Below are 72,089 nucleotides of genomic sequence, written 5' to 3'. Positions count from 1 at the left end.
CGACAGTGGGGTTCGAACCTGCTATCTCCCGAATACTGGATACTGGCCGCAGTTAAGCAACTGCAGCTATCGAGCTCGGTCTACTATGGAATTGCCACCGGGCATTTCTAATAGAAGGCTTATTCTTCTTTTTCCTAATCTGTTTACATTCCAGGGTTGGTTTTCCCTCGGACTCAGCGAGGGATCCCACCTCTACCGCCTGAAGGGCAGTGTCCTGGAGCGTGAGACATTGGGTCGGGGATACAACTGGGGAGAATGACCAGTACCTCGCCCAGGCGGCCTCACCTTCTATGCTGAACAGGGGTCTTGTGTAGGCCTTGCGGCGGAATGGGGAGATTGGAAGGGATGGACAAGGAAGAGGGAAGGAAGCGGCCGCGGCCTTAAGTTAGGTACCATCCCGGCATTTGCCTGGAGAAGTGCGAAACTACGGGAAACCACTTTCAGGATGGCTGAGGTGGGAATCGAACCACCTCTACCCACTTGACCTCCCGAGGCTTAGTGGACTCCGTTCCAGCCCTCGTACCACTTTTCAAATTTCGTAGCGGAGCTGGGAATGGAACACGGGCCTCCGGGGGTTGGCAGCTAATCACACTAACCACTATACCACAGAGGTGGACAGAAGGCTAATTACCGGGCAGTAAGTGCCGATAGGTAATGTAATGGACCCGTTTAATTAAAACGTCCGTAATAATAATGTTACTACTACTACTACTACTACTACTACTACTACTACTATCTTTACGTTCCACTAACTAATTTTCACGGTTTTCGAAGACACTGAAGTGCCAGAATTTTGTAAAGCAGTACGTTTTTAAATGCAAGTAAATCCACAGACACGAGACTGGCGTATTTCAGCACCTTCAAATACCACCGAACTCAGCCGCCATCGAACCTGCCAAGGTGGGATCAGAAGACCAGCGCTCTATCGTCCGAGCTACGCAGACCGGCATTGGGGCTTAGAGTAAGTTGATCGTGCGGTTAGGGGCGCGCAGCTGTGAGCTTGTATTCTGGTGATAGTGGGTTCGAACTCCACTGTCGGTAGCCGGGAAGATGGTTTTCCGTAGTTTCCCATTTTCACATCAGGGAAATGCTGGAACTGTACCTTTATTAGACTTCGAACGCTTCCTTCCCACTTGTATCCGTTTTCTCTCCCACTGTCGCCGTAAGACCTATTTGTGTCGGTGCGACGTAAAACAATTTGTAAGTACATGCTTCGGTAATTTCGGAGACATGTCTGCAATTATATTATTAATAATAATTCGGACATGTTAAAAGTTCACTATTTTCTTTAGTGTTTTCTGACAGATTACGAGCTACGAAGTTTGAGTGGGGCGATTAACTTTTATTTTCATAATAGTCAGTAATAATAGACTAACACAGTTTTTATAATAATATTGTTAGTGGCTTTTCGACGGATGCAAGCTAATCGCACGGCCAACTCGCCCAACAATAATAATAATAATAATAATAATAATAATAATAATAATAATAATAATAATAATAATAATAATAATAAATCTTCACGTGCCAATGGAGACGCGCGGTGTCGGAATTTAGCCCACTGGTATTCTTTAACGTGCCCGTAAATCTACCGATCAGAAGCGGTCGTATTTGAGCACCTTCAAATACCAGCGGACTGAGCCAGGATCGAGCCTGCTAAGTTCATGAAACCAGTGCCACTCAGCCTGGCAACGTTTATTTTGATACGTTGAATAGGCACTGCAAAATCAGCAGTAAGCTAGAAGGTTCTCATTTACATTTAAACATGTTCTCTTCGGTTGGAAGCACGAAAGGAAGGTACGTTTAATTAATTTATGTTTATAACATGTCCCTTACTGGTATGAAGTAAAACGTTCGATGTGTTTTGACATTTCAATTCCGATACTACTCACTTTGAAATTCTATCCCATGCATTCTTTCGTTGACGTAATAAACTTTATTTACGTACACGTCAACACGGGTTGTTTCTGCATACGGCGAGTAGGACTCCCAAAAGACCATGATATTGAAATCGCACTGTGGGAGAATATTCCACGTAAGCAGTTCGACAAAAGCACTAGACCTGTCACATGCTGGTTGTCTGCTGTTCTTAGCGACGGGGATGTCGCTGGACGGGTTCCCCACCCCTACATGAAACCGGTCTGTCTGACCTTGACCTGAATAACAGCTGTCAGAGATGCGAATTATCGTCCGTGCTTTGCGTTTTAAGGGCCGATGACATTAAGACAGCAATTATCATCATCATCATCATCATCATCATCGTCACGAATAAATATTCAATAAAATAATAAAATAATCGTTTTATATTCATCATTACTGAAATAGGAACTATAAGTTAACATTTAACTTAAGAAGATTGCCTAGAGTGTTTTGTTAATTTATAAAGGAAAGTTTAACATTTCTTTTAATGCAATCTGTATGTTTTGTTTTCTAAACTGTTGTACTGTAATGTTTAACATAGGTATATTATGTTGTTCACAGGCGTTTTCGTGTACGTTCGTAAATCCGTACTTTTCTATTCGAGATAGTCTTGTTACCGTCCACCTGGAATTACGGAGCCCGTACTGTATGTTAGTTCATTATTTTTCTACAACAGAGTGTTACGAATGCGACTGTAGTACCCGCGACCACGCCACTCTTATGTCTGTGTCACTAATGTGCACTTTGTTCAGCTGTGTGCTGCTTGACTATGTGGCTCTCGTTACCTTCTTCTTCCTCTTCTTCTACTGCAGCCTTATGTCTTAACAGGTATACTGTATTCTACCGACATCATCTCAACACGCAGTAGCGTAATCTGCTGCGATTTACCGAGCTCGATAGCTGCAGTCGCTTAAGTCCGGCTCCATGGCTAAATGGTTAGCGTGCTGGCCTTTGGTCACAGGGGTACCGTGTTCGATTCCCGGGAGGGTCGGAAATTTAACCTTAATTGGTTAAATTTGCTGGCACGGGAACTGGGTGTATGTGCCATCTTCATCATCATTTCATCCTCATCACGACGCGCAGGTCGCCTACGGGAGTCAAATCAAAAGACCTGCATCTGGCGAGCCGAACTTATCCTCGGACACTCCCGGCACTAAAAGCCATACGACATTTCACTTCAGTGTGGCCAGTATCCATTATTCGGGAGATAGTGGGTTCGAACCCCACTCTCGGCAGCCCAGAAGATGGTTTTCCGTGGTTTCCCATTCTCACATCAGACAAATGCTGGTGCTGTACCATTAAGGCCACGGCCGCTTCCTTCCCTGTCCCAGCCCGTTCCAGTCCCATCGTCGCCATAATGCCTATCTGTGTAGGTGCGACGTAAAGCCAATTGCTGCTGCGATTTGTTATTAGCACCATCATAGTAAAATGTAATATAGTTGTGGCGGAATCTTCTTAGATATGTTCGACATCTGTGGATTGTGTATAATTTGATAACTCATCTGTACTCATGAAAGCGACCGTCGGCCTGGCGTTCAGGTTAATAACTACATGTCTCTAACGTGTAACCTTGTTTATGTTTCTTATATTTGTTGATGTGTATGTTTGATGTTTATACACAATACGAGATTACAGCTGACTCATCCCCACGAGCTTGACCTGGTTCTCGCTTTACGCATAGTAATCTGTAGGTAACTACTGCGACCGATGCTAACTCACGTGACATACATTTCATCTTGTTTCCTCTTAAACCACGCATATTTTACTATTTTCTTCCACGTATTTCAGCTTTTAATGACCTAATAATAATAATAATAATAATAATAATAATAATAATAATAATAACGTTAAGTGCTTTACGTCTCACTAACTACTTCTACGGTTTTCTGAGACACTGAGGCGCCCGAATTTAGTCCCGCACAGTTCTTTTTATGTACCAGTAAATCTGCCGACACGAGGCTGACCTACAGTATTTGAGCACCTTCAAATACCACCGGACTGGGCCAGGTTCGAACCTGTAAAGTTGGAATCAAAAGGCCTGCACCTCAACCGTCTGAGCAACTCAGCCCGGAAGGAGGCATGAAATGTAGGTACGTTTAATTTATTTAGTTGTATAACATGTCCAATATTCCTTTGAAACTAAACGTTCGATGTGTTTCGATAATTCAATTCCGATGCTACTCACTTGGGCATCCCATAACTGCTTTCGTTGGCGTAAGGACCTGCCATCTTTCTTGTACCTTTACGCAATGCACAACGGGGATCTACTGTATTTCACGTCCCGGCGCGCCTATACCAACCAATAATTATATCACACGCTCGTACAGGTCCCATACGGATTCAGGATTTCAGGTCATTTCCATACTCGCTAGACCACGGGGCTGATGACCACACATATCCCAATCCCGTAAAGGACATAACAGCAAATGAACCAGTATTAACGCTGAGAATTCGGAACATCCAGGGTCCGAAACCGATGACCAGGGTTGTCTGAAGCCCCTAAGACGGAAACTGAATACTGACAACTACGAAACCACTCTGGCGAGAATGTAACGTAACAAGGCATACGCTACTGTAGTAGCCACCTTCAGCTGTTATCGTAGCTCAGTTGCTCTTAAACATAAAACCAGTTTGACAAGTATGTTACGTAACATCTCGTGCACTGCATAGGAAACGTTCAGCTGTTGTACGTAAACATAAACAGAAACCAGTTTGGCACGCATGGCGCGTGACTCGCCTGTTCTCAAAGGGAAGCTCTTCATTCACAAGAACAAGGCATACTACCTATTCTAAAAACATCGTGTCTCTTTGCTCTCGAAAATAACTTCCGAGAATTTCTAAAAGTTTGATATATAGTGGTTCGTCACATCGTTCTCTATTGCTAGAAAAAAAATATCTGCAGGTATACACCTAACACCCTGTATATATTAATGAGCATTACTTCTACAGAAGGAATTTAAAAAATTTACTGAAGTTTATTTGTCTGGGATGATGTTTGATACAGCATGCTGTTTGATATTACATTAAGAGGGCAGTGGCCTAGTCTACGGCGAGGTTTTTTGAGAAAATATTTCAGTTCATCTGCTGCATCCAAAAGCATAAATATGTTTCTCCCTTTTCTAGTATAAATGGTTGACACATACTGATTGCCATGGTAACCGTGGGGTCGGAAAACTGTCCACGCTAGCTCTAATTGACCCCAAGCTCACAAATATATCCATATTAATACTCCTACTATTTCTTGGTCTTGTAAATCAGTGGCGGCGCGTGACTTTCGTCACTGGGGGTTCAACAGAAGAAAAAAAATTGCACCCCCCCTCCACCTCTCCCGTCGTGGGCCGTAACCTCCCAAAATAAGATGATAGAAGTTTTGAAAATGTGATCGAATACGAGAGAAGCAGACAATACATGCCGATATTTACCACATGCAAAATTAGAAATGTTTCACAATCGACTTACCCTATGTAGACAGCTTATACAAAAAATCCATCCTGCGCTCCTTGAGGGATGCAAATTTATCTATAACTGCTTCGTTGAAGTCCACAGAGTCTCGAACCAAGTCCTTTTCAATTGACAGCATAGCAAGAGCATTAAGTCTATCCTCGGTCATTGTGCTGCGCAAGAAAGTCTTTATTCTTTTCAGGGTTGAGAAGCACCTTTCTGCTTCAGATGTCGTCATGGGAATAGTAATAACTATATTTAAAAGTTTTATGCTTTCACCAAAGACACTCTGCAACTTATTTTCTAAAAGAAACTGCAACAAAGTCGTAGCCCCAGAAACAGTTCGAAAATCATTTCTCATGTATAATATTTCAAGTTCGGTTCTCAGTTTCGGTTTGTCGAGAAATGGGTAGGCCTCACACGCTTTGTACAGAAGTGAGTGGGGAAACTGCTTCTCAAAGCTGCCGAAATTTTCAGCTTGAAACAAGTTTGCTGCAAGAAGGTGGTTTGTGAATTGAAACCGTTCCTTTGCTTGAAGAATGACTGTGTCACAAACTTCTTTTGCCGCAACTCGTTTCGAGGTACGCAGCGGCCCTCGTGATACCTTCACTGGCGGGGGCAGTATATCATGTTCGTCAGCGATGTGGTCAATTTTATTTTCCCGAACCATTTTTATAGCAGCCTCGAAACCTGAAAGTGCGCCTTTGACTTCCAACGGATCTGAATTTCGCTTTTGTAGCTGACTGTATAAAATGTCCACATGAGGCATTATCTGATGGAAAACAGCCAACCAGAACTGAAATAACGGGTGCTCCAATTTTAAACGCAAACCTCTTGCTTGCGATATGGTGTTAGGCTGTCGAGAGGTAGTTTCCAGTTGATCAAGGCATTCGATGAGGGCATCTCTGTTCTCGTAAACTACTTCAACGGTCCTTGATTTAAAATTCCACCTTGTGTTTGAAGCATGAGGTACTCTTCTACCAACTATTTCGGTCAATACACCTGATCGCTGCGGGGAGTTATTAAAGAAGCTGGGGATTTCACTTAAATCTGCAAAAAATATACGGACATCCGTATTCTGGCTTGTCGCTTGTGCCATGACTAAGTTCAAAGAATGGGCGTAACAGTGAACATAATGTGCATGCTTAAAATCTTCCCTGATGAGAGCTTGCACTCCTGAATGGCGACCACTCATTACATTCGCCCCATCGTAACTTTGTGAAACTAACTTATCTGGGCTATCAACAACATCGCTCAAAGAAGATTTTAAACACTCTGCTATTGTCTTAGCATCATGACTAGCGGGTGAGAGGAAACCCCAAAATCTTTCAACTGGCTTACCGTTGGGAAGAACGTAGCGCAGTACAATAACTAATTGTGCTGTAGTTGATATATCGGTGGTCTCGTCTGCGATTACCGAAATGAAGGGCGCAGTTGTGATTTCTTTATTTTCTCGCGACAGATTTCAAACATGCACGAAAGCAGTTCATTCTGAATGTCTTTCGAGGTGCCTTTGAAAACAGTAGCTTTGGACAGATGGTCCTTTAATGCAACGTCAATTTCAGAACTAAAATTAACGAGGCCTCGGAATATGCCAGGATTCGAGGATTCACTTGTTTCGTCATGCCCGCGCAATGCCAACTCAAACGCGCCACAGAACTTTACACAGTCGATAATTTTTGACAGCACATAACGATTTTTCCGTACTTGATCGTTGTGTCTTTCGACAGACTGCCTGTAAGCACAATCAAGTTGCTGCCGGATATCGTGTTTTCCCAGAAGATCGAATTCTAACTGGGCAAGCATATGAGATTTAGAACTTTCGTGTTTCTTTATTTTTTGGGACAAATGTCCTAAATCTACTACTCCGACTTTGGTCCAAGTCCCTTCGCTTTCATCACTCACGAAGCATAAACACGGAAAACAAAACAACCTGTTAGTAACTTCGCACCCACAGATCCACTCGGTTCTTTTGTATATATCCATTCTGAATTTACGCACGATTTCTTTACTTTTACTTTTAGTCTGCTTCGTTATAACAAGATCAGGCATTGGGCGCCCGGCATTCTTAATCTCAAGTTTTCGCTCAAGAGAGAGACAAGAAAAGTTTGTCTTCTTAAGTATCTGGACACTGTTCAAACTCATTATGTAGCTCCTTACCTTTCCGGGGCACAAAGATTGTGGACGTAACTACAACGCACAAAAACACACACACGCACACGGACAAAAGATTGTAACTTCTTTATATCCTAAAAATTAAGTTTCAGAACGGCACAACGGTGCAAAAAAATCACTCACACGCTTGCACAGCGTACAATAATGTTACGAATTATGATAATTGCTAAGTACAAACGTTTACAAACACTAGTTTCACACTTGAAAAACACGAGGAAACTATAGGAATGAATGTTCGCACTTTTCACAATGTTGGTAACTTAATTTTAAGAACTAGTGTGAGCTGGTCAATTAGCGTTTTCATTGGTATTACCTTCCCGCTACTCTTTGCCTCAATGATTTTTAAGCTATGTTTCTCTCCAAAAAAGTAATTATTCCAAAGAAGGCAAATGAATAGATGTTTAGTAAGTATTGATATATTTGGGACAAGGTATCAATTGGAATTTGGCAATTTAATATGACTTTTGGTAGTAATGATGCTGTTCAACACTAGCGCTAATTATGTGCACTATTCTCTGCTGCCTGGTTAAATTCCTGTAAGGGCAACAGATGGCAGGCACATACTATTACAGTTTTCTTACCCCAACAACACGACTTGCGACAGACTTGAGAGAGAGTGGCATACTGCGCATGCCTACACCACGGATATTCTTTTCTGCGATATCCAGGTCTTGCTTTAATGCTGACAGACTTCCCCCCGCACCTCACTGGTCCCTTCGCCTAAGTACGGACGGAGATGCAGCCTTGTATGGGGGTTCATTCCAGACGAGTCTCCAGCCACAGACTATGCGCAGCTCACATGAATTAAGAGCCAGTACGAGTATATTACGGACAGATGGGCTTAGCACGAGCTTTGAGAATGACAAGGGAATCGTGAAAATTAAGTAGCTGAGTACAATTTGATATAAACTGGAGGTGCATTGCTCCATTGCGCTATACCAGAAACCGCCACTGTTGTAAATACCGAAAGAAACACTTGATGCAATTTACAATCATTATGGTGAAATTAATATTGATCCAGTAACCACAAGCATCCCGGCAGATTAACAGTAGTTAGACAGCCTTGTAATTTGTGAAAAGATTTTGGTGCCATTCACAACCATTCTGGTGATAAGAGTATGGAAATCTGGATCCAGAACCAATAAATATCTCAGTTTTAAGGGAACCATTACTTGGCCTTGCCTACATTAATGCTCGTGCCTACTTCAAACATCAGGCCTGAATTCTATTGTAGAATTCTTGAGCTGACATTGCCATGGTTACTGCCAGTCATTTTTTCATCTGATTCCTACAGAAGCAGTAATATGGTGATAACATCTAGAAAACAGTTGGTTGTAGGACCTTAAAACGTGGTTTTTGGTGTCTCACAGTGTGCCCGTTGCATTTTCGGACGTGTTCCTAAATGGCGCCTAGGAAAGTTATAGACAACTCAGACCCAAGAAAGTATACAACAAAGTCCTAACATTTAGATGAAATAGGAGGCCATGATTAACTTGGAACGACTACATTTCAAAGGCGGTGCAGAACACAGCAGAGTCAAGCGAATTGTTCCAAAGAAACAAGTAAAATAGAATAAATTATTGAAAAACTGAACTCGAGAAGACAAGAAGCAAATTGCTAGAAGAAAGGAAATTGTAAAAATTCCGACAGAAATTCTGAAGAAAAGCTGCAGAAACACTGTGGAGGATATAAGTACAGCGAGATGTACGAGAATTTATTTAAATACGTATACTGATAGACCCGAGGCTCAAGATCAGCGATACTTCGGGAAACATAAATTGGAGGCCATAAGAAGAAAAGGATAGGAGAGAATTACTCCATTAGAAGAAAAACAGAGGAAAATAGAGAAAATAAATAATCTAAATTTTAAGATTTTCGTAAGACAAGAGGAGAAATCTTACGCAGACTTAGAGAATTGGTCAATTATAACACAAGTGAAGACTACGAGAATAGTTTAAAATAAATATTATTCTATGAAGAATCTAAAATGAATATTTACTTCTCGATAATATTTGATCTTATTGGCAGTTATTCCGAGAAGAAGATGACTTGCTAAGCATCCTGATGGACCAACATGGAGGGAGATATCATCCGAACAGCTGAACCTACCCAAGATGAGAGGAGGAATTTGCCCAGCCGAACCTACCTAAGATGAGATGAGGAGTCCAGCCGAACCTCGAACCAGGGCCAATGAACCAGCCATGTGATGAGCAGGAGGAGAGCAACTGACGACTGATATGATGAAAGACGAGCTAAGTGTTTACCATAAATAATATAATTCTTAATTTAGCTGAGCATATGCATTAGAATAGAGTATTCTAAGTGTGAAATATTTAAGAGTGCAAGTGAAACAGTGAAGTGAAGTGCGTTACATTTAAGCTGCTAATACTATATTAAGTTAGTGTATAATTAGATATCTCGTGAAGTATGACTATGTATGAACAAGTGGATCAACGATTATATTATATGAATTGATTTGAGTAAGATAATGTGCGTTATGGTAATTATGAGACATGAGTATGGTAGATGCTAAATATGAATGATATTGGATCAGTTAGACGACGCAAGCACAGGGAAAGAAATACACCGCGGGAGTGACATGAAATACGGTATGGATGGTGAATATTCGTATATAGTTGAGATTTGAGAAGTGAAGTAGTGTAGAATACAGCTGTTAATATTAAGATATATGAATTTTGTGACGTATTCTCGTAACATATGTGAAGTGTGAGGTAAGTTAAGACGATATATATAGTAGAGCCGACATATATACATAGTACCGAGATATCATAACGTAGACACTTATTGAATTACTTGCACATGTGATATATTAGAGATAAATTCAACGAATGAATGCATATTGAGCCGAATAGAAATAAATTAAGAATTATTTAGATAGAATAGTAAGATAGACTATTTTATAATTTGAGTGTTGATTTATAATTCATGCTAAAATTTTAAATGAGAAGATAGTAGATTAGGAGCCGTAATTTAAGAGGCAATAGGGATGGAAACCTTAGCACGTCAGTTATCATAATACAGTTCTTCGCAATGATATTCTACATTAACGAAGTCAGATTTCATGACTTAAAAATTTATAAATTAAAAGGAAGAATTAAAAAATTAAATTATAATTTAATTGTGATACAGTGAGGCATGTGAATGACTAGTTTAATTTTGAAAGATGATTATATATATGGAAATTTGAGTTCATTACGAAACAGAGAATTCACTGTATCATATTATTTTGTTTTGTAAGCCAGCGCTGACTTAAATATTGAATTTCACGAATAATTATTGATTTTGAGCAACGATTCTGGAAGATTATAGTGACATGAGTTCTCAATTCTTACTTAGATTTCTTAGTTTAATAAATATGTTTTCTCATTATTTTATCATTCATTTGTAGTAGTTGTAAGTAGATTGACTTAGTTTGTAAGGTGTTGATCATGCGATTTGCGTTAGAATTATGCGGTCGGTGATGAATTTACATTTCTATACGATAGGATGGATACGATCATCGGTGATTATCGCGTACGGTCCCTACGTTTTTCTCTGAATTCACGTAAAGCCTAACCTACAAGAAAAATTAAATATTTTTCTTATTTGATGAGATACCCTGAGATTACATCTGATTGTCGGGAATTTATGGCTGTGTCTTACCTGGACGCAGGAAGGGCTTAACAGGGACATGCAAATCATTGTTCTTTTACGCCATGTGACTTAAAATAAGCCTTGCATTTTCCTTGTAAGAAAATTTTGATATTTTCCCTAAATTAGCTTATGTTAATGTGCTAAAGGGATGTCTACATTTGTTATAGATAGTTTTACAGAGTCATAAAAGGTGTGTATACAATATTTGGTTCAGATTGAAAAAATTGTATACATTTCTATAAGGAACACATAGGACAGATATTCTGTTTTATATGCATACACAGATTTACATGAAAACAGCAAATACATGTAAAAGCATATATAAAATCTAATGCAAGACATACTCTAGTTCTACATTAATTGAACAGATAGGACAGATATTCTGTTTTATATGCATACACAGATTTACATGAAAACAGCAAATACATGTAAAAGCATATATAAAATCTAATGCAAGACATACTCTAGTTCTACATAAATTGAAAGTTCAGACCACCTTCAGTAAAAACAGATCACTGGAATATGCCAGACGCAATTTGCGGCAAAGTGATGGAAGTTTCTCACTCTATTTCACTATGGCCTAATGGTACAGAAAGCAATTTTGTCTGTATTCATGTGTGCAGTGGATAATAGGTTTAAAAATATTACAGTGTGCAAGAAAAGTTTTTCAGCAGCAGTTCTACCGTACAGAAGGCTCTATTGATGGCACTTATATGAATTCATGTCCTCTGGAAAGAGTACCTAACATTTCCAAATTATTAGCTTGGTTTATTCCTTCTACCAATGTACTTTTACAGAGACGAAATCGGCTTTCTTTTCCTAGAGCATTATCTGCTGTCCAGTTGGAAATACTGGATTCCTGTACATGTACATTTGTAGTTGATTAAGTTTTCCAGCTGTTGAAAATGTAGGCCTGCAATTTCTTGGTGCATTTCAAAGTTAATTTGTAGCATGACATTTACATTTGAAATTAAGAACAGTCACACAATTTGAACTCATAAAATTAGGAAAATGTGCACGAAAGTTTATTCTAGCTTTTTCTGTAAATTAGCAAACAAACATTTTTTTTTTTTTTTTTTACAAAATCTACATATTGCCACTACTCCATCGCAGCGTCAGCAGTATTTTGCCTAAATGTACACGTAATGCACTGGTCATAATCTACCTTTCACCCTGCCTTAACCAGTCAAGACTGTACCAATGAGCCGACCTGGCTACGAATACCAAATCTTCATTGGGCTTATAACAGAGAAGGTCACCTTGAACATTGCAGTTTAATTTCTAATAGTCTGAATGCAGTCCAGGGAAGACTGGACTTCGGATTTGATGTGTGTTAACTTATGACGTTTGAGGTTGGGGAGGTGATTGAACTCTTTTCCACATATTGCACTCGAAGGTAGTTTCTTTGAATGTGTGAGCATGTGTAAAGACGGCAGCAATGAGGTTAGGACCTGTCAAGATTGCAGCAGTGAGGTTAGCAACGTTCACTTGTTCACAAAAAAGTAAGGTTAGGACCTGTTAAGATGGCAGCAGTGAGGTTTGCGACGTTCTCTTCTCCAAAAAGTTAGGGTCTGTCAAGATGACAGCTATCAAATGCACGTGCTTTTGTTTCCAATCAAGGCCACGTGCTCGTGACGTCACGGTCACGTGGTCATGACATCATAGGGTGAATGACCCTGGCCGGGGTCAATGACCACGGGTGCTGACTCAGCAGAAAATAATGGTGACGCCAGTGATTTAGAACATACTTTGCTTTACTACTACTGCATTCGTCAGGTGAAAGATGGAGATATTGATGATGCCATCACTTCACTGAGCGCAGCAATGGACACGAATGTAACACACAGGCTTCCGATACGCAACTATGCGACACCGCTACCTATGGTTTGTACGTCTGGTATCAGATGATAGGAAGATAAGGTTCTACAAAGAAATAAGTCTTTCAAAGACCATCAATTATAGTATCAACATGATATAGACTTCTGGGGTTATGCCGTGCCAAGAAATTAAGACATAAGCCTTAGAGCCTATATCAAGTCTGTAAGTAGGTCTACGGGCCGTGAATGCAACAATGGTAAAATCATAATATCAATCATTCATTCATTCATTTATTTCAATTAATTCCAACGAGCCTGCAGGCTCATACATAGGAATTGTACAGGACATTACATACTGGCGGGCACTTACACATCAAAATATAGTTTGTGTATATAAGATAATTAGTAAATGGTTGAACTTATAAACACATACAATATATAAAATATGTACATCATCAATATGAGGATTACAGAGAATTATTTCTGACTGTATTTACATTTACGTAACATGAAAGTTGCAAAGGTACAAAAATGGATTATGGAGTATTTTCCTTTACATAAGAGTTGCTGAAGTACAAGAAACCGGACGAGTTGGCCGTGGGCGTAGAGGCGCGCGGCTGTGAGCTTGCATCCGGGAGATAGTAGGTTCGAATCCCACTATCGGCAGCCCTGAAGATGGTTTTCCGTGGTTTCCCATTTTCACACCAGGCAAATGCTGGGGCTGTACCTTAATTAAGGCCACGGCCGCTTCCTTCCAACTCCCAGGCTTTTCCTATCCCATCGTCGCCGTAAGACCTATCTGTGTCGGTGCGACGTAAAGCCCCTAGCAAAAAAAAAAAAAAAAAAAAAAAGAAGTACAAGAATAGATTTCAGATTATTTACAATTACATAACACAATATACAATGTTGCGAAGTTTGGACTGAGATGACTTGGGAGAAAGGAGACGAGCTGCTTGATTATGTAGTATGTTCTGTGGTGTCAGTGGAGAGATGGCGTGTTATGACATTGGTAGACGAATAAATTTGAGTGGTTTCTTTAAAAGTAGGAAAGATAAATTTGGAATGCAAGAGGACAAATTGGGGCAAATATTCTTTATAGCAAACGGAGTTAGGGATTGGAATAACTTACCAAGTTTGATGTTCAATAAATTTCCAATTTCTTTGTAAACTACAGATAGGGAATCTACCACCTGGACGACTGCACTTACTGCAGATCTGTACCTAGTGATTGATTGATTAATTGATTGTAAACCTACATATCGAAACTGCAAACACAAGTTTGACAACAATTAGGAAGCGTAACGGCCAACTTGTATGCTAGACAGGCTATGAGCATAGAGGTAATTGGTGGTGTACGCTTCTGATTTCAATTCGTCTCCCGTCTCTCGGTGGCTGCGCACGCCATGTATTTTCTGTCTCGTGGGCTGAGTGTAATGGTTGGTCTTGGGTTGTCCCAGATGACTTTTGACTTATATCCATGTGCAGTAGTTAGCTGGAGATAACTGAATTATACCGGGTGTGTATGTATACGGTCGAGCAACGACGCACTGGTTATAAAATTGTGGGGAGCCATATTCGTTATTTCCGGTTTACTTTCGAAGTGGTTGACTTGTCGTTCTTTATGTTCGAGTTAATTTGTTTCGTACTGTGCATCTCGGACATATAGCGGCTGCTTGTGCAGGTTTATTCTGTGGATTGTGCTGCTTCACTTAAGATTTTGTACACCAGGTAACTTCAGTTTCTTACGTTTTACACCGAGTCCAAAGGAGTCTCAGTCTTGTACATCTCCGTAAGGAATTTTATATCGTACTTTACGTGATAGGAAATAAGGTAAGGTTTATTGTTCAGTTCGTATTTAAACACAAAAGATCAGCGGCAGATAATTCTGTTTTTCAGCCGACAGTAAGCTGACAACATTAAATATATCTCAGCTACCATTCTTAGTGATGTGTGTTTGAGGCATCAGTCCATAGACTGGTTTGATGCAGGGCTCCATGCTACCCTATCTTGTGCTAATCTTTTCATTTCTACGAAACTATTGAATCCTATATCTGCTCTAATCTGCTTGTCATATTCATACCTTGGTCTACCCCTACCGTTCTTACCACGTACACTTCCTTCAAATACCAACTGAACAAGTCCCGGGTGTCTCAAGATGTGTCCTATCATTCTAGCTCATCTTCTCGTCAAATTTAGCCAAATCGATCTCCTCTCACCAATTCGATTCAGTATCTCTTCATTCGTGATTCGATCTATCCATCTCACCTTCAGCATTCTTCTGTAACACCACATTTCAAAAGCTTCTATTCTCTTTCTTTCTGAGCTAGTTATCGTCCATGTTTCACTTCCATACAATGCCACGCTCCACATGAAAGTCTTCAAAAACATCTTTCTAATTCCGATATCGATGTTTGAAGTGAGCAAATATCTTTTCTTAAGAAAGCTCTTCCTTCCTTATGCTAGTCTGCATTTTATGTCCTCCTTACTTCTGCCATTGTTAGTTATTTTACTACCCAAGTAGCAATATTCACCTACTTCCTTTTAGACTTCGTTTCCTAATCTAATATTTCCTACATCACCTGCCTTCGTTCGACTTCACTCCATTACTTTTGTTTTGGACTTATTTATTTTCATCTTGTACACCATACCCAAGACTTCATCCATACCATTCAGCAACTTCTTGAGATCTTCTGCAGTCTCAGATAAAATAACAATATCATCGGCAAATCTCAAGGTTTTGATTTCCTCTCCTTGGACTGTGATTCCCTTTCCCAATTTCTCTGATTTCCTTTACTGCCTGTTCTATGTAAACATTGAAAAGGAAAGGGGACAAACTGCAGCCTTGTCTCACTCCTTTCTAGATTGCTGCTGCTTTTTCAAAGCCCTCGATTCTTATCACTGCAGACTGATTTTTATACAGATTGTAGATGATTCTTCGTTCTCTGTATCTGATCCCTATCATCTTCAGAATCTTAAAAAAATATCTTGGTCCAACCAACAATATTGAGATCTACGAATGCCATGTACGTGGGCTTGTCCTTCTTGATTCAATCCTAAGATCAGACGTAAAGTCAGGATTGCTTCACGTGTTCTTACATTTCTTCTGAAGCCAAATTGATCTTCTCCCAACTCAGCTTGAACTTGCTTTTCCATTCTTCTGTAAATAATACGTGTTAAAATTTTGTAGGCATGAGATACTAAACTAATGGTGCGGTAGTTTTCACACCTGTCAGCACCGGCTTTATTGGGAATAGGTATAACAACAGTCTGACGAAAATCGGATGGGACTTCTCCTGTCTCATACATCTTACACACTAAATGAAATAACCTTGACCGGGCGAGTTGGCCGTGCGCGTAGAGGCGCGCGGCTGTGAGCTTGCATCCATGAGATAGTAGGTTCGAATCCCACAATCGGCAGCCCTAAAAATGGTTTTCCATGGTTTCCCATTCTCACACCTGGCAAATGCTGGGGCTGTACCTTAATTAAGGCCACGGCCGCTTCCTTCCAACTCCTAGGCCTTTCCTATCCCATCGTCGCCATAAGACCTATCTGTGTCAGCGCGACGTGAAGCCCCTAGCAAAAAAAAATAAAATAACCTTGCCATGCTGGTTTCTCCTAAGGCAGTCAGTAATTCTTAGGGAATATCATCAATTCCAGGTGCCTTGTTTCTATTTAGGTCACTCACAGCTCTGTCAAACTCTGACCTCAAAATTGGGTCTCCCACTTCATCAGCATCAACAGCCTCTTCATGTTCCAGAACCAAATTATCTATATCTTTACCTTGATACAACTGTTGGATATGTTCCTGCCACCTTTCTGCTTTGTCTTCTTTCACTAGAAGTGGCGTTCCATCTGAGCTCTTAATATTCATACACCTAGATTTCCTTTCTCCAAAGGTTTCCTTGATTTTCCTGTATGCAGCATCTACCTTTCCCAGCACCATACAGCCTTGGACATCCTTACACTTCTCCTTCAGCCATTCTTCCTTAGCTAACTTGCACTTTCTACCCACTTAATTCTTTAACCACCTGTATTCTTTTCTGCCCTCTTCATTTCTAGCATTCTCGTATTTTCGTCGTTCATCAATGAGGTCTAGTATCTCCTGAGTTATCCACTGATTTTTAGTTGATCTTTTCTTCCTTCCTAACATTTCTTCAGCAGCCCTACTGACTTCATTTTTCATGACTGTCCACTCTTCCCCTATTGTGTTTTCTTCAGCCTTTTCATGTAGTCCTTGTGCAACATGTTCCTTGAAACAATCCCTCACACTCTTTTCTTTCAACTTGTCTAGATCCCATCTTTTTGCATTCTTTCCTTTCGTCAATTTCTTCAACTTGAGATGGCATTTCATGACCAACAAGTTGTGGTCAGAGTCCACGTCTGCTCCTGGGAAGGTTTTGCAATCCAACACCTGGTTTCTGAATCTCTGCCTAATCATAATGAAGTCTATTTGATACCTTCCGGTGTCTCCAGGTCTCGTCCACGTATACAGCCGTCGTTTGTGGTGTTTGAACCAAGTATTGGCAAGGACTAAATTACGATCAGTGCAGAATTCAACCAGCCGACTTCCTCTTTCATTCCTTTGTCCCAATCCAAATTCTCCTACTGTACTACCTTCTCCTCCTTGGCCTACCACTGCATTCCAGTCTCCAATCACAATTAGATTCTCGTCACCTTTTACATACTGTATTAAATTTTCTATCTCATATATTCTTTCGATTTCTTCATCATCCGATGAACTAGTAGGCATATAGTCCTGCACTATTGTGGTGGGCATTGGTTTGGTGTCTATCTTGACGACAATAATTCTTTCACAATGCTGGGCGTAGTAGCTTAGCCGCTGCCTTATTTTCTTATTCATTATTAAACCAGCTCCTGCATATCCCCTGTTTGATTTTGTGTTGATAATTCAATAGTCGCCTGACCAAAAATCTTGTTCTTCCTGCCAACGTACTTCACTTATACCAACTACGTCTAACTTTAGTCTATCCATCCCCATTTTCAGATTCTCTAACCTACGACAACCATTCAAACTTCTAACATTCCACGCTCTGACTCGCAGAATGTCAGTATCTATCTTCCTGATGATCGCTCCCTCTTGTGTAGTCCCCACCTGGAGATCAGAATGGGGGACTAGTTTACCTCCAAAATATTTTACCCGGGAGGAAGCCATCATCAGTACATCATTCATACAGAGAGAGCTGCATGTCCTCGGGAGGTATAGTCCTCTCCGTGTAAGGACGTACCCTAAGGGTGCAACCTTACCCTTTCTCCCCTGTAATATTAAGATATTGATTTATAGTTACTTTTCTTGCTGTTGGGTCTTTTTCAGTGTCGGTAACCATACAGTTTAGGGACCCTACTTGCCGATACGACGTCTTACATTTACCGTTAATCTGGCACGTTGGCAATGTTCAATCACTGCTCTAGCGTGAAGTGCGTGTTGCCACCGCATCGCCGTTAAAGTTACTAGTGATACATTTACGAGAATATTTAAAGGATATTTTCTTTTTCTGTGGGATTTTAAATCTATTTGGCTAATACCAGGTAAGTAGGATTGTGGCATGTTCGGATAATGCATTTAATAACATAGTTTGTGTGAAATGATGAAAGTGCTCAAATACGTCAGTCTCATGTCTAGATCTTCCTGCACATGAAATAACTCTTGCGGGACGAAATTTTGGCAGTAGAACTTATAACATTATTATTTTCAAATCCGCAGTGAACTTGAAAGCTGACCTAAATTCCGTTCACGGAGCTTGGCACATTAGTATTCCTATATGTTTCCTGATAAGCTTGAAGATATAACCAGCCTGCAGGCTGAAAATATGCCCAATAATCTCTTTCCTTACTGGTTACCGGTATTGAAGAGAGAAGGAAATATTCGCGCAAAAGAAAGGGAAGTCATTGAATGTCTGGAACTTTCGAAAATCATACTGCAAAGACTTATGAAATAAATTGCATCGTTTAACACGCCCCTCTTTTCAAGAATATGGTTATAGTACGCCTACTGTATATCAAAATAAAGACAGATAATTTAAGTGAGAAAGTGTGTTTATTTCCTTAATTCCTCATTGAGAAGATATTCACAATTTTCTTGATTTATTTCATCTTATCTTTTATCATTTGCTAGGGTAGGGAAAGATTCATTATCGGTGTTTACATTGAGGTTAGTTTGTTATGGTTAAGTCTGATGATTTTAATATGTAACCAGGCAGGTTGGCAGCAGTGATCAGCCATTACAAAAAAGAGAAAAGAAGAGCATCGGGCGGCGATATTTACTTTCTGGGGTATTTCCTTACGTGGCAATTACTATAGTTACGGCTGTAGTTTCCCGTTGCTTTCAGCCGTGTAGCAGTATTAACACAGCTAAGCCATGTTGAGTATTATTACAAGGCCGTATCAGTCAATCATCTAGACTGCCGCCCTTGCAACTACCGAAAGGCTGCTACCCCCCTTTCAATGAACCATTCGTTAGTCTGGTCTCAACAGATACCCATCCGATATGGTTGCACCTGCGGCTCAGCTATCTGCATCATTGGGACACGCAAGCCTCCCCACCGCGCAAGGTCACATGGTTTGCAGAGGAGGATTCTTAGTGATAATACATGCAAATTTGTTCCAACATGGTACCGAATTGATTCTGAACAGCCTGCTCATGCACAGTAGTATACATACACTGGCACCAAAAAGTATTGGCATACCTACCATTATATACAAATTCCACACAAGTAAAGGTGATGCCAAGACACCAGTATATTTATTGAAATGTACAGTATTGAATATAAGGTTCTTCGAGTATAATTGGTTTCTCCTCACAACAAAAATAAATGTTTACAAAACAAACTCAGTTGCTCTACGCATCAAAAAAGTATTGGTACACCTATACACAATTGAAATTAAAGTCTCTGTAATTCACGTAACTCATGTCTAGTTGCCTGTGTGCATACCATTGGCACTGATGACAGTTTGTAGACGTCTTGGCATGGAGGGAACCATGTTGCGAGTTATCTCTCCTGAGATCTTTGACCATTCCTCCTACAACACCGTCTGAAACTCGCGCTTCCCTGCAGAATGACATTTTCGAACTTTTGTCTCCAAGTGATTCCAAAGATGCTCTATTGTGTTAAGATCAGTGCTTTGTGAGGAGTGAAAACTCTTCTTGGTGCATTATGTATGCTCTCCCGCATTCGTAGAGCCGTATGTTTCGGGTCATTGTCTTGTTGAAAATAAAAGATGCCATCAAGACCCAGTTTCTGTGCACTGCTACATAAGTGACCTCACAACACTTCAATATATTTACGATGATCCATGACACCTTCAGTAATTGCCGAGTCACCAAGATCAGAAGTTCCCATGCATCCCCAAACCACTATGCTTTCTCCCCCATGTTTCACTGTAGGTAGGGCATATAGTGATTGGAGCTCTGTATTTGGTTTGCACCACACATGTACATTTCCATCAGATCCAAACAAGTTAAACTTGGATTCGTCAGAATATATCACAGAATTCCAAAATTCAATCGATTTATTGACATAATTTTTGGTGAACTGGAAGTGTTTCCTTCGGTTAACTTCCAAAATAAATGGTTTCTTTCTAGGAGATCACCCATGAATAACAGCTGCATTCAAAGCATTCCTAATAGTTTGAGGACAATCTGTTTGTTGTATATCGTCGACCTGATCAATACTTATTTATGAAATTTCTTAATAACAGAACTGGTTTCGACTCCGTACAAAGTCATCGTCAGCTGTCTTATACATTAACATTAGATTACATATTCTTAAGTGTTGTGCCTTGCCAATTGAAAAAATGTTTTGACTGACATTAAGTAGTCATGTTTCAGAGTGGTTAGTCCAATGTTTGTATATTTAAATTTGCTTCAAGACTTAGTATACATATTGAAATGATAACTATTTAAACACATTAAAAAGATCACAATACATGATAAAACACTTTGCTATGTACATATATACCATTACCATCCAATTTACGGATAAAACAAGTTCTTAAATAACTTTGTCATTTTTCGTTACTATAATTCATCAGGCATAAAAAGATAATAGGTTTGAGTTCAGCTGTAATATTTTGTATTAGGCTTTATACCTTGTCAAATGAAAGAATATGTGTCAGAAGCTGAATTGATATTTTTCAAACTGAATAGTATTACGTTCATAATAATGGTATATCAGGTAACCTGATTTGACCTTCAAAATTTATTGCAAGCCCACTCACACAATAAACACAATAAGAACAGATTCCATTCCCCCCAATTTCCATAAAAAAGCAGCGTATCACAGTATGATTTACAGGGCCTTCAACATACCACTATCAAAAACCGAATTCAACGAAGAGACACATCTGATTCAAGAAGTAGCAAGAAAAAATGGATACAAAAAATAGTTAATTTAATCATTCAAAAGATCAAATCTCGACCTAAAACTAAACTACTAAAAATAGACAAACCTATGAAGGACTACGCAACCTTCACCTTCAATAACACACACATTTACCCATTAACTAAAATTTTCAAAAAACACAATCTCGAAATAGCCTTCAGGACTATGCATAATAGCAGTAGCATCATACATAATACCAAGACTATTAACAATAACAATAAATACCTAATCAGCTGCAATAATTGCTTAACAGGTTACATAGGACGTACCGGTAGAAATTTTGTTGTCAGATACAATGAACACGTCAATGCTGTAAAGCACAATCATTTTTCGTTGATAGGTCAACATATGGTCGAGTACAAACATAATTTCACGAATATAGATAACGATATGAAAATATTAAACACAAACCCCAAAGGACCCTTACTCAATATTACAGAAGAACTATACATAACAATAGATCAATGTACCAACCCCAATTTCAACATTAATGAAAAAACCAAAAAAAACCAATATGTTATTTAACAAAATTATCCCTATTGTAAAAAATTACTATCTTAGAACAGTCAACAAACAACGTCACACACAAACCACAGCGCAGGTGATGGACATGCCTAACTCCGCCCCTATACACACGACAGCTCCCCCTACCCACCCCTCCATTCCCTTCACAGCAACAGATACTAACACCAGAAGTACACGCTACAGTACACGCCAAACAGCCAAGCTGTACGCTTCTCAACCATTCAACAATAGTAAGTAAACTTTTACCTATGCACACACAAGTAGACACTTTCCAAACAGCTTAAAAAACTTCTAAATTAATTTAATTTACTTTTTACAGATAATTATCAAATGTCATAGAGCGGAAAAGAGCCACCAACAACAACTGCTTTTGCACGATAGTGAAATTTGCATTTAACGGTTTCAAGATTATCAACAACTTCAGCAGCACACACACATCTTCAAATCTGTACATTTTAACATTATTAGAAAATTTGCAAGCTATATAGTACTTGGACTTTATGTAAATATAATGTAATGATGCAAAGAGCCCCATACGAACTCCACATAAACTTGCATGAATGTTTATACCCTTCACTTGAATTATAACTAGGTATTGCATTTTGAAGTGAACTTTTACCTTGTGTTGTATTTTAATGTACTGTATACAGTTTATACTTAATAGGTCATTTAACACAGGTTTCAAGTTTCCTGATATATCATTTTAATGAACGTAATACTATTCACTTTGAAAAATGTCAGTTCAGCTTCTGACACATATTCTTTCATTTGACAAGTATAAAGCCTAATATAAAATATTACAAGAGAATAATTCAGCGAGTATGGGTTTAGCATAAAGTTATTCACCACTACACATGGGAGGCTAGGGGTACCAGATCCATAACAGACTATATCTTAACAGACTTCGAATTCAGGAAATCTGTGAGGAATGTACGAGTTTTCCGGGGATTTTTCGATGATACAGACCAATATCTGATCTGTAGTGAACTAAGTATCTCTAGGCCTAGGTTAGAGAAAGTGAAATCTGTCTGCAAATGAATAAGGGTAGAAAATCTCCAGGATGGGGAAATTAGACAGAAGTACATGGATATGATTATTGAGAAGTTTCGAACAGTAGACAGTAAGCAGGTTCAGGATATAGAAAGTGAGTGGGTGGCATACAGGGATACTGTAGTAGAAACAGCAAGGGAATGCCTAGGAACAACTGTGTGTAAAGATGGGAAAAGGCGAACATCTTGGTGGAAAGATGAAGTGAGAGCAGCCTGTAAACGTAAAAAGAAGGCTTATCAAAAATGGCTAAAAACAAGGGCCGAGGCAGACAGGGATTTGTATGTAGATGAAAGAAACAGAACAAAACAAATAGTTGTTGAGTCCAAAAAGAGGTCACCGGGCGCGCGGCTGCGAGCTTGCATCCGGGAGATGGTAGGTTCGAATCCCACTATCGGCAGCCCTGAAGATGGTTTTCCGTGGTTTCCCATTTTCACACCAGGCAAATGCTGGGGCTGTACCTTAATTAAGGCCACGGCCGCTTCCTTCCAACTCCTAGGCCTTTCCTATCCCATCGTCGCCATAAGACCTATCTGTGTCGGTGCGATATAAAGCCCCTCGCAAAAAAAAAAAAAAAAAAAAAAAAAAAAAAAAAAAAAAAAAAAAAAAGAGGTCATGGGAAGATTTTGGTAATAACCTGGAAAGGCTAGGTCAAGCAGCAGGGAAACCTTTCTGGACAGTAATAAAGAATCTTAGGAAGGGAGGGAAAGGTAATGAACAGTGTTTTGAGTAATTCAGGTGAACTCATAATAGATCAGAGGGAATCACTGGAGAGGTGGAGGGAATATTTTGAACATCTTCTCAATGAAAAAGGAAATCATTCTGATGGTGTTGCAAACAGCCAAGCTCATGGGGAGGAGGAAAATTATGTAGGTGAAATTACACTTGAGGAAGTGGAAAGGATGCTAAATAAACTCCATTGTCATAAAGCAGCAGGAATAGATGAAATTAGACCTGAAATGGTGAAGTGTAGTGGGAAGGCAGCAATGAAATGGCTTCATAGAGTAGTAAAATTAGCGTGGAGTGTTGGTAAGGTACCTTCAGATTGGACAAAAGCAGTAATTGCACCTATCTATAAGCAAGGGAACAGGAAGGATTGCAACAACTATCAAGGTATCTCATTGATTAGTATACCAGGCAAAGTATTCACTGGCATCTTGGAAAGGAGGGAGCGATCAGTTGTTGAGAGGAAGTTGGATGAAAACCAGTGTGGTTTCAGACCACGGAGAAGCTGTCATGATCAGATTTTCAGTATGCGCTAGGTAATTGAGAAATGCTACGAGAGGAATAGGCAGTTGTATTTGTTTCGTAGATCTAGAGAAAGCATATGACAGGGTACCGAGGGAAAACATGTTTACTATACTGGAGGACTATGGAATTAAAGTTAGATTATTAAAATCAATCAAAGGCATTTATGTAGACAATTGGGCTCAAGTGTGAATTGATGGTAGAATGAGTTCTTGGTTCAGGGTACTTACAGGGGTTAGACAAGGCTGTAATCTTTCACCTTTGCTGTTCGTAGTTTAAATGGATCATCTGCTGAAAGGCATAAAATGGCAGGGAGGGATTCAGTTAGGTGGAAATGTAGTAAGCAGTTTGGCCTATGCTGACGACTTGGTCTTAATGGCAGACTGTGCGAAAGCCTGCAGTCTAATATCTTGGAACTTGAAAATAGGTGCAATGAGTATGGTATGAAAATTAGCCTCTCAAAGACTAAATTGATGTCAGTAGGTAAGAAATTCAACAGAATTGAATGTCAGATTGGTAATACAAAGCTAGAACAAGGCGATAATTTCAAGTATTTAGGTTGTATGTTCTCTCAGGATGGTAATATAGTAAATGAGATTGAATCAAGGTGTAGTAAAGCTAATGCAGTGAGCTCGCAGTTGCGATCAACAGTATTCTGTAAGAAGGAAGTGAGCTCACAGACGAAGCTATCTTGACAACGGTCTGTTTTCAGACCAACTTTGCTTTATGGGAGTGAAAGCTGGATGGACTCAGGATATCTTATTCATAAGCTAGAAGTAACAGACATGAAAGTAGCAAGAATGATTGCCGGCACAAAAAGGTGGGCACAATAGCAGGAGGGTACTCGGAATGACGAGATAAAGGCTAATTTAGGAATGAACTCGATGGATGAAGCTGCACGCATAAACCGGCTTCGGTGTTGGGGTCATGTGAGGCGATTGGAGGAGGATAGGTTACCTAGGAGAATAATGGACTCTACTGTGGAGGGTAAGAGAAGTAGAGGGAGACCAAGACGACGATGGTTAGACTCGGTTTCTAACGATTTAAGAGGTATAGAACTAAATGAGGCCACAACACTAGTTACAAATCGAGGATTGTGGCGACGTTTAGTAAATTCTCAGAGGCTTACAGACTGAACGCTGAAAGGCATAACAGTCTGTAATGATAATGTATGTATGTAATAATTCAGGTGAACTCAAACCTATTATCTTTTTATGCCTGATGAATTATAGTAACGAAAAATGACAAAGTTATTTAAGAACTTGTTTTACCCGTAAAACATGGATGGTAATAGTATATATGTACATAGCAAAGTGTATTATCATGTATTGTGATCTTTTTAATGTGTTTAAATAGTTATCATTTTAATATGTGTACTAAGTCTTGAAACAAATTTAAATATACAAACATTAGACTAACCACTCTGAAACATGACTACTTAATGTCAGTCGAAACTTTTTTTTCAATTGGCAAGGCACAACACTTAAGAATATGTAATCTAATGTAAATGTATAAGACAGCTAAGGATGACTTTGTAAGGAGTCGAAACCGGTTCTGTTAATAAGAAATTTAATAAGTAAGTATTGATCAGGTCGATCTTTCTTTTCTTTCTATGATATATGGTAGATATCAATACGGAACATAATGAAATTAATTAATCAGGCTGTTTGTTGTATGTTGACTGGATATCCGATACAATCTACCCTGCATTTTAAAGACCTCTTTTAGTTTAAGACGTACTATGCTTCAATTTTCCCTATATGGAAAAACCTTGGATGTCCAGATCTGCGTTTATTGTCTGTTGTACCAGTCTCTTGGAACTTCTTGATGATTGCCCGCACTGTTGAATAAGTAACAGAACGTTCTTTATCAATTTCATGGTTACTTTTACCCTGCAAATGCAAGAATACCACCTTGGTGCGGAATGACATGGAATGCTCCTTCGCCTTCGGATTCATCGTGAAAAGTGAATGACCCATACACTGGCTTCAGGCAAGCGACTGAACTGTTTGTCAACTCCGGTTGCACAAATCTGGTACACATGGCGCTGTCTGTAAAGCTCAATAACAAATGACCAACAGTGTGCCAATCCTTTCTTGAGCAGGAGAAAACCCTAATTTAATAGATTATATGTGTTTATGTTGAGTTTTGAAAGTAGTTTAATATACAAATTATTTTTTATTGAGTAAGGGTTAATGGTATACATATAATGTTCCTAGTATTTATACAATTTATTGTATTATATGCGGAAAGGTGTCTGTGTGAATACTTTTTGGTGCCAGTGTACATGCTGTTAGAACAGGAGTTCAGAACTGCTTCTGAACTGTGAGTTCTGAATTCATGCTCTTCTAACTACATTCAGAACCATTTCAGAGCCAATGCCAGCAGTGTGCATTCAATACCAGGGACTGCATGTTGTATGCATGCACATTTGATTCGACCAGTAAATGGTGTGACTAAAAGCAGTAATTCTCATTGGAGTAGTGAGGTCTTCCATCATCCATTGTTTAACGTTTTGTAACAATTCGTAAATGGCGTTGATACAGTCCACAAATGCCATTTACTGATTCCAACCAACCATTATTAGCAATCGGGTCTGGAAGCATTCTGATTCATGTATGCTCATTAAAATAATTTGGAAGGAGTTCATAGCCAGTTTGGAACTGTTGTAATGAAGGAGTTCATAGCCAGTTCGAACTGTTTGTTCTAACGAAGGAGTTCATAGCCAGTTCGGAACTGTTTGTTGTAACGAAGGAGTTCATAGCCAGTTCGGAACTGTTGTAATGAAGGAGTTCATAGCCAGTTCGGAACTGTTGTAATGAAGGAGTTCATAGCCAGTTCGGAACTGTTGTAATGAAGGAGTTCATAGCCAGTTCAGAACTGTTTGTTGTAACGAAGGAGTTCATAGCCAGTTCGGAACTGTTGTAATGAAGGAGTTCATAGCCAGTTCGGAACTGTTTGTTGTAACGAAGGAGTTCATAGCCAGTTCGGAACTGTTTGTTGTAACGAAGGAGTTCATAGCCAGTTCGGAACTGTTGTAATGAAGGAGTTCATAGCCAGTTCAGAACTGTTTGTTGTAACAAAGGAGTTCATAGCCAGTTCGGAACTGTTGTAATGAAGGAGTTCATAGCCAGTTCGGAACTGTTTGTTCTAACGAAGGAGGTCATAGCCAGTTCGGAACTGTTTGTTGTAATGAAGGAGTTCATAGCCAGTTCGGAACTGTTTGTTGTAACGAAGGAGTTCATAGCCAGTTCGGAACTGTTTGTTCTAACGAAGGAGTTCATAGCCAGTTCGGAACTGTTTGTTCTAATGAAGGAGTTCATAGCCAGTTCGGAACTGTTTGTTGTAACAAAGGAGTTCATAGCCAGTTCGGAACTGTTGTAATGAAGGAGTTCATAGCCAGTTCAGAACTGTTTGTTGTAACAAAGGAGTTCATAGCCAGTTCGGAACTGTTGTAATGAAGGAGTTCATAACCAGTTCGGAACTGTTTGTTGTAATGAAGGAGTTCATAACCAGTTCGGAACTGTTTGTTGTAACGAAGGAGTTCATAGCCAGTTCGGAACTGTTTGTTGTAACGAAGGAGTTCATAGCCAGTTCGGAACTGTTGTAATGAAGGAGTTCATAACCAGTTCGGAACTGTTTGTTGTAACGAAGGAGTTCATAGCCAGTTCGGAACTGTTTGTTGTAACGAAGGAGTTCATAACCAGTTCGGAACTGTTTGTTGTAACGAAGGAGTTCATAACCAGTTCGGAACTGTTTGTTGTAATGAAGGAGTTCATAGCCAGTTCGGAACTGTTTATTGTAACGAAGGAGTTCATAGCCAGTTTGGAACTGTTTGTTGTAATGAAGGAGTTCATAGCCAGTTCGGAACTGTTTGTTCTAACGAAGGAGTTCATAGCCAGTTCGGAACTGTTTGTTGTAATGAAGGATTTCATAGCCAGTTCGGAACTGTTTGTTGTAACGAAGGAGTTCATAGCCAGTTCGGAACTGTTTGTTCTAACGAAGGAGTTCATAGCCAGTTCGGAACTGTTTGTTGTAACAAAGGAGTTCATAGCCAGTTCGGAACTGTTGTAATGAAGGAGTTCATAGCCAGTTCGAAACTGTTTGTTGTAACAAAGGAGTTCATAGCCAGTTCGGAACTGTTGTAATGAAGGAGTTCATAGCCAGTTCGGAACTGTTGTAATGAAGGAGTTCATAACCAGTTCGGAACTGTTTGTTGTAATGAAGGAGTTCATAACCAGTTCGGAACTGTTTGTTGTAACGAAGGAGTTCATAGCCAGTTCGGAACTGTTTGTTGTAACGAAGGAGTTCATAGCCAGTTCGGAACTGTTTGTTGTAACGAAGGAGTTCATAGCCAGTTCGGAACTGTTTGTTCTAAGGAAGGAGTTCATAGCCAGTTCGGAACTGTTTGTTGTAACAAAGGAGTTCATAGCCAGTTCGGAACTGTTGTAATGAAGGAGTTCATAGCCAGTTCGGAACTGTTTGTTGTAACAAAGGAGTTCATAGCCAGTTCGGAACTGTTGTAATGAAGGAGTTCATAGCCAGTTCGGAACTGTTGTAATGAAGGAGTTCATAACCAGTTCGGAACTGTTTGTTGTAATGAAGGAGTTCATAACCAGTTCGGAACTGTTTGTTGTAACGAAGGAGTTCATAGCCAGTTCGGAACTGTTTGTTGTAACGAAGGAGTTCATAGCCAGTTCGGAACTGTTGTAACGAAGGAGTTCATAGCCAGTTCGGAACTGTTTGTTCTAACGAAGGAGTTCATAGCCAGTTCGGAACTGTTGTAATGAAGGAGTTCATAACCAGTTCGGAACTGTTTGTTGTAACGAAGGAGTTCATAACCAGTTTGGAACTGTTTGTTCTAACGAAGGAGTTCATAGCCAGTTCGAAAATATTTGTTGTAATGGACATACAGTATATGTTGTAGCATAATCAGTGATGGTTGCAACTTTTTGGAAGTTGCCAATGAGTTCTTGGCTATCCTCTATCAAATAATTTGTTTGATCAATTAGAAATCTGGCTCAACTGCTACTGAATTGAACCATTTGTATGCTAGCTCAGGTGAGTACTGTGCGTCGAGAGAGGAACTATGGCTATATCTGTGTAAGAGACTGGCTTATTAATATACATAAGGCACAGGCCTTACCCACAATAGTCATTAACATCCAGGATGATTTATGTAATTTGTAAGTGTGATGAATAAGACTGGGCTCACCACTTACTATCCAAAAGTTTTTGGATTGAAAACAAAACTGAATGCACTATATCAGAATATTCCTAATAGTGACTTTCAAATTTTATATTGTATCTGAATCACCACTGGACTCTAGTGTATAGAGAGTGAGGTTTATATTGAGCAGTACAAAATGTACATGAGCAATAGAGCTAGCGGAGGGACAGGGCGTGGGGATTGTATCTTTACAGTGGCTAAAAGCAGATCATTTACCCTGCAAGGTGAGCAAGAAATGAATAGTTTCAAAGGTTTAGTTGTAGAATGGCTTACAAATGGCTTTACATTACACTGACACAGATAGGGCTTATAGTAATGATGGGATAGAAAAGGGCTAGGAGTGGGAAGGAAGTCGCAGCCCTAGAGACAGTTTTCTGTGTTTTCCCATTTTCATACCAAAGAAATGCTGGGACTCTACCTTACTAAAGGCGACAGTCACTAGCTTCCCACTCCTAGCCATAATGCCATAAGTCGTATGCGAGTCAGTGTGCTGTAAACAAAGGAACATTAAACGAGCCATTAGACTCCCAGTATAGTGGGTGATATTTATGTTATTACAAGATATCAGAATCATTCCGTATTGACGGTTTTCACTTTACAATGGCGAAAAATGAAAGTATCCTCCTATTCAATACATCATATATTCCGTCATTAGACGGAGTAAACAAGTTCAGACATGTTTCGGCTCGTTAGAGCCATCTTCAGTGAAAAAATTAGGGGGTTGGAATAATTTACATAATATGAGTTGAAAAAATGCTAAAAAACATAATGAAAGCGCAAATGAAAAAACAAACAAAAGAGAGCCTAGACGGAAACAAAATAGCACAAATATACAATATTTACATCAATATGCAGAGCAAAAAACTTATTGCAACATAATTCAGTGAAACAGGAGATAATTTGAAATAATAATTGATACTAAAAAACTGCGTTAACCTAAGAAACCAGGGAATGAGAAAACAAATGATGCAGATGGAAATGAATAATGGTAGCACATGGTGAGGTTGTGGACCTCATAGTTTACAAATTATTAGTTTATAAAAACGAGAGCTCCTGACCATTTTGATGTGATGGGTTTCCACTAGGATTTTGACAGCGATTTCAAACTGTTTTGTCGTTTTTATAAACTAATAATTTGTAAACTATGAGGTCCACAACCTCACCATGTGCTACCATTATTCATTTCCATCTGCATCATTTGTTTTCTCATTCCCTGGTTTCTTAGGTTAACGCAGTTTTTTAGTATCAATTATTATTTCAAATTATCTCCTGTTTCACTGAATTATGTTGCAATAAGTTTTTTGCTCTGCATATTGATGTAAATATTGTATATTTGTGCTATTTTGTTTCCGTCTAGGCTCTCTTTTGTTTGTTTTTTCATTTGCGCTTTCATTATGTTTTTTAGCATTTTTTCAACTCATATTATGTAAATTATTCCAACCCCCTAATTTTTTCACTGAAGATGGCTCTAACGAGCCGAAACATGTCTGAACTTGTTTACTCCGTCTAATGACGGAATATATGATGTATTGAATAGGAGGATACTTTCATTTTTCGCCATTGTAAAGTGATATTTATGTTGCATAGTCACAGGCTTTTCACAAGGGGGGTGCAAGTTAATCCCATTCTGTGGGTGTGGGATGTTCTTTCATTGAAAATGTTTATCCATGAGGTTCAATTTGCAGGTAAAACTGGAGGTCCTGTGGCTATGAGCACAATATCAAGATTCACCTAAAACTACAGACTTGACTACAAACAGCAATAATAGTGTTTGTTGCTCATGTTTCAGTGCAAGGTCTGTGGAAATAATCTACATCCCAGAATCGTCTATACCTTCATATGCTATTTAAAATGGACTTGGAATTAATGATCAAGGAGGAACCAATCTGCTTTGAGGAAACATCTAATACTTCATGCGTAAGTATCATTCCAGGTAACTTTATAGTGATTACAATTAAACCCTTAGCAGTCATCTGAGTTTGACTTGTTACGTAACTCTACTTTTATCTGATGATCAGGTGATATGTGAGTATCTTCATGTCTATTTTGTTTTTGCTAGTTGCTTTACGTTGCATCGACACAGATAGGTCTTATGGTGACAATGGAACAGGAAAGGGCTAGGAGTGGGAAGGAAGCGGCCGTGGGCTTAATTAAGGTACAGCCCTAGCATTTGCCTGGTGTGAAAATGGGAAACCACGGAAAACCATTTTCAGGGCTGCCGACAGTGGGGTTCGAACCTACTAGTTCTCGAATACTGGATACTGGCCGCACTTAAGCGACTGCAGCTATCGAGCTCAGTGTCTATTCTTAAGGCAATATATATTTGTATACTAATCTCAAATTAACTATGTATATTTTTTAGGATTACACAAATGCACCTTTTATTATGTAACCAGTTTCCAGTGGTTACATGATACACATTTAAGAAAAGGGGAAACCAAACAAATTACACGGCACCTTTAAAACCTTAGCACACCATAAAACATCAGATGAACTGCGCCAATAGAAACAACATCATGTTGGGCAACATGACGACTGTAATACAGGAATGTGGAGCGGGTCTGGGAAATTTACCAGGGCCATTGGAATATGAAGGTTGCAGGTTTGTAGAAAAATCAACCGTGATTCCTTGGTTCAAGGTATTATTTTCCAAAATATACATTACAAAGAAAATTCCAAACAAACTTCATCTATCCAAACAATTCAGTTACACCATTTCCAAAATACAAATTAGATGTAATTTGCCAAGAGCTTTGCTATTAGGTCAAGAGGTTAACTAGAGATATCTTAACATAATGCGATTTCTACCATACAATTTTGAGGCTAAGAGGAAACACAAAGATACAAATAGCATACAAAATGAAAGTAAACGTGCTTTGTAAGTCATCTGAGAAATTGGGAGGTGAGTCTGGGCGAGTAGGGCAAACTCCTATGTGAAAGTACAAGCGAACATAAATGTAAAAGTTAAGGTGGAACTGAAACCAACAATGCTTACCCCAAAGTTGCCCATTTCGGTAGCAAGGATTCGCCGACGTGCATCTGATAGCTGGACTGACGAGAGAATGAAAAGCCACAAAATCTCATCTCACTCTCTTAAAAAAGCAAAGCTGGGCCTGGTGTGTTTACCGAGTGACCATTCAGAGCGTATCGCAACTCGTGTCCGGGTTAGGGGCGTGAATTGCTAAATATGACACTATATGTAGCAGAATGTTGCGGAAACGGCGTATATGGTTGACAAAATCTCCTAACATGCCTATGGCATAGTGATGAACGGTTACAGTATGTATCTGTTCCTTTATCAGGATATTTCATAATGTGTTCATGGATAACAATTGCATTAGCGCAGTGTACATGTTTGCCACTATTGGCAGCATGGTATGAAGTTATCCGGAAGATTCCTCTGTTCTTTATGCAGTATGTATGTATGTATGTATGTATGTATGTATGTATGTATGTATGTATGTATGTATGTATGTATGTTGGGTAATCAGCCCGAAGGCGGGTTGGATCCTCAACAGGTTCACCATTAGCTGTCATAGATGGCCTAGGTGTCACTGAAGAGGCATACTAGGAAATGAGGGGAGAGGTAGTTTCCTGTTGCTTTCCTCACTGAGCTAGAAGTCGCTATTGCATATCAGTCTGCCAAGCCCACTGAATTGTGTGCACCAACCGACCCTATGAGCGACATTTTTCACACCATTCATAGCATGGACTGGCTGCATAAGGAATGGCATTACTAACATCACTCATACCTCAGCCACTTTAATATTGTCAAAGCCAAGAATAGGACTAAGACAGGTCAATGTTCTAGCCCATACCAGAAGACACAGTGCACTGTAAACACTACATCTTGCCAGGAAGGGCCTCTTTGTGCAGTACAAAATACTAAATGCATTCTTACATACAATCATCAGTTTATTGCCTTATTACATGATACACAAAAATGCTATCTGATTTGAGTGTTGGTTCACTTTTGGTTCACCTTCTTGGTGGTGATTTTTGATCAGTCAGCCCCATTAAGGAAGAGTCTTGCTGTTAGAATAAGAATGAAACAAAATTTACAAGGAATGGTCTTTCTCATCTTAATTTAGCCATTAAGAATATTGATAATGATAATAATAATAATTGTGGCCTTTTGCAGATTTTTTGAACTGACACGTATAGAAAAACATGAATGTCTAAGCACTGGGGCAAAGAACAATAAATGTGTCATATCTTCCATACTGTGCATCTCAACCATGATGATAAGAAAAGGATGTGTGTCATGTAGACTCATTACACTGCACCAATCCACGTGTGTCAGTGAGGAATTATACCTTTATAGGACTCTACTGGTTCCTCATATTCAATACAAAATATGAATTGCATTAGTGCAATGTCCATGTTTTCCCGCATTGGCAGCATGGCCTGAAGTTATCAGTGAAGTTACCCAGAAATAAGTATTGATTAAGAGGATGTAAGAAAGTCTTGTAGGTGTATAATTCAGTACTGCCAGTACGGATATGAAGGTGATGTTATGTAACACTGCAAAAGATGCAAATACTGCACATATTTAATTGATTTAGAGTTATATTTTACACACTATTAAGTTAAAAGATGATATATGATGGTTCAACCTTCCAATACTATTACAATAAGAAATGTAACTTTACATTCCTGCTTAATTATAATTGGTGCCAGTTTTGACCATTATTCTTGGTCATCATCAGCTGATCACAAATAAGTATAAAAGACAATGCACAGGTGAATAAAATGTGAAGTTCAAATTATTCTATCAGTTGCTGTTTGTGAAGCACTAAAACACTGTAGGGAGCACTGTGTGTTGAAATTTCAGCCAATCGCAATGCACAGGTAAACAAAATGTGAAGTCTAAAAAATTCCATCAGATACTGTCTAAGAAGCACCCTAACACTTTATGGAGCACTGTGTGTTGGAAATTCAATATTATGAAGAGGTCTAGGATCAAATATGTATTTTTAGTTGTAGTTCATTAAGCAAAATGCCGATCCACACGTCTTGCTATTCTTCAACAACTTGCTCCGTACTACATTTACGCATTTGATCTATGACTTCTTCATGATTTAGGAACTATCAACACGCAGTGCTGATCCCTAAAATTATATAGTGCCTCACGTACTGTTCTCCTCTGTAAAACCATCAATAGATGTTGCCCAGTGACAAAGAATTTGAAGATGTGGTGGTGTAGAAATTTCCTATGGTACCAGTAACAATAGGGATACTGGGGATATCAATGCATGGTTGGGTTGGCCTGAAGCCTGACAAGGTCTTGGATCACCTCTTGGAAATAGCTATCCAGAACATGAATCATTATGTTTATTCTTGTGAAGACCTTCAATGATTTCTTGCTGATGGAAGAGTTTCGTCCTGTTCCTCTTTGTTTGTTTTGCTATGATTTCAGCTGTTTATTTTCCTGGTAGCCTGCAGCAATTGCTGCTTTAATTTCTTAGGAATGGGACAAAAGCTGTAGGTTTGGTCACAGGTTTGGGGATTTAAAAATACAATTTTAAAACAGCGTCACCGAAATCACTACAATTTTAAATTGCATGATAAATAGGAGCACCAAATGGTTAGTCCCCACTTTGTATGCTTAAATTTTAACAGGTTGCCTCTGGTGGGTTTTCTTGATGATGTTTTATTGGCAGTGAGCACTCTATTTTCTTTGTTTGCAAATGTGAGGGAAAATAAAATGCTTAGAACCATGTCATGTTTGGCAGAAATATCCACTGATCATTTGATACAGGTACTTAACTTCGAAGTGTGCAGAGCATAAATGACTGTATTGGGAGGGGTACAATTTGTCTCTTTCCATCCTCACAACCCACTGTTGAGTTAATTCCTTGGTCTTTAGAAAGTAAGTCAGAAACATGATCAAATGAATAATAACTCTGCCTCACAGTACTTCCTCTGTTTAGACATTAAAATTGGTTTAATATCAAACAGGATTTGCAAAAGCAATGTCAGTTATAATTCAGTAAACTTAGTTAAAACAAAATGTATCTTGGGATTAGTTACACTGATTAGTGCAGCCGTATGCTGAACATAGGGCTGGCATTCTTGAGACAACAACCTGAACTTTTGCTTCTCAATACATATGAAGTCCTGTCACAATGCACAATATATCTATATTGAGCAAGTGGCCATGCGGTTAGGGTCATAGAGCTGTTAGCGTGTATTCGGGAAATAGTGGTTCGAACCTACTGTCTCTTGTCAGCTGACCATATGTACTCGTGCCTTTACAAGGAGCACTGATGTCAGGCATACAGGCCCTCAATGATATTGTAGATAACATATAGTTTATTGTTCATGTTATATAGGGCTTATGACTTCCATATGAGGTGGCCTGCCCTAATCCATGTCCTGTGAGGTACTGTATGCTCAATGCCTGTTGTCTTCTGGATTGGCCCAGAACAGGTTTGTCACTTGTATTTTGGGTCTCAGTCTCATCCTTGGCTCTTACAATATGAAAGTGACTGAGATATGAGCAGTATGGGTAATACAGCGAGATCCTATAGGAAAAGTTGTGAAATAGCTGGTCTGTGTGTACAGTTCAGCAAACATGAGAGACTGGTATGTAACAGCACCGGAAGAGGAAAGCAATGGAAAACTACCTTACTCTTTATTTCCTTATTTTACCTCCTCAGTGACACCTAGTAATCTATTGCAGCTGATCGTAGAGCTGTTAAAGATCCTCCCTGCCTTCAGGCTGAGCACTTCATATACTAGAGGAAATATGGAAGATACATTTTCCTGCTAAGTTCTATTTGTTGGTACATGATGTGAAATATAACAGTGATAAATTATGAAGATGTTAATTTTTCAGAATTGTTTTGTTTATAATCAGCAAATTATTTTCAGGTAAGTCTGTACATTTTCCTGATCATTTGGTGTTATTTTGGGAGGTTTTATATTATATAATTGTTCTACTCTTCAAAAATAAATCTGACCATTCAAACAGAACATTCCTCCACACCTGGAGGTCTCTTAGTTGTCATGCTTTTATGGATGCTCAACATGGAGATTTTCTGACAAAAGATAATGAAGATTTGAACCCAAACTGTCTCATTTACTAGGAAATGATGAATTGTTAAGCCCACTTGTATATAAATATATTCCCAGATGTTTCTGAAAAATTTGCCTAATATATTAACTTTTCCACAGGACAATTACAAGATTATATCAGAAGAGATGCATTTGAAAGAAGAACCAAAATCAGAGTTGGCAGTGCCAAGAGAAACACAGGTGAACACATTTGAAGTAATCTAATATTTTGAAGACATTTTTCTGATAATGGAAATTGTAACAAACTGCTGAATAGACTTCATTGAGCAACTCCTCATTTTAAAGAAGACATTTTGAAGATCTTTGAAAATATGTATAGTGGGATTTCCAACATTTTGAAATGATTTTCCTATTTTCTTCTGTTGCCATAAGACCTATCTGTGTCTGTGCAATGTAAAACAACTAGCAAAAAAAAAAAAAAAAATTACTGATCTTCAAATTTATTTACATGCTCACAAATTTTACTTCCAGTTCTCATTTTGAATAGAAACAATTTGTTTGCTATAAATTATAGAAATGCTTCCATTCTGCACATCACATTTTGTTCAGAAATGCTATTCTTGACACTTGCCCATATCATTTTTGTCATGTAGTTCGAAACTTTATGCTAGGTAATATTTAGCAGCTGTTATTGTTCAAAGTCCCTCCACTGCATGGCACTGATGGCTGGTTTCTTCACCGTTACTGCTACCTTACCCTAACTAGATTTAGCCTATGAGCATGGCTATCATCCTTTTGTCATGTGCCAAAGAGCTCCAACCCATTTCTTCAAAATGTTGATCAGAGATGTCTGTCTTCTTCTAAGTCCTCTTTTGCCTAAATTTTTTCCTTAAAATATTACTTGCACAGACTGTCCTTTTTAGGAGTCCTCATAATGTGATACATGTGTTTCAGACTCTTGAGTTCAATTGTCTTGATAAGCTAAGGTCGATACCTCGTTGTGTGGGCTACCCCACTGTCGGCAGCCCTGAAGATGGTTTTTATGGTTTCCCATTTTCATATCATTAATATGCTGGAGCTGTACCTTAATTAAGGCCATGGCTGCTTCCTTTCTGCTCCTACCCCTTTCCTATCCTGTTCTCGGCATAAGACCTATCTCCGTTGGTGCAACATGAAAATAACCCACAGGAATTATACAATTTGCCATTATATATCCACATCTTGAAAGTTTGGATTCTCTTTTCTGTGGGTAATAAAATGTATTGGGCTCTACTGTATTGAGTAGGGTGGAGAGGGCACAGCACTTTGTTATTCTCTTTTTGGGCTTTATTCTGAGATTGTTTCGGGATATTAGTTGCCACATGCTAATGAAGATGGACTCTAGTTTCTCTGTCCAGCATTTGATTTCAGCACAATGGTCCTATGTTACTCCCTAAATATACCATATTTTTTACCATGTCTGTCCTTATGTTGTACATCAGAAAGATTTCTGACGGTGTAGGTTTCTCTTTTACACTGCTTGTGTCTTGTTGAGGAAAAATTCACAATCTTTGGTTACAGCTTTTGCAAATTATGGAGAACACTCATTTAAGTGCAGGACAGGAGGTGCGCTCTAGTGGAAGGTGACAAGGACTAAGTTCGAGCATACATAGGTAAATTATAGTATATTATAGTATTCCTCTTAAGAAGCCTTTCACAAATCCTTCCAATAATTACATACGTAACTGCACATAACACATAACTGAGTATGTTAATCACTTGGTAGAAGACTATGGATCCTTCACTGTCACTATATCTAGGCATACTAAATCTCTTAGAGAATGCCCCTCCCACAGTTTCATCACATTCTTTATCCATGTCTATTTCACTTCCGCTGGCAGTGTCTGTGGTTTTATAACCACTTTCTCTTGCGGTATCAGTATTGCTTCCTTCACTGTCACTATTTCCTTCCATTTCACTTCCCACGTTTATGTTTACCATGGTCCAATAAACCTTCAGTTGAAATTACTGATCTAATTTATTTACATGCTCACAAATTTTACTTCCAGTCCTCATTTTTAATAGAAACAATTTGTTTGCTATAAATTATAGAAATGCTTCCATTCTGAACATCACATTTTGTTCAGAAATGCTATTCTTGACACTTGCCCATATCAGCTTAATGGGATTCAATTTTGGGTGATATGGAGAAAAGTGTAATACAGTATGACCATGTTTGGCTTAAATACATTCTGTTTTGGAAGTGCACTGGTCTGGGTTATTCATCTTGTTTAATGAATATAACCGGGTTTTCAGCATGCCCTCTTGGAAATGAATTGCAGTCTCTGTTAACCAGGACACAAATGTTCACTTGTTATTATTTGAGAGTCATCAGTCCAAAGACTGGTTTGATGCAACCCTTCATGTCCCCCTTTCCTGTCGTGTCCTATTCATCTCTAGATAACTACTACATCATATATCTGCTCTGATCTGCTTGTCATATTACTATGTTGGTCTGCCCCAACTGTTCTTACTGACTACAATTCCCTCAAAAACCAACTAAGTCCAGGGTGTCTTAAGAAATGTCTTATCATTCTATCTCTTCTTGTCAAATTTAGCCAAATTGATCTCTTACCAATTTAATTCCGTATCTCGTGGTTCGTGATTCGATCTACCCAACTCACCTTCAGCATTCATCTTTAACACTATATTTCAGGAGCTTCTACCCTGTTTTGTTCCTGAGATATGTCCATGTTTTCCTTCCATACAACACGACGCCCCAGACTAATGTATTCAAAAACATTTAAGTAATCAGTTTATCACGGTTTGAAAGGTGCAAATTTGTTTTCTGAAGAAAGTCCTTCCTTGCTTGTGCTAGCCTGCAGTCTGCATTTTATGTCCTCATCACTTCTGCTGTAGTTAGTTTAATTAATATGCAAGTAACAATATTCATCTTCTACTTTTAGAAGTTCATTTCTTAATCTAATTTTTCCTGCATCAGCTGACTTTGTTCTACTGCACTCCATTACTTTCCTTTTGGATTTATTTATTTTGGTCTTGTACTCCTTCCCCAAGACTCTGTCTGTACCATTCACCAATTTCTCCACATCTTGTGCAGACTGAGATAAAATAACAATATCATGAGCAAATTTCAGAGATTTGATTTCCTCTCCTTTGATTGTGATACCCTTTCCAAATTCCTCTTTGATTTTCTTTACTGCGTCTTTCATCTATATGAACATTGTGAAGGAGGAGGATCATCCAGTCATGCCTCACTCCCTTATGGAATACTGCTGCTTTCTCAAAGTCTTCGATTTTTATCCCAGCAGACTGATTTTTGTGCAGATTGTAAATTATTCTTCTTTCTCGGTATCTGATAACGAATGCCTTTTGTTGTTCTATGTACACTACAGATGTGTGCTTGTCATTCTTAATTCAATCCTCTAAGATCAGACGTAAAGTCAGGATTGCTTCATGTGTTCTTACATTTCTTCTGTAGCCAAAGTGATGTCCTCCAACTCAGTGTCAAACTGTCTGTCAATACTAAACTAATGGTGCAATAGTTTTCACACTTGTTAGCACCGGCTTTCATGGGAATAGATATAACATCATTCTACCAAAAATCGTATGGCAATTCTCCTTTTCTGTGTATCTTGCACAATAAAGGGAATAACCTCACCATTCTGGTTTCTGTTATAACAGTCAGTTATTCTGAGAGTATATCGTCAATTCCTGGTGCCTTGTTTATACTTATGTCTTTCAAAACTTCTTGAATTCTGACCTAAAAATTGGGACTCCCATTTCATCAGCATCAACAACCTAGTTATATTTCCAGAACCCTATCATCTACTTCTTTACCTTGATACTGGTGCGGGATATGTTTTTACCATATTTCTGCTTCGTCTTTTTTGCTAGAAGGTTTTTCCATCTGATCTTTTGTTGAGGGGATTTGCTTGGATACAGTGGGAAAGATGCACATATGAAATGAGCCCAATCATTGGACTGCCGATTCATAGGATTATCAGCAACCTGTTGACTGTGTTCCTCCATATCCAATCCATCAGCACTACTCTTTCTTATCTAGTTTTCCTTTCTCCAAAGGCTTCCTTGATTTTCCTGCATGCAGTTTCTACCTTTCCTAGGATCATAAAACCTTCAGCATCCTTGCACTTCTCTCTCAGCCATTCTTCCAAAGATGGCTGTGGTTTCCCACATTTAAACCAGGTAAATTTTGAAACTATACTTTAATTAACCCATTGGAACCTGACTAATAATCTAACCTGCAGGGACAGAAAACTATTTATTTTCGAAAATTATGTTTTTGTATATTGAGGATTGGTCAAAAAGTGGCATTTCGTCAAAGCTATATACATCACAGGTCAATGCCTAACTGTTCATTAACTGTTTCTCAGTCTTCAGTGTGATATCTTTTGAAGCAGCTCTCCAGATGAAGTGGAATTCCACGTTTTTTATATAGCCACCTCACTTCAGACCATATTTTATGACCCTTGCAAACATTGCAGGGCCTAGAAGGATGTTTCTTCCTTTCTGTTGGAGGAATAGGCACTGGAAAATGTCCCCATATATTTGCCTGAATCTGCAGGTGGCTGTGTTGACTGGGTGTTCTTCCTTTTGTTGTTCTAGCCAGGAGAGCAACACTTTGCAACAATCGCTCAGCAAATGCTGTGAGAAATTCTGTGTAATGCAGCCACCGGCCAGTAACCTTCATGAACACAATGTATGAATTGAAGATAGCCATATCCAATAGATACAGCATTATCTTTTTATAACCCTTGATAGTCCATCGCGTTACGGGGAAACATGAAAGGACTTTGTCTTGACGATATACTGCACTCATTTTCCGGTTGTAACTTCCAATACCCATGGGGTTTTTCACTACTTCCTCTCTTCCACCTCATTTTCTTTGAATTTTACGTCAAAGTCCAGTCCTTATCAACAGTTGAAAGTAAATGCACATCCTTTCTGTCTTACCATTTTATGGCGAGAATATTGTTAGCATTGATTACTTTCACCATGTTGCTTAATCCTGTCCGTATTGACTTATATTGAAATTTCTATAGAACACTTTCCTGCCTTGTCAGTACTTTACGTATTTTATTGTACTTAATTACCATACATGTTTCTAGAGCTAACTACTCTCTTCTTCAGCGGTGCCAAAACGTCAATGAATTTCGGACTTTGTACATTGGTACAAATATACTTATCAACAGGACAATTATATACAGTGTCTACCTTGAAATTTTAAAAATATATCTTTGTGTTTCAATTTTACTTACTTACTATGTCATATATTACAGACTTTAAAAGAAAATTTCAAATTGATAAGTGAATAAAATCTATTAAATTAGTCACTATATGCTGAAATTTGAAATCTTTCTGCTCTTGGAACTTAGTCCCTAATTACATCTAAAAAATAATAAAATGTTTTTTGTGTCTAAATTTACATTTGCTTTGTCATTTAATAAAACACTTGAAATAGAGTAATTTTCAATTCATAAATAAATAAATAACACCTGTTAAGTTAGTCGCTATGTTGAACTTAAAATATTTTCTGCTCTCTTCTTGATAAGAAAGGAGAAATTTTCAAGAAGAGAGCAGAAAGTATTAGCCCAAAAACAGCTTGTATCAGAAAAAATTTCAACCAATTAAGCCTAATGCGACGAAAAACGGGTACAAAAAGGGAAACAGAAAATCATAACCATTTAAGCAACTTGACTGAGAAATTTCACCCTCCCGTTGTAAATTTGTCAAAGACAGTACTAACAGAGCAGAAAACAAGATACTAGAAGAAGGTCCGAAACACAATTGGCTGAACACGAATATAATCAATGCCACTACTAAAATGATTATTACCGAGCTCGATAGCTGCAGTCGCTTAAGTGCGGCCAGTATCCAGTAATCGGGAGATCGTGGGTTCGAGCCCCACTGTCGCCAGCGCTGAAAATGGTTTTCCGTGGTTTCCCATTTTCACACCAGGCAAATGCCGGGACTGTACCTTAATTAAGGCCACGGCCGCTTCCTTCCACTTCCTAGGCCTTTCCCGTCCCATCGTCGCCAATAGACATATCTGTGTCGGTGCGACGTAAAGCAAATAGCAGAAAATGATTATTGAGTTTGAAGCATTTCTTAATAAAATGCTTCCGGAAATACAAGATGGGGTCGGGTTCGACATTAGAAGAAAACTGAACAAAATCCATGTATCAAAAAACGAACATTACCTACTAGTAACAATTGAAACCAAGAACATTTTGTAGAACGGGAACAGGTAATAAACATCAAAAAAGGAAAGCTAAAGATAAGAACCTCATTATCTCTAGGGCAGATAAAGAGAACATGACTAATAATGGAGAAAACAGATTATGCAGAAAAGAAAAACGAAGATCCAACCCAACAGATACGACGTCTCCTAAAATCAGCCCTAAAAAATACGTCGTTTTTTTAGAGAACACGAGAAGACAAAACTAATAACTATGAATCCCAGACTGCCAGTAATGAATGCTTTACCTAAGAGCCATAAAGCCGGCGTCCCCATATGCCCTATCATCAATTATAGGCCAAGCCCATTGTATAAATTAACACAATTTACCCTGAAATTTCTAAGAAAGAATTATAATTTTCTGTCGAAAATGTCTGTGAAAAATACCATTGAGTTAATGATAATATAATTATACAGCCTTTCCACTCGTTGCATTCTTTTGACATAACAAATATCTATCCGAGTATCAATACTAAGAAACTTTTTCCTATTATCCAATATAATTAAAATAAATATAGTAACCTCAATAAATTCGAGATTCAAGATTTCAAGGAAATTTTGAAACTAGTAGTTAAAAATAATTTCTTCCATTTTAATATTTGCATATATCTGCAGGATGGTTTGGCTATGGGGTCACCGGCCTCAGGGATATTAGCAATAAATAACAATAGTGACTTTGCGAATATGAAATTTTGGGCCACGTTTGTAGTTGACACTCTCGTTATCCTTGACAAAATAATTACTGGTACAGACTCCACCCTTAACAATTTAAATAATATTGATCCGCAGATAAAGTTCATTGTGGAATCTGAGTCAAATGCAAGCATACATTTTCTAGGTCTCACGTTAAACAGAATTCCTTCTTCGATAGAATGCAATATTTACATGAAACTGGCACAGACAGCTACTACCATCAAGAAAGATTTTTCCATCCCAAAGCACACAAATTTGCTACCTACAGGAGTATGGTAGATCGGGCAGACTGGGAGGAGCTTCAATATCAGATACATGGTGCATGTAAATACCATAAAACGTAATAGATACTCGGCAGTCAGACAACATGTTCAAGATTTCAAGCATAACTTCAGTAAATAAAGAAAATTTAAGTAAAGAGTTAAGTACAATTCGCTCCATACCTAAATATAAGGGGTATGATATTGCATTTATATTGCGCATTATCAATAATCACATATATTGTTTAAAGTCAACTTTAACTATAGAGAAAACTAAACCTGATCATTATTTAACCTTTACTTTCAATAAAGATATTTACAGCATTACGAAAATTTTGATGAAACATAACACAAAAATCGCATATCGAACTGATAATAGAAATATGGGCATCATATAAAATACCAGCTCAATTAATAAAACTGACATTTATCAAAGAAAGGTGTCTACAGATCCCAATGTCAAAACTGTGAGTCCTCGTATATTGGGCAGACTGGGAGGAGCTTCAATATCAGATACATGGTGCATGTAAATACCATAAAACGTAATAGATACTTGACAGTCAGACAACATGTTCAAGATTTCAAGCATAACTTCAGTAACATAAAACAGGATTTAGAGGTTCTTATGAACGTAAACAAAGGCCCTGTTCTCAACGTCACAGAAGAATGCTTGATTCACTTGGATCAGTTCTTTAACTCCAATTTGAACCTGATCAAAATCTCAGAAAAATCTAACATTCTCTTTGATTTCTCAATTAAAGTCTTTAGATATGTCGATCTTCCCAATAGATGGTCAATATTTAGCACGATGAACAATACCCTATCACGTAACAAACCCCTACCACACTTTTCAAAGGTCCCGTCTTAAACCCCTCCTCCTATCGTCCCCCAACCCGCTCCTCCCCCTTCCGCTCTTCCCACCAGGTATATCCTACCTCACTACACTCCACCCATCAGTATTAGTCCGTACCTTCTCACAAACTGTAGCTTCTCAACACGCTGTCCAAGGTGAGCCACATATACCGTATATTACACACACTTAAGCTTGTCCAGGCCCATTATATGTTAATACTTATAATTCCTTTGTTTTGATTTCGCTTCAGGCTGATTCAAATCCTTCCTATTGAATGGGGAAATTTTAGTTCACCTGTATTATATCGGAAGAGAAGATGGAAGGACAATCAATTACTAATAACCATTTCTTACTTTATAATTTTATTAATACATCATTGTATAATTTTAATGAACACAACAAGCCTCTTGAGACGAGTGTAACGAGATATACTAACGCATATTTCTACAAGTTCGTTACATGAACAAGGTGTTATCAACTCGAATGATGTTTTCACTTTAACAGTATTTGAATAACAAGGGTCTTAATGGATGGACAAATTATCGCCAAAGATTCAAATGCAACAGTAAATATGACGTGATGATTTGCGTATTAGCAAATTAACAGATCAACAAAAACAGTGTGTCAAGTGATTGCTATAAGTTTTTTACTATCTTATTCAGCACACATTATAGTAAGTGTTTCAAGAGACTTTTATACGTCGATAACATGTTAGGACTCTGTAATGTTTTATTGTTAAAAAACTATGGATGTATTTATGTATCATAATCTCACTTTTAATTATCATGTCTTTTCTCAATTGTGTGATTAATGTATTTTATGGCTAATGATGACATTTAAATATCAGAACAGGTGCCATTATTAAATAAATGTTGTAAATAATATCTTATACAACTGGTAATTTGTATTGAAGGGGTTGAACCTTAAAAAACTTATCTCTGTGATATGCACCTGCCAACCTTACTTGTTCCCTCTGTAAGGGAAAGGAGTGTTGCCAGCTTTGACTAGCGGCGTAACCGCAATATAAACATAGCCAGTGCCCACGTTCCATATTCCCTCAGTCGTGTTTGCCTTTTTATAATGAGTGGAGTGTAGTCTTGTGGTGATCGTGACGACACAATTATGCTGTTTGGTCCCCGTTAGCAGGCTAGAATATTCGATCGCCTGGAAGCAGGCCAGACACAGACCAAAGTCGCCATATCCTCGAATGTGCCACAGTGTGTCATTTCCAGGCTTTGGAGACGATTTCGTGACTCAGGAGATGTTAGTCGTAGGCCAGTACAAGGCCGACCAAGGGTAACCACCCCACAGCAGGACCAATATCGGACCTTAACCGCCTGACGAAATCGGAATGTGTCTGCAAGGTGATTGTCGCCGGAGCCTTCAGCTGTGTCAGGGGTTGCCGTTTCCCGGCAATCTGTGTACCGGGGCCTCAGAACAGCAGGGTTGTTTTCCTGATGTCCAGCGGTGTGCGTCCCACTCCCTCCAGCACGGAGATGGGCCCGTTTACTGTCGAGCAGTCAACATCGAAACTGGACCATGAATGAATGGAGGCAAGTGCTCTTCACAGATGAATCCCACTTCAGTTTGCAGAACGATTCCCGTCACACATTAATGTGAAAAGAACCGGGTAGACGATACAACCACAGGAAAATCGTGGAACAGGTCTTTTATGGTGTTGGTGGCGTCATGGTGTGCAGCGGCATCATGTTGAATGGCCACACGGACCTGCACATCTTCGTGGGTGGTGGAGGGAACACTGTTAATGCTCGGAGAGACAAGGATGACGTACTGTGAGCACATATTCTACTCTTCAGGGTTGCGGTTGGTCCAGACCTCCTCTTAATGAACGATAATGCTCGACCGCATCGCGTTGCCTGGTGGATGAATATCCGGCTGGGGAAGACATTCATCACATGGACTGGCCATTGGGGAGGTGAATTGCATCCTGTCAGCCTCCGCCAAGGACCCTCCAAAACCTTCGCATTGCCCTCTCGGCGGAATGGGATCGACTTCCACAAGAGCTCTTGGACCATCTGATAGAGAGCATGCCACGTCGCGTAGCATGTTTGGCCATTAGGGGTGGAAGACTTTGCTAAGATTTTTTAGTTGTTTGCAAAGGTGTACCTTAGCTATCAGAACCTCTCTAAAACTGGTTTTTTGGACAAGTTGTGTGACATAGTGTGTGATTCAGTTTCCGTTTGTCCAGTAATCCGTCTGACATTCCTATCAGGCGATATGGCTTCGTTTAGTGGTTATGCTTAACTTTCGGACACTAGAGTAGAAGTTTCACTGAACTTCAAGGAGTAATCTGCATGCGGTGCAAGACTTATCAGTTGCTAGTAACTAAAACTACAAATGTTTATAGGTTGGTACAGAACAGTTCTGTCGACCCCACTCTCGACAGCCCTGAAAATGGTTTTCCATGGTTTCCCATTTTCACACCAGGCAAATGCTGGGGCTGTACCTTAATTAACGCCATGGCTGCTTCCTTCCCACTCCTAGTCCTTTCCTGTCCCATCGTCGCCATAAGACCTGTGTCGGTGCAACGTCAAGCAACTTACAAAAAAAAAAGAAAGAACAGTTCCGTATGACGATGGTCGGTCCAAATTGGCGGCGTAAGGAACAGTTCTGTAAGTCGGCACCAATGAGTTAATGGCAAGGTTGCTTCCTTCCCACTCCTAGCCCTTTCGTATTCCATCATTGCCATAAGACCTATCTGTGCCAGAGCAGCATGAAGCAAGTTTGAAAATAGAAACTTATTTTACATATTCGAGGGTTGGAACTTTAATAGTAGCAAATATTCAATTACAACTCATACAAAAGATATGAATGTGATTTACTGTCGTTCAGAGTAGTCACCAGCATTGTGTACATCTTGTTACCAACGATGTGGGCATCATAGGATATCTGTTGCTGCACCTGATATGTTGATAGTTCGAATGGAGAAGTTTACTGCCTGACCAATCTCTGAAACAGTTCTGGAGCAAAGGCCCAGAAGTGGATCCTTCATCTTGTGAATCAAGTCAAATTCACAATGGCTTAAACCTGTGGATTATAGTATAGGGTACAGCAGTTCCCAGCCCCATCGACCGAACAAATCAGCCATGTTTGCACTGTATGGTGCCGTGCGTTGTCGTGGAAAATGATGGGTAATACACATTGACGGTATGCTGTGGGGGTACATAGTACATTAGGATAAATCCATCAGAGTCATATTTGAGTATAACAGTAAATTTCACATGGCTGGGGTTCTCACGAACTCTCAAACTTTGTGGTTTCCCGTAATGATGCCATAATTTCGATCAGCATTTCAGCTGTGGCTCATACAATTCAGCCCATGTCTCATCCAGCATAACGATACTTCATAAGAATGCCTCTTCTTTGTACTTACAGTACTCCAAATGGTTACAAGCAGCATCGTATCATAATCATTTCTGCATTTCTGTTGAATCATGCTGAACCCATTTTGCTGAAATTTTTCCCATGCCCAAGTGTTCCTTCTAATATGAAGCACATTCATATTCGCAAAACTCGTATCTTGGGCCAGCTCACATATCACATGACATCAACCAGTGTTCATTAACACGGCAAGAACATGCACTTCTCCTTCACTGACACTAGGATGACATGGCTGACACACGTCTGCCACTTATTGGTGTCCCTCGCTAAAGGCTTCTTCCCGCCGTGCCACTGTCATGTAAGGCTATGCAGTTTCGCTGCAAGCTTCTTGAAGATCTCGAGGACATTCTCGTGCCGTGCGACCTCTGGCACAATGAATGTTGATCCATGATGAATTCATTTGAATATTGCTCTGTTGATGAAATAATCAACGACATTTTACTAAATTGAATCCTTTCACCTTTGTTAGGACAGTGGAAGGTTCACTTGTGAGGAAGCAAAGTGTAAGGTTTCTCTCTTTCAAAAAAGCCGGGAGATAACATTAATCTAACATAGTACGCAAAGACAAGTGCAGACTACTTCAGATGAATGATAATTTTTAATTTTTTAAAAAAAGTTAGGCTTTTCTGGTCATGTCTAAGAAACATACTAGGTAGTTTTAAACTCTCTGAACGTGTCCTTTTAATTACCCTGTCAAGTGACCCCTGCTCAGCCTGATGGCCTGCAATTTATAAGTCGGTGTGTGGTGAGCAAAACAAATTTTCTGGGCCATTAGTCTTGGCTTTCTAGACTAAGAACTCTACCTCTCTATCAATTAACACGTTCTTTGCTCTCATACAGCCTGACTGGACCAGCAACTAGCCATCAGAGTCTGATAATAATCTCTTACTTCTCCTAGAATCAATCTGGGGCTTCCGGGAATGCGGTGTACTTGCCATCTGTAGAAAACACGGCTAGCATTGTCCTTTAAAATCTGAATGTAAATGTTGTAAGTCTATATTAATAAAGCCTTCAGATTGTCTAGAGTCAATGAAAAGTTCAACAACTGACTATTTTTTGTATGAACTTGAACATGGTAGGCGAGAGATTGACCTTTCTCAGGTTAAGATCCAGTGTATGTCTATCTGACAATCAGAGTCATCTGTGGGAACACAAGAAACAAACAAGTGTCCAGTCATTCAAGAACACATTATAAGGTGAATACGATGACAGGAAGTTGTAGGAAGAGAAGAAAAAAATTGAAGTGATTATTATTGTCCAAGTTTTTCTTCTTCTTTTGCTCCCTCTTCCATTGCTGTCCTCTTTATCTTATTATTAATTCCTTTTCTTGTTCATGTTCTTCATATAGTTTTGACTTGACACTTGTTTGCTTGTTTCTTTTTTACATTGGGACAATAAATTGATATCTTTATTCTGCAACTATGCAGTTTATTTTGTCAGCTATGTTATGTCTATTTATAAACTTTTACTCTAGTTATCTGTTTACTCTACATTTCTTACTTTGTTTTGTATATTTGTTCCTTACAGCCTTCCAGCGATATTAAGAATGAAATAACTGTAGATGAACACAAAGTGGATCAGTTGGTGACTTGCTTCAAGGAAGAAGACAAGTAAGTACTCTTCAGCTTAATTAGATTCTATACCCCTAACCCTTGACAATATGGAATTTGCTATTTATATGTTGAGTAGCTCCCTCTGCAGACAAGAGGTGGACTGAATTCCTCGATATCCCAATATCTTGGGTTCAAGGTGAGCACAGGTCCATCCAGATCATTCTCGAATTCTGTCTCTTGTACTTCACTCATGGTCCGAACTTGTTGATTTGATCATGGCTCGTGAGAAAATTCCACAAAATTAATATAAGTCAGCCTGTAGTATCTAGTGATCACCTGGCTGCCTAGTTGGCACCACTCGGTATCGGAGCCAGTACAATGATTATTAATATTACCATCCCAGTTCTTTTCTCCATATTGTAATAGGTGTTCTTGGGGTGTCTGGTTGACCACGACTATGCTGTTGGCCATTCTTGCAACATGACATGTCCGGAGAATCAACTTGGTGTGTATTAGGCACTTGATTCTTTCCCCTTTCATGCCTCTTTACATCTTTATGTTTTTTCCTTCAAAACCCCTATTTCTTTCATTAGTGATACTTCGCAAATACCTTCTTTCTGTGATATCGATATATTTACTGTCGCCTTCAATGGCTTGCTAAGTTTCAAAACTATTAAATATAATGGCTCATATGATGGCATAGTAGATTTTTATCTTGGTGTTATTAGGTACATATTTTTTTAATGTTGTTTCAGATGGAAGAATAACATCAAGAACCTGCCTGGAATCTTTCTCATATTTCAAGGCGTGATTATTAGCAGTTGGATGACCATGTTCTGATATACTCAATATGCTTTCCATAGTCAGAAGTTATTGTGTCCTTTGAAAATTTTATTTTGGGATCCAGTGGCTGAAAATGCAGGAATGATCCACAGTGGCTGGTGTGTTATATTCCATCATCTGTATTTTGTTTATTCTTCTTCACCTCTATCACCTCATTATAAACACTGCTCCATGCAGTTTGGAGATATTTAAGTGTCTATATGTCAATTCTATTGCTCTCCAACATTTAACTTGGCCTCCTGTTGCTCTTCCACAGTCTTTCTTCTTACATCTGACAGTGTAAGTAGGAGCTGATTTCTGCACAATCACAGGCAATGTATGATAGAAATGCAAAACCTCACTCGCTCATCACAGTGTTCCAAGAACTATCAAATCAATAAAACTCAAATATGGTCATGAGTAACAGCTAAGCAGCCTGTTTGAGAAATGCAACGTGGTACGGTTAAATAAAGTGAGTAAACAAAAGCAAAATTGGGGTTGATTCAGAGCGAGAGGTTGGCTTTCGTATCCTCGGTGTTCAGGCTGGTGGAAAGTATATTCTGGTATAGGAATGTTGGCAACACTGCCTTTAGTCTGGCTGTGTAGGATGAAAGTGAATGATTCAAATGTTCAATTTTGCAAGAATGCTGTTCTTGAATATTTATATCGGCAGCTCATCACAACAAAATAACCAGAAAATAGGTCAAGATGGTGGCAAGCAGCTCTGTGGTGATATGAGTTCTCCGAGTTTGTGTTGTGTTCTTAATGGTATTGTGCGAGGAAATGTTCGTGGGTTTTGGGCATGAGAAGGACTTCAGGTAGTGTACGGTGATTTTGGAGCTGATACAGAGAAGGATACAATCGCAGGGCAAATTCTTCAGTCCTTATCCATCTATTATTCGTAAGAAGAAGTTGCTGAAGAGGAGCTACAGTCTCAGTATAATCTGGACAATGTTGAGAGAAAAATTGACAGAGTCCTAGGAACTGTGTCACGTTTCTAATGCGCTGAGGTCTAGGAAAGTCAATGATGCTCTTAATCTTGGCAGGGTTGGGCTGAATTCCGTCACCACTAATTACATGTCCTAGGAATAATACTGATGTTTGGAAAAGCTGACTTTTCTGGGCATTTATTTTGAAGTTCTTCTTCTCCAATTCCTGTAGGGCTAGGTTGACATCTCTCGCGTGCTCTTCGAAAAGTTCTCGAGGCAATCAAAATATCATCAACATAAATCGTAGTTATGTCCTTCACTTCATCTGATGAGTGTTTTTCTAAGGCTCTTATCAGCACATCTCCAGAGTTCTTAATTCCAAAGGGCATTTTGTTAAATCATAGGTCCTATTCTCAAACAAGAGATCTGTAAAAAGTCTACTTTCAGCATCCAATTTTATATGATAATATGAAGAAATTCTGTCAAGGCAACTAAAGAAATTCATGCCATGGAATCTTCTGATTATATCCTTAAGTAATGGAGGACGGTCATATTCTAAGGTCAATCGGTCGTTGAGGACGCGCGCGTCGATGCAAATCCTGATATTGCCGTTAGGCTTACGCACTATGACGAATGGATTCAAATACTTAGTTACGCAAGGCAAAATTAGCCCATCATCTGTCATTTTGTGAATTAGATCACGAACTTCTTTCCTATATTTCTCGGGAATGGGATATGGCTTTTTCTGGTAAGGGGACAAGTCATTTACGTTGAGATGATACTCATAACCAACTATCTCTCCAGGTTTATCATCGAACACACATGCAAATTTTTGAAAAACTTCATTCTTATGCCTGGTTTCTGAAACGTGAGATATCGAACCTATGGCGGTATCGAATGGTTAACTTGTGTTTTGGCGTTGCACGAACGTAAGATACATCTATCGGTTCGACAAATCGCTTGCTAACTTAGAGGGCCCTGAGCAGGAGATATCTATTAGTTATCTTGGTGGGCGCGTGCGCAGTACTTCAGTATCAGCAGCTAACATTGTGTTTGTTAAAATTTTCTATGGCTTTCTCATCTTCTTCCACATTCTAGAACGACCACGATTATATCATCGTCGGCATAATGTTCTAATGAAGTATACAGTAGTGAAAATGAATTCAAAGACAGATTGAGGCTAAACAAATATACTATCGTAGGTTTGGTAGAGGGTACAGACGACAATTTGCGTCCTGTGACAAATAATTTTCCATTGTTCCCTGTTGATCGATTATTAGTTACGACACCCTTTAAGATTCAGTACTACTGAGTCTTATCATATTTGTATCTGTGACTGCATTCGTGTCCATAAAAGCACTGGTACCAGTAACTGAGTATAACAGATAATTACACATTTATCTTAGTAGGCCTACTGCAGCCCTACTTGCATTGACAGTGAGCATATACTCTTATCGTGGGATTGTTTTTAACTAACGATATTACATTACAAGGAACTAACAGCTTATACAATTATGTTAATTACCCGATATATATCGTTATACTGTGATCAAACAATGTTCATATTTTGTAGTAACAGGGAAGAGATACGGTAAACTTATAAGGCTCATTGTAAACTGGATTGCGCGTGACATGTGCCACTCGTGTGCAGATTTCATTAGAAATCCTCAAACAATGTCAAATTCTTCTGACAGTCCTTAAACACCACGAAACTGACACCCACGTCTGCAAGAACTAGTCGAATACCCATTTCTTGCTGCATGGCAAAGAGGGAATAATAGGAGCTGCACAGAAAGCTCAAATGCGATGCATTACTTGTGCGCATGCGCCTGACGATCTAGGGAACACACCTAATGCACAAAAACAAAGCAGTACGAGGGGTGGCATCTAGTGTGTATTTATGAAACTTGATCAACGAGCCAATGGTTGACAGTTCGATAAGTTAGCTGCTGTTCCGCTGTGCAACGCTGCGAAGATTTATCGAGTCGACAGCTGTAGTAAAGCAATAGCTATTGGAAAGATATCTCACCACTCCAGAAACTGGGCATTAGCTTCCTCCAATTTTAATTTTATTTCCATGTCTTCAACCACACTGGCTTTTGACATTACATAATCCGGACCTATTATGGAGTTCTCATTGAATAGGGACTCTACACTGTCCTCACTCTGCTCACACCTTCTACTCTCTGCTACGGCTGGCACTCCCTCGCTCGCAGTGGGCTCAATATTGTCACCACCGTCTTCTTCGAAATGGGTTCTGTTCTCTTGAACTTCCAGGTCGCTTCGTCCTACCAGCTGCAGTCCTATGGAATTATTCTTTAATTTCACGAGGTTGGCATCATAGTCAATGGTTCCCTTGTATTTGATCATAAAATGTGATCCAAGTGTTAGGTTGAAGTTAAGGCGTGAAACTACCAAAAATATGTGTTCGAATGACTGGCTATTTATTACAAATTCCAAAAATTCCTGGGATTTACACTTAACTACTTTATCAGGAATTATCCCTCTTACTTTAATCTGAGCTGCAAATAATAATAAAATATTGTTCTGATTTTTATATGAGTCAACAAGCCTATCAGAAATTAAAGAAGCTTGGGCTCCAGAGTCGATGAGCGTAATCACCTGTAAGTTACCTGTGCGTACTGTTATAACAGGTAATGAATGAGTAATTATTGGCCTTGGTGTCTGTGCGTCATCGAGCAGTAATTCAGAATCGTCAGTGTGCCAGTAAATGATGACAGCAGTACAATAATCTGACATCTCGTCCTCATTGTGTTTTGTAGTCAATCTCCCTACTGTGTGATCGGCGTTTTTTATAGCGCCTGTTAATTCAGGGTCAGGCGATCGTTGCTCTCTTAGTCCGAATTGATGTTGGTATTCCAGGGACGTGGCTCCAGGTTCATCAGGATTGCGGTTTCTTTCCCTGACGTATTCCTGTGTATCCCTCCATCTTCTTTCGAGGTCCCGTCTTTTGGACTCGCAATTTCCTTCACGAGTGTTTTCACGCTGTCTCCATGAATTCCTTGGTTGGTAAGGATGTCTGTCCTGATTGCTCTGACGTCTAAAATTTCGGAATCTTGTTGGGTTGGTAGGGCTTATTCTGCCTTCTTCACGTGTCCTGGGTTCCTCTCTCTCCGGCGGCTTTATCTCCGTAGAGTTCGTACTTATTTCTCTATTCCTGTTAGTCTTCGGCGTAGATTGGGTATTAGCCATGTCTAGCCTGCGAAAAGTAGCGTCGAAATGCTCCAATGTTTTAATATTGGCAGCGACTAATATCTCCTGGACATGAGGTGGATATTGAAGTATCAAGATCTGAATGAGTTCAATATCTGCCAAAGCAGATCTAAAAATTGTAGCTTCTTTAATTGCATTAGGCAATAATCGGAATATCGAGAGGTATTGACTGAAGTGTGGTATTTTCTAGCGTATAATTGCATCTTAACGCATCCCGAAAGCATTTAAGAAGTGCCTGTTTAAAGTCGTCATAGTTTTTAAAGCTGCTCTTAAAAGCTATGAACCATGATAAGGCTCGTCCTTCTAGAAGCTTAGATACGACCCTAAGTTTTCTGTCGTGTTCTACCCTATTCTCTTGCAGGTAATCGTCGACATTTAACAAGAATTCTCGGGCAGTGAACTCGTTACGTCCTGAAAATTTGACTGACTTGTCATCCGGTACTTTAATGAGGGTGGTTGTGCAGTGTACTTCCCTCGACGAACCAGGAATTTTGACGTTAGTCGTACGATCTCTGAGTTTAATTTGATTAACCTCTTCGGATAAGTTCTCAATTTTGGAATTAATTGAGGCGTCTAAATCTTTCATTTCATTTCTCAAGTCAGTTTTGATGACTTGTACGTCCTTACAAAAAGCTGCTATCTGGGTATGAGTGCTGTCTAGCTGTCCTGTAATACGCTTGTCGAGTTCTCCTTGCGTGCTTTTAATTAATACTATCTCGCTTCATAATTTGCCCATGTCATTTTTTAATGCATCTCGAAGGTTTTTCTGAACCTGAGCTAGCATTATTTGAGCTTGCGAGATGTTACCATGGGATTCTTGAAATTCAGTTCGTAAATCTTTGAGTTTGGTGGAAAATGCTTGAACAGAAGGAAGAACATTTCTAAGATCTTTGTCTAAAGATTTGACGACCTCTGTCTTTATTTCTTCCTTCAACGAACTGGTCCCGCATGTTTTTTAATGTGGCTTCAACTTGTGCGCTTGAGTCTGTAAGTTTCTTTTCGAGGCGAGTTCCAGCTTCACGGAATCGTTGCTCGTTAGGGGCACTGGATTCAGTGAGCCTTTTATTAATAACTTTATTGGCCTCTGCAAACTTGGTGTCCAAGGTCCTGTCAATTTTAGAAGTTAATTCTTCGACCTTGCTGTTTGACTCAGTTAACTGCGCTTGCAGTTGAGTGTTTTGAGCCTGCAATTGTGACTGCAATTGGTTATTAGACTTGATCATTTGCGTATTTAACGCGGTTATTTGCGTGTTCATTTGCACATTGGACTCTACCATTTGCGTGTTAATTCGATCTATTTTTGCATTCTGATCCTTAATACTAAGCCTGAGAGCTTCGATTGCTGCAAGTAAATTATCCATGTTTGCAGAATATTCGATTAAGTCAAATACAACAAGCTCTTCGTGTTCGTAGTAGCTCTGGTCGAACCCTGTACTCAAATTGAAATTCTCATGACTCCAATCGAACCCTGAATGTTGATCGTTGTCTATTACAACTGGCGTGGCTCCAAATCGAGCCCTGAATGTTGCGTGCCATCTATTATATTATTCTATCCTCTCTCTGCCAGGAAATGTTCGTGGGTTTTGGGCATGAGAAGGATCTCAGGCATTGTACGGTGATTTTGGAGCTGATACAGAGAAGGATAGAATCGCAGGGCGAATAATAGATGGTTATACTTTTTCCAAACAATTTATTAATATTCATAGATTCATCACACTGCAATCTTAATATAGGACTCAAATCATTCATCAAAATCTGTCAAAATCAAAAGGTTTAAACAGAGATCTTCTTGAAATCAGTTCAAAAAAAAATATCACTCCTCCATGGGACATTGATATCCTATAGTATTTTTAACTCTTATGAAAACACTAAGTATCAATTTTGCACCTGGAGTCTTTTTAAGTCTTAAATCATAAAATGAACACACACACTTATTATTGAAAAGTTGAAATAAAGATTTTTTTTGCTAGGGGCTTTACGTCGCACCGACACAGATAGGTCTTATGGCAACGATGGGATAGGAAAGGCCTAGGAGTTGGAAGGAAGCGGCCGTGGCCTTAATTAAGGTACAGCCCCAGCATTTGCCTGGTGGGAAAATGGGAAACCACGGAAAAACCATTTTCAGGGCTGCCGATAGTAGGATTCAAACCTACTATCTCCCGGAAGCAAGCTCACAGCCGCGCGCCTCTACGCGCACGGCCAACTCGCCCGGTGAAATAAAGATTTAAATTCTTGTTGAATGTCTCTCAGTTTGTTAGAATTGAAATTAAGGATCATAAAGCACTTGAAAACCCTAAAGTTCTTCTACATAATGTGAATATGAATTAGTTATTAAATTGAAAAAATAAATTTATCACCAAATGTGAACTTCTTAGAAATGATGAAAAATTATGAAATATTACTCACACGTAGCACTGGAATATCACTGTTCTGGATTAATAGTTTTGCAAAGAGTCAGTCAGTTTGTGACTACTCACTCAGAAAAGAAATCAGCTTACGAATGTTGAAGTGGAGAATGGAAGTCTGGAACATTCCGCGGAGTGCGGACAGAGACTCGAACTCGGCGATGTTCCATGAAGTGACCACGTTGACGTCCCTCGATGGGTACCATAGATGAAGTGATGTTTGATGTAACTGGATCTTGTAGTATTTCACCAAAATTTCCGCTGCTCTTGGAAGTGATATTAGCACACGGAAAGTTCAATTGGCACGATTGATATTAGTAATCACGGATGTTATTATCACTCACTGTCGTAAAACACAGTTCAGCTCATATTCTAATTTTATGATGTCAAATGAATAATTACAGTCCTTGCTGCATAAGACACAGTTTAAAATCGTCACTGATAACGTCTGAAAATACGGTCGTGAAGTAGTAAGCACAGTTCAAACACTTGAAAATGCAATGTGTAATAATTTTTATCACAGTCTCTGAGCCGCTATCATAAGCAGATGAAGATGATTTTCTGGTCATGATTAGCATGAATTATCTAATAAAAAGTTCTTAATGTTCACTGAGTTTATTACTGGAAAAACAGTAAAGTCTTGTCCTAATATGGCATGAACACTGAGAAAATAAAGTTACACACAGTTCAAGGATGTACTGTCTTAAAAGAAATGAGTCCTAGAATAATCAAAGTTGTCGTAAATGATGGTTTCTGTTTATTACACACGATAATTTGAGGTATCGTCGTAGTTCACTATTACGCAAAATTAACAAAGTCCACAATGCCATGTGCTAGTCTGTAAATATCAAATACTTGAATTCTCACTCCAATAATTTGACAAGTGTTATATTCCAGAAATGTCTAGTATTTTATCATCGTCGCGGCACGTTAGAATAAGTACGGTGCGACGTTCTTTACAAGTTCAACGGCGTTCGATTATGGCCATAACTACGTACTCGCGAAACGGGACGAGACTGCACTGACAGAGTGTACTCGCCACGAGGGTCAGACTGCTCTCTCCCTCTGTCTCTCTCTGCTTGCTGGCTTTGACATAGTGGCCTATATATCCCCGTCAGGTGGGCGGCGCTATGAATCATGTGACGAAGAGTGCTCATTCTTTCCAAATTTTAAATTGTTATATTTCAAAAACTTCTGGACAGATCGATTTGAAATTTGCAGGGTTTTACTTTTATAATGTCAGCTACAATTTAGCGTTGGTCCTGTTTTAATCGGTGCAGGCATTAAAAAGTTAAAAACTTCGAGAAACGTCGATAGGGGAGGCAAGTTACAAGCGGTGGTGATGTCACTTGACCTTGCCTGGCTTGCTCGTGAAGTCTGGTAGGTACTAGAATGTTCTTTCACTCAGCTGTTCACATATCAGAATGGAATTGTGTGCTGGAAATAAAGTTTTTAATTTATATGTGCCAGGACCTAGGCCTTCCTGGTACAGTATAAAGTGTCCGACTCGCTGGCTGAATGGTCACCATATTGGCCTTCGGTCCAGAGGCTCCGGGGTTCGATTCCCGGCCGGGTCGGGGATTTAAACCTTCCTTGGTTAATTCCAGTGGCTTAGGGTCTGGGTGTTTGTGCTGTCCCCAACATACCTGCAAGTCACACGCCACACTTAACACTATCCTCCATTACAATAACACGCAGCTACCTACACATGGCAGATGCCGCCCACCCTGATCGGATTGTCTGCATTACAAGGGCTGCACCCGGCTAGAAATAGCCACACGAAATTAACAAATGGTATAAAGTGTAATAACATCTGCAAAGTAGTATTAAAGTACTCCTTGACAAACCGGGAATTATATGAAGATTTAGAAATTAATAAGCACTTATTAGTTATATCTAAATGTGAGATTAATTCTTGGGCATGGTGTAGACGTGAAGGTCTACAGTTCACATAGGAATGGGTATCGGACGTCTGGGGGGTTGGAGGGTTGCCAGAGGGGGCAAAGTGGCCAAACAGCCCGTATCATTTCACCACCTTGTGATGTGTTCAATTGCTCTTAGTGCAGATGTGGAATTGAACCCAGGACCAAACTCAGAAGTCTCATTCAAATGCCTGTGTAACATGTGTAATTCTAAACATCATGTGAATCAGCTATTTGTGACATGTACATTTGTTACTCACAAGTCCAGAGAACATGTGCTATGATTTTATATTGCTACTGTAGAAGATTAACTCAGGGATGTAGACATGGTCATGTTGGAAATGTAGTTCTCCTCAATCTCAGTTACATTTTTTAACATGACAGCAAGCAGTGTAAGTAATGATGTTACCGAGCTTGGTAGCTGTAGTCAGTTAACTGCGGCCAGTATCCAGTATTCAGGAGATGGTGAGTTCGAACCCCCACTGTCGGCAGCCCTGAAGATGGTTTTCCGTGATTTCCCTTTTTCACACCAGGCAAATGCTGGGGCTGTACATTAATTAAGGCCATGGCTGCTTCCTTCCCCTTCCTAGCCCTTTCCTGTCCTATCATCGCTATGAGACCTATCTGTGTCGGTGCTACGTAAAGCAAGTTGCAAAAAAAGGTAATTATGTTAACAACTCAGAATATTGGACTGCACATAACAGGACAGTTACTGTGTTTTGATTTAGTGCTCACAGCCTGAAATATGTAAAGTGTAAACAGGCAGTTTTGGCCACTCTTGCTGCTTTAGACCCACCAATTGTGTGCATTAGCGAATCCTGGCTAAATTCATCTTTTATATCTTAGACTGTAATAGGATTATTTAGGGGATGTTGGGAGTCAAGAGCTGGTGCATATTCAAAGGTAAGGCAAAGAGGATTTTGTGCAACACCTGAATATTCCGATATTGCACCGTGGTCAGGATGGTAGATATTCTGATCGGAAGATGGTGACAAAATTACTTTATAATTATCTGCAAAAATGTCAGTCATTGTTTTATCACTGAGTGCAGATTTGTTATGCATTATTAAATAATAGGGGTAGGATGGCTTTATGTTCGTCAGTGAATTAAAGGTATTTTGGGCCCACCTTTTCAATGTTAATTTATTGATGTGAATTATATCACATGTGGTTCATAAAAGAGTGGTACTAGATTTGACACTAATTACCTGTCATCATCAGCCAGTGATACAATTAAACAAAATACAAACTTCCAAAAACAGTATCAGACACATGGCACACATACAGTAGTGATTAAAAGTAAGTTAAAATTTTGGTACAAAAATATGGAATGAGATTACGGTGCGCCAGACCATGAAGTAAAATTCTTTAATATCTAAGGTGAGAAACTCAATTGTTAAGTCCATACACACTTGAGAGATGATCCAGTTTGAAGCATATAAGTCATAAAATGTTCATACCTTTGTCTTGTTAAACAAAATTGCAAAATATACACTGACTGACAGAGCAAATGCAACACCAAGAAGGAGTGGTCAGAACTTTATGCCAATTGCAGGGTAGACTGACGTCACTGAGGTATGCTCATGAAGTGAAATGCGCCGTTGTGCTGCGCACGTAGCGAACGATAAATGGACACGGCGTTGGCGAATGGCCCACTTCGTACCGTGATTTCTCCTCCGACAGTCATTGTAGAATGTGTTGTCGTGTGCCACAGGACACGTGTATAGCTAAGAATGCCAGGCCGCCGTCATCGGAGGCATTTCCAGCAGACAGACGACTTTACGAGGGGTATGGTGATCGGGCTGAGAAGGGCAGGTTGGTCGCTTCGTCAAATCGCAGCCGATACCCATAGGGATGTGTCCACGGTGCAGCGCCTGTGGCGAAGATGGTTGGCGCAGGGACATGTGGCACGTGCGAGGGGTCCAGGCGCAGCCCGAGTGACGTCAGCACGCGAGGATCGGCGCATCCGCCGCCAAGCGGTGGCAGCCCCGCACGCCACGTCAACCGCCGTTCTTCAGCATGTGCAAGACACCCTGGCTGTTCCAATATCGACCAGAACAATTTCCCGTCGATTGGTTGAAGGAGGCCTGCACTCCGGCGTCCGCTCAGAAGACTACCATTGACTCCACAGCATAGACATGCACGCCTGGCATGGTGCCGGGCTAGAGCGACTTGGATGAGGAAATGGCGGAACGTCGTGTTCTCCGATGAGTCACGCTTCTGTTCTGTCAGTGATAGTCACCGCAGACGAGTGTGGCGTCGGCGTGGAGAAAGGTCAAATCCGGCAGTCACTGTGGAGCGCCCTACCGCTAGACAACGCGGCATCATGGTTTGGGGCGCTATTGCGTATGATTCCACGTCACCTCTAGTGCGTATTCAAGGCACGTTAAATGCCCACCGCTACGTGCAGCATGTGCTGCGGCCGGTGGCACTCCCGTACCTTCAGGGGCTGCCCAATGCTCTGTTTCAGCAGGATAATGCCCGCCCACACACTGCTCGCATCTCCCAACAGGCTCTACGAGGTGTACAGATGCTTCCGTGGCCAGCGTACTCTCCAGATCTCTCACCGATCGAACACGTGTGGGATCTCATTGGACGCCGTTTGCAAAGTCTGCCCCAGCCTCGTACGGACGACCAACTGTGGCAAATGGTTGACAGAGAATGGAGAACCATCCCTCAGGACACCATCCGCACTCTTATTGACTCTGTACCTCGACGTGTTTCTGCGTGCATCGCCGCTCGCGGTGGTCCTACATCCTACTGAGTCGATGCCGTGCGCATTGTGTAACCTGCATATCGGTTTGAAATAAACATCAATTATTCGTCCGTGCCGTCTCTGTTTTTTCCCCTACTTTCATCCCTTTCGAACCACTCCTTCTTGGTGTTGCATTTGCTCTGTCAGTCAGTGTATGTCATTCATGCGAAGAATAATCCTTGTTCGTATAAGGTGTGGCATTCAACGGTTTTAACTCAGGTGGTTCTAGAGAAAATAGTATGGTCATATGAAGATCTTATTTTGAAACCATGCTTTATTACCAGTTCGATATGGGACCATGGAAATCTGATGAAAAAATTAAAAAATGATGAAAGCCAAATTATTCATGTTGGAATTACAAACACAGAAGGAAGAGTAGAAAAAGGTTCGCACTCTTCTCTTCCTGAGTATTTGGGTCACAGTTTCGAAGGTATGCCTTGTAATGTTCATGGGAATATTTTAATATTTGGAGTGCTTAGGTAGGCAGGGGAGGTTTGCATAGATGGGAGGTGTGGTGAAGAATGTGGAGTTGGTTGACAATGGTTAGTTTGGATTCTAATTTCTTAACTTTATCTTGTAATTCATGCTGTGTAGTAGGTGGTTCAGTATTGCATATTATGTCTTATAGTGTTTGTATGCTACACAGTAGGTTCGTGGGTACCGTATGATGACTGGGGATGTTGGTTATGTTGCTGTGGGTTTGTTTGTACATTTTTATGATTAGTAAGTCAGGGACATGGTCATTTCCCATTGAAGGTAGCATGGTGATGTCACAGTTCATTGCTAGGTTAGGGCTGGGGTTCAGATATTCAGGGCCCGTATTTGATGTAGGGCGGGTCGGGGGAAGGGAAGGGTAAGTATATCATGTAATAGTTAATCGTAAATAGCTTGTTGTTGTTGTGTATATGAAGAATTTTAAAATCTGTGATCGTGATGGAAGTACTGAATATACGATCAGTATTTTCTATAACTTTCTGAGGTGGAGAATAGCCATGAGATATATGCATTGTTGCTAAAGTTATTTGATTTCCAATAGTGATTTCAATTTTTAAGTTTTCAGATATATATTTATTTAAGGAATAATAATGTTGTTCTGAACAGATGGATTTATGAATACTAATTGCTACCCCTCCGTGACATCTATTGGGGCAGCAGTCACTTGACCCTTAAAGAACACACATCAATGTAATAAACATTTATTTACTACAGCAGTGGACTAGGATCAAGGAGAAATAATGCACAGTTCATTCACGTCCCAGAGAATGTTCCGTCAAAGTGAGTCTGTAAGATCAATCGCGGTGCTAGATGGATCTGATACAGAACATCAGGACGTTGGAATGGGCAATATTCGGGAGCTCCATAATGATGGTTTTTGGAATGGTCTCAATGGAAGGAGGGGAAGAGTGGAAGGGGAGGGTGGGGCAGGGATGTCAATTAGTGTGATAGGTGATACCTTTTCCGGCTGAGTGATAGAAGTTAATGTTTACCCCTACATTTGACAGAGAAAGATGGATGATCTCTGCAAGTTTTGCATTTTGAGTGGTCCCTATCTCGTGCAAGCTCTTGAGGTGTGTTGACCACTACAAATGGCACATACATATTGAAGAAAGCAATATAAGTATGATCATAGAATTGGCAGCGATAGCAGTGTCTGCGCTGTGGTCAAGATGACCAAGAGGCCTCCTCATGAGGTCGCTTCTCGTATATCAACATACCATCCTTCAGAAGCTGGTTCATGGTTGCCATAATCCGGGACAGGATACGCATCAGCTTGGTGTGCCCGTTCGAATTCTGGATCCGAATGGCCCTGAATGTTTGATGTCCCTGTTTCTGAAGATGGCTAGTGATAACGTCCTCTGTGTGGCTGCTATCAACCCCATGTACCACCACTGACCAGGTGGAAGCTAGACGCAAAGGCGGTCACTTATGCCACATTGTTGAGCCAGGTTCTGTGCTACAGCATGTGTCCAATATGTGCCAGTCCTATTTTGTTGACTAGGACTGTGTAGAAATTTCTAGAAGTTTTGATGGCGTGGCCATCTTTGCTGTACGGAATGTCTAGGAGATAATCAGGTGTGGCTTTGGGCAGAAGCTTGGTGATTATATTGTAGATTTGGAGCGAGTGGTTGATATCTGTGTTCAGATTTCTCATCTTCACTAAGTAGAATGGGACAGGAAGACCAGTGTTTGTTGTTGTGCCACTGCGTTGTACTTTGTGTGAGCAGTGCAGGTTTTTAGGCTGCCTCTGCCTAGCTCCTTATATTTAATGGCATAAATACCAATGAGCGGTTCGCAGCTGGTAAATGGAACTGTGCTAGAATATCACTGATGTTGAGTTGTGATGTGCCGCCTCACTGAGAGTGGAGTGTGTGTTCTGCCCGTCAATGCAAGTGGGATTTATTCCTATGGAGCAATAGCAAGCTATGTGCAATGATTTGGGCTTGGAGAATCACTGTCTTCCAGGCTCCTAGCCCGCTTCCCTGCATTCTTCTCTATCGCAATTTGTTTTCCTCATGGTGGTGGTGATGGTGTAAAATTTCCAGACACTGTGGAAGAAGCTTTTCCCGCCGGTAGTATATTTCTTATTGATTGTGCTCTCTGTTGGTTTCTGTTAAAGTTGTTATGTCGCAGCTCATAGTTGCTATGCCATAATACTCAATATCATGGGATAAAAACTTCATGGTTTTGATCCGTATTAAATTGTGATCACAATAATAATTAATCTTGCGTTTTAATGGTCCACCTTTCCAATACTATATAGTCTATACACATTGCATAATATAGAATTGAAAAGGTGGACAATTTAACAAGTTTAATTATAATAGTGATATTACTCAATAGTCGAATGTCATGATGAACCGATTCTCTGTAAAAAGATTACATCAGTACCAGTTTGCTAAGTGAATACGAGTGTAGTTTTTTTTTGTAGTTTTTGGGGTTCAATTTTCTATATCACAACTCAGAGATTCAGCGTTTGTTTCTTAATAGTGGTGGTGAGGAAGGCATTTATTTTAATCTGAACAGATGAAGTATAAATGTTAACAGCAATTCATTTAGGTCTATTCGATAAAGGTGTTTGATTGTCTGTTAAGAGGTCCGAGAGATAAATCTGAGATTTACTCAATTTTGTAACAGAAATGAGTACTCAGTAGGTAGAGCTTATACACTACTCTGTCCATAAGGAGGAGGTCAAGCGCTACTACATCTTTGAGGGAAGGAGTTTCACACTACAGTGACGTTATGTTAACCAGCTCGGTATGAAAATGTGAAACCACTTTGAAACTATCTTTGTAACTGCGGATTCAAACTTACATCCCTCGAGTGGAAATTCTTGGCTGTAGGACCTAAAAACATGTAGCAAACTCGCTCTGTGGAGGAGGAAAGCACTCTAACAGGCTGATGCAGCATTGAGCGTTGGGACTCCAGGCTAAATTGTATGTTTTATTCTGAAGTTCTTTCCAATCCTACTCTGCATAGTGAAGTCAGTAAAGCATTGTCAATCGGATCCACTGATTGTTTGAATTCATGCTAATTTTTCTTCGTAATTTACTTTAGATTCTTTTCAATGAATGCATGTTGAAGTTTTAATTACCATTTCACTTTGTTGCACCTTGTACCAATAGTGGGTAGGCCCCTTTAAACCAGATTTATGATCACCATCAGCAGTCGGTGACCGTGTTTAGTCCCACTATGTGACGAACACCATCGTTCTCCATTGCTTCTGAGTAGTACCCTAATGTGGGGAACACCACTGGTCTGTGTAACCTGTGAGAGGTGCCATTATGTATGACATGCCATTGGTCTAAATTACTTGTGATTAGTACCACCATGAATGGAACGCAGTGAGTACGATACCTGTACCACCATAGGTGGAAAACCGTGGTTCTGCTTTACCAGTAATTGCAAGGTTCATTGACATGGATTTTGGACCCTTTTGGACAACAAGTATTATATCAGAATATAAGGCATTGTTTATTGGATCCACTGATTGTCTTTTATTCATGGCCATTTGGTCATTTTCATTTGTTTTAGATTTTATTTCACAATACCAACAAGAGCATTTCCTTTAATTGTATCTGTTGATAACTTGAATATCATAGCAATTCTGGTTGTAGAAAGTTCAACAAACATTGATTATCACCGCAAGTTTATGAGGGAAAATGAGCTTAGGTATCTATATTTTTTGCTTCTCATTTATCTAAACAGTGTTAGCGACACAATTGCCCCCGGTACAATGGACTCCACACCTTGTTTGTTTGTAAAGATCAAACAATTCCCAATAATGATATAAATGTTAGAAGTTTTGCAATTGTGCTACCCACTCAAATATTTAATTAAGCGCAGCTTGTGTAGCAGTGAAAAACAGTTCAGGAGAGGTTGTATTAGTTAAGGATTATTTTTGGACTGGTGGAGTCATTTATCCTTAGTGTCTTGTAGCCTTGTCACGAAGCTTGGCATTTGTACTAAAATTTGTTGGCTACCTATATTTGGTATACGCAATACTGATGTATCGCCTGGATGATCCACATGCAACCTTGTTTCGTTCTGTAATATGTCAGATTATACAATGCCATTGGGCTGTGCAGTTGTGAATACAACCACAAGCCAACTACCTGCACAGCAAATTGATTGTTCCAGTTGGTATATTGGTCGTGAGATCATTTTAAGTTAGTATATTTAAGCATTGTTCTGTTCTTCATATCTTGCTAAGAGCTGAAGTCTACTATGATACTTTATCTTCATATACCTTGCATAAGAAAGGTCATCTCACCTTGTTAGATGACCAAATTTGCTTGGGAATTGTCAGGCACCATCCCCGAGTTTTGTATTCAGAATAACGCCAAGGTTCGTTGTGCCAGGCTTGTAAATCTTGATTCTCTTTACACAAATTTGCGAAGGTTTTGGAAGCTCGAAGAACTCCATCAACTATTTCTTATTCCTGAAGAAAGGGCATGAGAGGAACATTTTGTTAAATAATGATCAAATGGATAATTCTGGCAGGTTTAATAGCAAATCTCCTATTCGTCCTGAAGTGTCACCTGTAGCTCAGTCTAAGCATAATGCTGTTAAAATGCTCAAACACATTGAAAACAAGTTTGTTAGATGTTCAGGTTTAGCTTTGAACTCTTTGTAAATGGTTGACCCTGAAATTTAGCCTGACTCCCTGTCTGTTGTTTTAAGGTTCATAACATATCTTGTTACTTATTCAGGTGATATTCCTAAGATATACAAATTTGTGTTAATACATCCCGATCACAACAGTCTTTAGAATATTGCGTGGCATGAATCCTCTGATGAACAGAGCAAGGACTACCACCTTACAACTGTAACCCTACTGCATATTCTTGTTTTTATGTTGATGTCGTCATGAGAGGTACTAGCTCAGTTGAACTAGCTGAGGAGCTTCATTCAGAAGTTTCTTCCCGGCTTTATAGTACACATGTGTATCTCAGAAATTTGACGCCAAATTGTCCAAAAGCCCTTGCCAATGTCCTTATAGAAGATAAATAAATCGTGTCAACATGAAACCTCACTAAGGATGGAACTATTAAAACATTAGGCATTATTCGGCATCCTAAATATGTTGAGTCTCAGTGAAAATAAAGATGAAGAATGTACGTAAGGAAATCACTAAGGGAAGCATTCTCACAGTAATTGCTTCCATATTGGACCCTCTTGAATTGTTTGGATGTGCTGTGGTTAAGTGCAAACATATTATATATTCTATTTGGGAATTGGAAATTATATGGCCTTATATGTTAGAGCCTTTATTTGAAATTATTGAAATCTCGAGTGCTATGTAATGTGATATCTTGGTACATATACTGTGTTTGCTTCTGGATATTGTATTTGATTTTGTTATCTTAATCAGAAAATGGAGAAACCTTTTTTTTTCTATTTTCTAGTTATCGGGACGTTGCATTATTGACCGGAGGTCCAGTGGGTACATGTAACAGTAGGTGCAAGATATTGAATGAAGCAAATGAGGTAATGTGCATTTTGCCCACCCGTAAAGAATACAGCCTACACAACTCTCATCAAACGCCAATCCATCCCACTAGCCAGGGGGCACACTGGTGTAATGAATGTGGTTCTGTGTTTTCTCGGCAATCGCATCTCCAGCGTCACCTGATAACACATACTGGAGAGCGACCTTATTCCTGTGATCAATGTGGCTCTACGTTTACTCAAAAGCCCAATCTTAGGCAACACATGCTTAGTCATACTGGGGAGCGTCGAATTTCTTGTACTCAATGTGGAAAGAAATTTTCTCGAAAGTCTTATCTCCGGATACACCTGGTTACACATACTGGTGTTTGTCCATATTTCTGCGAACATTGTGGGAGGAAGTTTTCTCAGAAAGCGAATCTTCGAAAACACTTGCTGACACATACTGGTGAGCGTCCACATTCATGTACACAGTGTTCAAAGAAGTTCTCTCAGAGTTCGCATCTTCGGCAGCACTTGCTTTCACACACTGGTGCGCGGCCATTTTCATGTGAACAGTGTGGTTCTACTTATACTCTAAAGTCGAATCTTCGGCGTCACCTACTAATACATACTGGGGTGCGTCCACATTCTTGTGATCAATGTAGTAAGAAGTTTTTTGAAAAGTCAACACTTCGGAAACACCTGGTTACACATACTAAGGTGCGTCCGCTCTCCAGTGATCAAAAGTTCACTCAGAAGTCGAGTCTTCTTCGTCACCTGCTTACACATACTCGTTAGCGTCCACTTTTCTGTAAACAACAATGATGGGGAAAATAGTTCTTTCTGGCGATCAGGTCAAAGTGATCTAGTTTACTGCCACGTACAGTTCGTAATACTAGTTCGTTTAGTTCACTAGTTCTCATCTCCATATCTTCACCCAACTATGCGCATTGTAGACATATTGGCTTTAGGGCTTATGCCGTCTCATGTATATAACTTGTTCGACTGTGTATCTTTATATATACACAGCAGCTAAAATAATTGTTATTTCACAATACACATTGATGGCTTTCAATGCACGTAATAAGATGAACAAGTACGTATCCATCACGTTCTTTCCACCAACCGTACTGGCCTATTCTCATTTCCGTATTTCCTAGCTTTCTCGCCAGATAGTTGCACAACAAGATTGCCAACTAATGTCAGACAAACTTCAGCAAATTCTAAATTAAGTCGAATTAATATCCATAATCCAGTTTTTGTTTATTTATATGATATGTAATAATTTAAATAATATACCCACGTGGCTAGCAAAAAAATCTTACTTTTACAGCTCTCTCATATCAGACGACGAAGGTTGCACGAGATCTGCACCGGGCCTTGTATACGCTGATGTGTACCAATTTTACTAACCTACAAGAATATGACTCACAAATAACAATACAATCAAAGTAATTTGTGTATAACTCACGCAGTCTCATTATTCGTCTTCTGGCAATGTCTCGATTCTCTCCATATCCGTGTAAGTGTCGTCGCTTTCACTTGATTATGTTGCATTTACATTTACCGGTCATCACAGACTCCGTAGTCCCGTCTAACACCCATAGTTATCATTTTCCTTTCACCACATGATTGAAATACGCCTACGGTGCGTTTTTTCAGCTGTTACATGAGCAAGTCCCTTAACCTAAAAGTTGTGTGTGCTTTCCTTCATAACATTTAACATGGCTCCAAACTGGTTCTATGGGATTCAACTCGCAGTGATAAGGACATAATGTCTAGTGTTCTCTGCTAAGTCATATATAACATATTTGTCATCGTTTTTCAGTAACTTGACTATTTGAAGAAGTTCGACTTAGACTGTCCCAGGCGCTATTCGTAATAAAAGAAAAATGACTATGCTCAGTTAGATTTGGTGCAATAATTGCCATACGAAACGATTTCTCATGACGAAATATAATAATTAAGTTGACAATAAAAATGTACGGTAATATTCTTGATTGAATTTACGTTAAATGATGCCGGCAGTCAATCAGAACGCGAGTTAAGCACTTGTATTTTTCATAGCGTTAGCTAACCTACTTGACTCACCAAATTTATTAAACAATAAATTATAATTCGCCAGAATTGTCTCTAAATGATTGCTAAAATCTCTTATCTTCGAAATTCTCTCGCTAAATGTCTTTGAAGAGACTTGCCGCTGTCACTGGAGTTGGCAACACTGATGCACAGGTCGACTATCCTTGCAATTGTCAATTTTTTAGTAGTTCATTTCATAAAAGAAGTTCCTACAGTTCATTTAGTTCAACTAGTTCGTGTATTTCCGAGCTTGTGTGATTATATGTTTCAAGTGATATTATAACACTTATAATTACGCCGCCACGGAGAAGTAGTCAAGTGTGGAACCATTTCAGTGAAGTGGAAGAGGGTAAAAGAGCGAAGTGTGTCTATTGTTCACAAATTATAAGCGTTGTCTGTGGTTTATTAGGTAATTTACAGAGACACATAAAAGTAAAACGCCCGACCGTTTTTACCTCAAGAAATGAACCATACCCACAACAAGAAAATAGTTCTGAAGCATCAGATATTTATTACAGACAATATCACCGAAATGCGACATCCTGATAAGCCTTCCTCAAGTGCAAATGCTACTCAGACAAGCATGGGTGACTATATTAGAGTAAAGAAACAGGCTACTGTACATAAATAAAAAATAATTGACAATTAATTAATGAAACTGGTAGTCGGAGGCTACCATCATTTCAGTATGGTGGAGGAGCCCGAATTTAAGTATTTTGAAAATGTGCTGTGCCCAGGATATAATCTCCGAACTAGAAAAACTGTTTCCACCAGTTTATTTTCACAATATTACTGTAACTCTGTCTAAAAGGTGCCGAAACTCATAGAAGATGTACAAGCTGTTTGTCTGACAACCGATTCTTGTACATCCATAAATAATCAAAGTTTCTTGGTCGTCACAGCCCATTATATCAATTGTGATTACCAGCTGAGTACCGTTTTATTAGGATGTGTTGAATTTCGGGATGGACACACCGCTAAAAATTTGTTAGGGCGCTTGAAAGATACAGTGCGAGAGTGGAGGTTAGAGAATAAAGTTGTTGCTGTTGTCACTGATAACGCCAGTAACATTGTTGCTGCAATTAGATTATGTAACTAGCGGCACTTGTTATGTTTCGCGAACTCAGTAAACCTTGTGGTACAGACAGGACTGCGCAGTAGTGAAATAAATGTCATACAAAAAGTAAAGGCAATAGTAGAATATTTCAAAAGGAGCTCGCATGCCCTCGCTAAACTGCAGTCTGTTCAAAAACATATTGGACTACCCGAGCTCAGATTGAAGCAAGACGTAGTGACGAGGTGGAGTTCTGCGCATGATGTGTTGAAGGGGATTGTTCAAGCAAAGGATGCTGTAGTTTCCACATTAGCTATTTTACAAAGCAGTGTGGAAGTGTTGACCCAACATGAGTGAAATATGAAACTGAAGTACTTCAGGTGTTAGAAGAAATAACAGTTGAGTTAAGCTCGGAAAAGTCTGCATCCAGAGCTAAGGTGATACTGTTTGTTCGGCAATGAACAGAAGGCTTATTGCGTACGAACAGGATAAGAGATTTCCTATTGAAGTAGTTTGTTTGGTAAAGACTTAAGAGAGAAGCGTTTCAAAGACGTTGAAGACAACGAAAAGACTGCACATGCGACGATGCTGGATCCAAGATTCAAAAGTATGGTTTCAGCAATGTGTCTATAGTTACCGCAGCTAACGATTCGTTGAAGAAGAAAGTTTGTGCAGTAAATCTGCGGCTGGATCACGAGCCAGCAATTACGTTATCTGTGGAAGAACCTGCATCTTCCAGCCTCACGTCGTCACTTTGGGAAGAATTTGATTCGAGGTAAAAGAAGTGATAGCCTCTCAAAATCCGACTTCAGCAGGAATAGTTGAATTAAATACTTGCAGGAACCTCTACTGGACAGAAGGGAAAATCCCTTGAAGTAGTCGAAGTAAAGGAGGGCCGTCTTTCCCCGCTTGCACGAGCTTGTAAAAAGAAGACTGTGTGTAGGGGCAACATCTGTCCCCTGGGAAAGGATCTTCTCTAAGATAGGGCAGATAATTACGTAGAAAACAAATAGACTCACCACAGCGAAGGCATCCCAAATTGTATTTTTGCACCATAATTCGTAACTTTTAGAATGCATTCAATATTCTCCAAATTAACAGTTCAGGTAATTCATTCTTTTTCATGCGTATTTTTAAATAATTGAAGTTACTAATCGCTTAACTTTAAATAGCGTGTATATTGTGTATTTCTTTACCAAATTTTCTTAAGTTTATTCATATTTTGCAAACTTTGGCTGTATATATTTGATTTATTTTTTAAACTATAATTTTTGTATGTTATATTAAAACTACCAAAAAGTGTCCTATAATATTGTGTTCTACATACTGAAATAAGCATACTGTCTTATCTTATAGAAACATACCAAAAAGAATTAATTGTACTATACGTATGTGGTTTAGTAATTCTTTGCCATGTTTATCATAAATTTAGCTGCAATTTTTATACTTATTCTTAATTTTGTA

At 39.4% G+C, this 72,089-nt stretch overlaps 1 protein-coding gene across 2 annotated transcripts; it reads left to right on the top strand.

Moving 5' to 3' along the window:
* Positions 1-31,314: 31,314 nt before the first annotated feature.
* On the top strand, positions 31,315-68,437 carry LOC136881889 (gastrula zinc finger protein XlCGF57.1-like). Of its 2 annotated transcripts, none has more exons than XM_067154332.2 (4): positions 31,315-31,374; positions 36,637-36,717; positions 49,469-49,551; positions 67,468-68,437. In XM_067154332.2, exons 1-4 carry the CDS (start codon positions 31,324-31,326, stop codon positions 68,288-68,290), a joined length of 1,038 nt encoding a protein of 345 aa, XP_067010433.2. In that variant the 5' UTR covers positions 31,315-31,323; the 3' UTR covers positions 68,291-68,437. The 2 variants fall into 2 exon arrangements, with proteins under 2 accessions (XP_067010433.2, XP_068085583.1); XM_068229482.1 differs by lacking the exon at positions 67,468-68,437 and adding an exon at positions 50,250-50,351.
* Positions 68,438-72,089: the final 3,652 nt, after the last annotated feature.

Source organism: Anabrus simplex, chromosome 10 (assembly GCF_040414725.1).
Source record: "Anabrus simplex isolate iqAnaSimp1 chromosome 10, ASM4041472v1, whole genome shotgun sequence".
Taxonomy (NCBI): domain Eukaryota; kingdom Metazoa; phylum Arthropoda; class Insecta; order Orthoptera; family Tettigoniidae; genus Anabrus; species Anabrus simplex.
This window is presented reverse-complemented; position numbering and strand designations above follow the sequence as displayed.

What these genes read in the sequence shown, in the direction of transcription:
- LOC136881889 (XM_067154332.2), top strand. Translation starts at nt 31,324, where the DNA reads ATGATCAAGGAGGAACCAATCTGCTTTGAGGAAACATCTAATACTTCA. An exon ending in CAGTGCCAAGAGAAACACAG is followed by an intron (nt 36,718 to 49,468) that starts GTGAACACATTT and finishes TGTTCCTTACAG; the next exon opens with CCTTCCAGCGATATTAAGAA. An exon ending in TGCTTCAAGGAAGAAGACAA is followed by an intron (nt 49,552 to 67,467) that starts GTAAGTACTCTT and finishes TCTATTTTCTAG; the next exon opens with TTATCGGGACGTTGCATTAT.